The sequence below is a fragment of the Gastrolobium bilobum genome, unplaced genomic scaffold (genome assembly GCF_033153095.1).
Source record: "Gastrolobium bilobum isolate Gb01-03AN ecotype WA unplaced genomic scaffold, APGP_CSIRO_Gbil_v1 utg776, whole genome shotgun sequence".
In the NCBI taxonomy this organism is placed as follows: Eukaryota; Viridiplantae; Streptophyta; class Magnoliopsida; order Fabales; family Fabaceae; genus Gastrolobium; species Gastrolobium bilobum.
Genome location: NW_026899202.1, coordinates 365,628 through 437,716, shown reverse-complemented (window position 1 = coordinate 437,716; position 72,089 = coordinate 365,628). Strand labels below are relative to the sequence as shown.

The window sequence follows — 72,089 nt, the reverse complement described above, 5'->3', positions numbered from 1 at the left end:
CTAAGTACTCTCAAAGTACAAATAACACAAGTTGAAGAACAATGGTATATGACACTCTTCACAAGAATAAAGCTCAAATAGAGTTTATGATCAAGAAGACAAGAATAATGCAAATAGGATGAGAATTAATGAGTAATAATGATCAAGAAGTGTGTGCCATCAATGGGAACAGTAGTCTCTATTTATAGAGGACCCCAATGGCCTTTTTCCTACTCATTTTCGCAAACTAGCCGTTTTATAGCCGTTATTTTTGTCTCTATACAGTAGGTAATCGATTACCATTGAGTGGGTAATCGATTACCATGAAGGGTAATCGATTACCATTGTTTGGTAATCGATTACCAACCTGTTGAAATGTTGGTTTTCGCCCTAAGGTTTTCTCTTGATTCACATCATTTTCAAATATTGTTTAAACATTTTATGAACATTGAAAAGTATGTTTTCATGTTAAGAATGTATTTGAATGTCAAACGATGATTTAATGCATGTATTTGAAAAATACTTTGAGCTTCGTTCTTGTAAGGAATCAATTTACAAATAATCCTAAGTCCTACAATATATTACTCTGAGTTTGGACTTAGAGACTTCTCTTGAAGCTTGAGTCTAGATCTTGTTTAGACTTCTTTTTTATGGTTGCACCTTAAAGCTTTCTTTCCATGCTTGTTATCATCGGAATCGTTGAACCTTTATATTCTTTTCATAGAGTGCATTGGTTCCACAATAAGCCCATATATATATATATAGGTAAATATTTCTGCAGCCACTTTAGATAAGCTTATCTACAGCTACCCTTTATAACTATGTTCTCCAAGGGAGAACATAGTTATAACATTAAAAATTGTTTTTTTTTTCTCTCATCATTTACTTTTCAGAATCTGTCCGCTGACATGAAAAGAGAAAAAAAAAAAAGCAACTTTAATGTTATAACTATGTTCTCCCGGGAGAACATAGTTATAAATGGCTAGCTGTAGATAAGCTTATCTAAAGTGGCTGCAGAAATATTTTTTCCACATACATACATATGGATTACAATTATTTTGTATTAATATAATTTATGCGGGAGTGAATCATATGATGTATTAGTTAATATAATCAGGTTATAATCATAATCATATAATGGTGACAAAAAAAGAAAAAAAATATAAAAATAAAAAGTAGTAACAAAATCATCCATATTGATTTGATTATTGATGGTTCTTATATGATATTATTATATTCATTAATTAACACATCAGATAATCCTTTTTCAATTTATACTTCTAATTTCATTCATAGATCCCACTTATGTGTACGTGTGTGTATTTTGTTGGATGGCATTCCTATATATATCTTCTGTTCGACGGCGTTCCTGGACCGTCCCAGTGGGAGACGAGGTTGGAACTATGAAGTGTGATGGAGAGTGCTTAATTTCAATTTTTTTTTTTTTTTTTATGGTTCTTATTTTTGTGTCCCCCTTTTGGTTTGTCTCCATTAAACTTTAGTGGAATTTAGGGCCCATTTTCCTGTACAATTCATTCTACTCGCATAATAATTCTCACTTATGCTTGGATATCGACGGAGATTTCATCTATTTTTGTTTTTGTGGTTTTCAGGTTTTCTCTAGACCAGCTTTATCTCCTTAGCCAGAGAATATTACAAGTTCCCCAACATCATTATGACAACATCTAATAAGCTTTACTGTGACCTTGACCTTGTAAAAAATTTCCGTGGAGCTTTCAAACGTGCAGAATAATGATGTTGTATCCCATTTTGAGCTCCCTTCAAATCCATTCGATTATCATTATCTGTGAAACCTGTCCCAACTGATATGGAATCCAATGAATCGGTTATAGGACCGATTCGAATGAAGTATTGGATCGGTAATGCATTAAATCTGGTCAAATTTGACCAAACTCGGTCAAAACCAATGACCCAGTCGGGGAATGAATTTTTATAAAAAAAAATTAAAAAATCAAAATTATTTCATCTTATCAGCAAAATATATAGAACTCATTTTAAATTTTTTTTGTAATTTTATTTGTTAGTATATTCTTCTATAATGATATCAAATTTCAGCTTCTAATAATGAAGCAATTTGCGGTACAATAAATTAAGTGAGTGTGATATATGTCATTTTAATATAGATGAATTTGAAAAATATGAGTTCAATGTCATTGAGATGTATGCTTATGGAGATTCTGAGTTACAATTTTTTTTGAGTTGCAATTTAAATTGACATAAAAATAGAGTGTATTTTTATTTATTTGTGTTTAATGAACTTGTAACAGTGTGATTGGATAAATTTTAAGTTAATATAGTGAACCTTGTCTAATTCATTTTAGATATGAAAAATATAATTAAATTCATATGTTCATATATATATATATATATATATATATACACACACACACTGTTTCGACCAATAATCTACCGGTCTGATCAGTGATCTAATGACCTCGATCAGGTCGATGCCCAGATGAAATTTAATAACACGGATCATAATCTTCTTTTGTAGTTCATATCTAATGTTTTCGCAGTTACTGAAAATAAGTTATTTGCATTTACTCCTAAAACGACTTCGTTTTAGTGTTGAGATATTAAAAAATTATATTATAAAGACTATTATAACTCAAATAAATTAAAATTACAAAAATACCTTGATTTCTGCCCCAAAATAATGTCATTTTGATCTCAATGCAGATAACTTGTCTGCATTAACTACAGGAAAAAAAAACCAATACATTATTTTAACAACAGGAGTTGACGAATACCTTGATTTACGTTCAATGTTTTGTTCAAATATTTATTTACGTTGAATAAATTATTAAATATTTACGTTAAAATTATTTACAAAGTAAATATTCAACGTAAATAAATATTCAACCTAACATTGAAAGTAAATAATTTATACAAAGTAAATATTCAACGTAAATAATTTTAACATAAACATTTTATCTATGCGTAATATTATAAAAACATATTTTATGTATGCGTAATAATTTTAACCCTAAATTTTTCAACCTAACATTGTTTTTATCTATGCGTCGCAAAAATTATTCAACGTAAATAATTTTAATATTTTGTAACGATACTCCCTCATTAAGAGGCAAAACGTGTTCATAAAAAAGACATACTCAGTCCCATTTTTATAGTTACATCAAAAAGGCACGGTTGGTGCAGTGCCATTTTTAGGCAGAATAAACATGGTAGGGCACCAGACGTGTTCTTCTCAATAACATGGGTACCGTTTTCGTAAGTCGTGTTTTATCTAACGAGTCCGAAAACCACACCTGACATACCGCGTTGCAATGCGTTAGTTTTGGCAATACTATCCTGATTGTCTTATTCATGGCAAACATTTCAAATTTAGACGTACATAGGTCAAAAAGCCCATGTCAGAAGTAGCACGTGTGTTTATAGAATCGGCTAGTATGAACAATAGCTACTTTAAAAGGGTGTTTGATAAAGAAGAAAAAAAAATTTGTCCAGAAATCCTGATTACTGAAAATATTAACTTTAAGTTTACGTTTGGTTGATAGTTAAATATTACTACGAATGTGAAGTTATTTTACAAAATTACCCTTTATAATTTTCAATGATACATCAAACCCAGAAACACCTCAACTCAGATAGGATCAAATGTGTTTCATAACTTTGACCACAAGGTCCAATGCATCAACGAGAAGCATCAAAATACTAACATCAAGGTTCTTCTGGCAAAGGTGTTGCTGAGCATAGCATAAACACAGTCCTGGAATTGCAGGGGAAGAAAGTACATCACGACGTGGTTTTTAAAATTGATGAGAAAAAAAAGGAGGTTGTGGTTGAAAAAACTAATCAAACAAGTTATATAATTTTTTTTCCAAAAAAAAAACTTTGACCCCAAACCACCCTCCTAAAATCAACGATCTATGCCTCATTAATAACATAGTCCCTCAAGTCAGATCTCATCATTATCATCCAATTCCAAACCCAGATTAGAAGCAACAACAAACAACCCTAACTCTCATTCTCCCACGAAGTTAACATAATTAAAAAAGGATCCTGCATAAGTATGAGATTGGTTATCTTTGAAGCCATGTTTACTCCAAACTCAGCATCTGCCGCAACAAAGAAAACCAAAAACAACAACCCACTTTCAATGGTGACAGAACCCATCAAATGGGTGAGAATGCTGTCGATGCAGCTGAACCTAATTAACCTTCATCCTCAGTGTGTTCTTGGTCTATGGTCTCGGCCAAGGCTTCTCAGGCGGGTTCCTCTGGGTGAGTGAAGACCTGGTTGTGAAGAACAACTCCCGTATGTGTAATTTTGTCCAGCTTAAGGCACGAAAAATGGAAGGACAATTTTGTCCCAAAAATATTGTGTAATTTTCCCACTACATAGGATTCCAAGAATACCATCCCTCTCCTCATATTTTTGAATCGTATTTTGAAACACAATTTATCAGCGTTTTAAAAGTCAGACGGGTCATCAAACCGGTCGAGGTACTAGGTCACTGGTTCAACCAGATTTACTGTTCACATATTAAAAATATAAAAATATTACTTATATTAATAAAAATTCACATAAGAAAACTATCAATGAGCTTCAAAAAATAAATTGATTTTCAGTGATAGCAAATATGATATACTTCTAAGTTTCTAGCTCTAGACCATATCCTAATATTGAATTAAAATTGCAATATAAGTTAAATGCACATTTTGTGCTTGACATGATACGGATAAATTAAATCATGATAACAAAAAGTATGCATGAAATATACACTAAGAAAAAAGTGTCACCGGTATCATTATAACAAATAGTATGCATGAAATATATACTAAAAAAAAGTGTCCACTGTTGAGATGAGATCATGAGACCATCAGTGTTTATCACCACTTAACTTCATGAGATTATTATAAGATGCAACTAAATTACATAAACGAACTGCACTAATCTAAAATACCTTATTATTTTTACCTTACTTTTAATCATATTCATCATAAAATATGAATATGATTTAATTCAAGAGTTCTTATCAACAACAACAAAAATATACCAAAAAAAATGAAGGAATAATCGATCTAACCCGGGTCAACCGGGTCATCGCGTTTCGGCCGGATCAACCGAATCAATACGAATTGACTCCATAAACGATCCAACTACCTGCTCGGATCGGAGAACTCACCGAATCACCGAGTCCCGGGTCGACCCGGCCGATCCCAGCCAAATTTTAAAACACTAAAATTTATACACAAACAAAATTCTTGGGAAAATTGAATTCCTCGAATAAAGTTTACAAACCTTGTACCAAATATGGGCAATTAAGATTCTCAAATTCACTTTCGTAGAAATATAAAAAAAGTCCCTCTACCGAATGCCTCCTAAGTATCAAGAATAGGAAACTCTTCCTCTTCCTATTTTTTAAATAAACAATAGCTACCTAAAAAGTCAAAATGAAGGAGTAGGCAAAGAAAAAAATAAAGTAAAATAAAATAACGAGAGAGAGCGTGGCTATCATTTTTTTTTTTAAAAAAAATATAAAGATTTAATTATGCATTTTATTTCTTTTTTTAGTGAAGACAAAATTTGCTAAGCGCAACTCATTAATGATTCATTTTGATTTTTCTTTTTTACCTTTTTTATAGATATTTTTAATTATTTTTCTATTATTAAGTACCATAGCCTATATCATATCTTCCATCAACAATTTACCTTTTTAAGTTTTTTTTTTTCTTTTAATTATTAGGGAAAAAGACCAAAAGGCTGGCTATTGATATAGCACGGTTTTAATCGTAATCAAGAAAATGCACATAGCATAGCACCACATTCCACAAGTAACTGTAACAGTATTTGGAGCTATGTACTGGACTTTTCTCATCCACTCAAACAATCCTCTCTCTCAGAAAAAAATACGGAATTGTTGAGATATATAGTCTCATATTGATATTGTGTGGGTAATTAATGTGGCTTTTATAAGACCTTGGACACCCTCACTCTTTGAACTAGCTTTTGGGGTAATGTATCCCAAGGTTCTTTACAGGGTATCAGAGCTTGAGTGACCTGACAAAGTCACAAGTTCGATCATCTCCACCCCCACTTTAAAGTGGAATTAAAATAAATAAAAAAAGCGCAAAAAGTAAACCAAAAATTGGGCTTGTGCAATATCCACGCTTCTAGCCCAAATGGCTCTTGCGTGCGGAGGCGTGTTGAGATATATAGTCTCACATTGATTGTGTGGGCAACTAATGTGACATTTATAAGGCCTTGAACATTCTCACCATTTGAGCTAGCTTTTGAAGTGGTATATTCCAAAATTCTTTACAATGATGTATGAAAGCAAAATTGCATTCCTTAGTTCCAACATGTTAACACAGCTGACAGCTCAACTCCTTGCGCGTGCATCTCATCATTTTTTGAGGAAAAAGCATGTGCAATATCACATTAAAAGGAAAGACAACAAACCAGTTATTTTCTCTCAAAATTCCAACATATTCAACTAACTACGAATACCAGCAGTAGGCAACAGTGACTATTTTGTTACGTTTGGACAAAAAAATTATTAGACTGTCACGCCAACAATAAATTTTGTCAAAATACCACGCGACATAATTCGCAATACAGTGTAGCGAATTATGCATGTAAGTAATTCCCTACACAGTGTAGCGAAATATGCCACATCAGAACCAAAAATGCCACATGTCAAAATTTGAGAAATTCGCTACCCTATGTAGCGAATTTCTCAAAATTTGACATGTGGCATTTTTGGTTCTGTGCATCCTGACGTGGCATATTTCGCTACACTGTGTAGCGAATTACTTGCATGCATAATTCGCTACACTGTGTAGCGAATTATGCCGCGTGACATTTTGGCAAAATTTACTGTTAGCGTGGCAGTCTGGTAATTTTTTTGTCCAAGCGTGGCACTTTGGTCACTGTCCCGCAGTAAGCATTCTCCTACTGTTCATGTTATGGATAATATAAGATTCATATATCTGAAGGTCCAATAAAAAGCAATTACATGACAACAATACAATGACACATCAGACCTATAGATCTTAATTTAAAGGTCCAAAATTCTTATACCCAAACTCTATAATCAGGGGACAAAACCTAAAGATATGATATAATCTCTCTTTTACTGTTATGTTGTCATTGTGTACACGCACCATCCCATTAACTAACGCTATTATTAATTGTGCACACTGATATCTGTTATCTCAATTTATCTAATTCATAAATACTTAAAGAGTAAACATCCTTTTTAGTCCCTGACAATATCTACGAAGTCCTTTTCAGTCCCTGGCAATAAAAAAGGACCAAATTGGTCCCTGAAAGTACAAGAAAAGGGCCACTCTACATATTTGGGAGTTGACATAAGGACTAACATGGCCCTTTTTTGTAATTTCAGGGACCAATTTGGTCTTTTTATATTTCCAGGGACTAAAAAGGACTTCGTAGATATTGACAGGGACTAAAAAGGATGTTTACTCATACTTAAAAGATAATATTTTATTCAATATTATCCTACCAGCCCTTGACTAAATACTTTCGTTGCTTAAACACAACACTCGGTATCACCCATAAGCATTACATATGCCACATATACTGAGACAGTGAGAATTAACATCTTGTCTTTTGTATTGCATTTGCATAATATTGCATCATATCACATCAATATATAATTCAACTTATTAAGAGGTGAAAATGATGATGTATTCCTTGAATGGTGAAATAGATTAATATAACAATGACTGAATGAGGCAGTAGTATGAGCTACATCTCTGAGGTGATCATTGTGGAGGTCTCATGCAAGCTGAGAATATGGGTTGGAGGGGGTGGGGGATGAAGAGGGCTCGGTCATGACTAACAAGAAGAGATTTTTGCACAGTTGCAGATTTTAAACATGCCAACAATGATAACGAAGATGATTCGTCAGAGGAGAAATGAGGGTATTTAAAATATGAAGATTCTCAAGCATGTGAAATATGAAGATTCTCAAGCATGTGAAATATGATATCATGATTATTTTTTAACCTTGTGGGACCATTTAAATGTATGGTTGAGTGACATCTCATGTGTAAATGTCAAATAATGTGTGTGTGGGAGTGAAGAAGAATTAGGTATATGTATTAATAAGGGTGCTAACGAGCCGAGCAGAACTTCGGTCTTAAAAAGTTAAGTCAGTATTTAAATATATGATCCAGCCTACCTGTTATGAATATAATTATCGGCCTATGGCCTGACTTATTTATGAAAAATGAAAGCCTGATTTAGTCTGTTTATAAAAAATAAGACAACAAAAATTTACCCAAATAGAATGTACAATCAACAACACTAGTAATTCCATAAATATTCATAAATTCAATGTATATCCAAATAGCATAATATAGAACAAAATCATTCAAAAAGTCTATTTAACCAATAAAATGGGGTGAAATGGATTGATGAGAGAAAGAGAGAGGCTATTATAAGTAGTATAAAAAATATAAAATAAAAATAAAAATTAATATACTAGGCCAGCCTAAGAGGCTCTAAGGCCGAACTTTTGAATTGAAGCCTGAAGTCTTTTTATTAAACGAGCTTTTATACAAATCCAAGTCTGATTACAACAATCAATTTTAGACATGTAAGCTCAGGCCTTCACGAACCGAACCAAAGATCCCTGGTTCGTTTATCACCCCTATGTATTAATACAAAAAAAAAAAAAAAAAAAAAAAAGTCGTGGATGGATGGGATTTTACGTCGAAAGTATTGGTTTATATAAATTAAAAAAAAAAAAACCTAAACGGTTCATTTAGCAATAGATGAAAATGTAATATCTAAGTAGACACATAGTTACATGGTAAAGCCTTTGTTATACTAATTATTTACGACATGGCTATAAAAAATATCTTTGTGAATTCTTTACTCATATATGACCTGCTTTTAACTAGATGGAAGAAGTGGATTAGTTAAGAAGTGCTGAATACCACTCATCATAATAATAAAAAAAATACAAATTCGAGTGTAACCAATTATGTAAAGTAATTTACAGTTACTCATTTATATTGTTTTTTTTAATAAATTATGCAACAAAAGTATCACCATTAGTTAGGCGAAGTAATAAGCCAACAGCATTCTAAGTAAAAGATAAAGTTCGAACTTTACAAAAAGCACTTCTTAAACAGACATGTAATCAGTTGCGGCTGTATTCCCGTGTTTAATCTCACAACAACGAGGGGGGGAAAAATAGTAGAAGTGGATTCAAGGTTAGTTTGATAGTGGAGGGGATGCTTGAAGCATGATTGAGACAGTAGAGGTGGATATCCAATATAATTGTAGCATATTTGGTTTGAACTTTAGTCATGGAATAAATTATTCAATTGCATCGATTTTTAACTTGTAAGCCAGAAGTAAAGTTAATTCACTTTCTTCCACTATAAATACTCTTTGGGGGAATTAGGCATAGTCACATACAACTAATCCTCCTTAAAGTTTTTTTCTTCTTGTCATTTTTTGATCTCCTGTGGCAGATATGGGCTCCTTAAGGCCATGCCTTGTTTTCATTCTTATCTGCATTTTGATAATTAATCAGGCATATTCCAAGAATGATCGGAAGGCAAATATATGCATATACATCTTTATTATTATTTCCTACGTACAATACATATTGTTAATCAAGACGTTCATGGTTCTCAAAATTTCCTCCCTCTAATTTGATCATATCATTTTCTGATTACAGACTTATATTGTCTACATGGGTGATCATCCTAAGGACATGGACTCCACATCCTTACCTTTTCTTCATATGGACATGGCTCAAAAGATCCTTGGCAGGTTGAACATTATGTCTATTGTCTAATCCATTTTTGAAGTTTTAGAAATACTTATGTACTCGTAGTGGTACATAGATGTCTTCCGTAGAGAGTGAAGTATGTTGATATAGAGATGTCCATAGTAGCAATGGTAGAGACCAAGGCACTAGTGGAACTTCCAATGTATGTGATCAAAGGGGGAGTGTGTGTGTATGACAGCACATGAGAGGAGTGAGGAAGAAGAAGATGCCCCCTCTCTCTGTGTGAGAGGGGTATTTAGAGAGGAGAGTCTCTCTTCTGGCGTGAGGGCTTGAGCTGGTCAGCCCATGAGCTGTCTCATCAAGCTGCCCAATGTCAGTGTACAGGGGCAACAATGTAGGATGGAGAATGTCCCAGTGGTAAGTCTCTATGACTTGTCATGGGTGCTCTCTATAAGGTTCTAAATATGAGCTTTAAGCGATTGGGCCCATCTGGTGGGCCTAAGTAAGTAGTATCCAGAACAACTTCAAAAATTATCGTACAATACCACATATGCAATATCTTTTTTACAGTATAGTGTGAAGCCTAACTGCAATAATGAAAATACAGCTATATTTTATTGTTTTGTTTCTTATCCAAGAAGAGTATCATAAAATTGATCATCCAATTTGTGCATTAAACCAGTGATTTTGCACCAGAAGCTATACTTCACAGCTACAAGAGCTTTAATGGGTTCGTCATGAAATTAACAGAAGAGGAGGCGGAAAGAATGGCAGGTACTATAATCTCCTTTTAACCCCACTATTGCTTAAAATATATTCACACACTGTTCTTGGATACTAAAGCACACTTTTAATTACTTTGTGATATTGCAATAGAAATGGACACTGTCGTCTCTGTTTTCCCAAACAAAAAGAACCGTCTTCACACAACAAGATCGTGGGACTTCCTAGGCTTTCCCCAGCAAGTCAAAAGAACAAGTATTGAGAGTGACATAATTGTTGGAGTATTAGACTATGGAATTTGGCCAGAGTCTGAGAGCTTCAGTGACAAAGGATTTGGTCCACCACCAAGCAAATGGAAGGGATCATGCCATAACTTTACCTGCAACAAGTAATAATCTCTTTTGTATATAATACAATTTCAATTTTACCGTGTCCAAAAAAACAGAATCTTTAATAAAGCAAGTCACCCCTTATTATATGCAGCAAAGTGATAGGTGCAAAATTCTTTAATATCGAAAGTTATTATACCAAAGAGGACATAAAATCTCCTAGGGATACAGAAGGGCACGGGTCACACTGTGCATCAACGATTGCTGGAAACTTGGTTAACCATGCAAGTCTACTAGGCTTTGCCAGCGGAACAGCCCGTGGAGGAGTTCCATCAGCACGAATTGCTGTGTACAAAATATGTTGGAAATCTGGTTGTTCAGAAGCTGACACACTTGCAGCATTTGATGAAGCAATTATTGATGGAGTTGACCTGATTTCTACATCAACGGGAGCAGATGTCATAGTATACCCTGAGTATTTTGAAGATGCAATTAATATAGGAAGTTTCCATGCAATGAAAAGAGGCATATTGAGGTCAAATTCTGCTAATAATTTGGGTCCGGAGCTTTACTCTATGACAAATTATCCCCCTTGGTTACTTTCTGTGGCTGCTACCACTATTAACAGAAAGTTCGTTACCAAGCTCCAATTGGGCAATGGCATGGTTTATGAGGTATCATTATTTAAACAACTTACACTAACTCTTATTCTTAATATAAAATTAAAAGAAAAATATTAATTTTTTTGGTTGACTCTGCCATATACACAGGGGGTTTCAATGAACACATTTGATCTCAAAAGCAAAATGTTTCCCCTGATTGTATCATCCGGGTATTGAAATGTGAATTGTTATGCGATTTTTCTTTGTTTATTAATTTTTCTTTGTCACCACTTCATATATATATATATATATATATATATATATATATATATATATATATTATTGATCAGGATTTGCGGCGATAAGACTTTGGATAAACGTTTGGTGAAGGGAAAGATCATTCTATGTTATGGCTTCAACGTTACAGACGTTAGGTTTTTGTCTGGTGCGGTTGGTGTTATTGTTGGAGCCACTGGTCAGAAAGACCGAACAACTGCATTTGCCCTGCCTGCCACTGTTCTCACAACTAACGACTTCAGACTCGTAAATTCTTACATTGATTTAGCGGGGTATAGGTCCCTATGGACTTAATTATAAAGTTTAATGTTCATTCCATGTCATGTAATTATGTATTAGGAAATTATTTAAATAGTTTCAATAACTGATGGAGAAGCCATGTTTTTTTAAGAATATATAACCCATTATTGAATGAAAAAGTGCATTAAATGTTTTTTTTTTTTCCTTGATATCTTTTAAGACATTTATTTAGCAAAATATTTATTTAAATGTTAATTTACTGACTTAAACCTTTCTCGTTTGACATGCTACTAATTAGCAAAAACGCAACAGCCACCATATTCAGGAGTGATGAAGTCAATAATTCGTTAGCACCTTACGTAGCTTCGTTCTCATCAAGAGGTCCAAATCCAATTACTCCAAACATTCTTAAGGTAACTTCAATGATTAGTATAATCCATATCAATTTGTCGTCTTGAAGCTGTCAAAATGCTCATTGCAATTATTTGTTGATATTGTAGCCTGATCTCGCTGCCCCCGGTGTTAATATTATAGCTGCATATTCTCCAATGTCCCCAATTTCACATGTCCAAGGTGACAAAAGACTAGTAAAATATAATGTAATTTCTGGCACTTCAATGGCTTGTCCTCATGCTGCTGGGGCAGCCGTATACGTCAAATCATTTCACCCCAATTGGTCTGCTGCTATGATCAAGTCTGCCTTGATGACCACAGGTAGTGACTCCTCTCCATATATATATATATATATATATATATATATATAAAAGAGCAAATAAACTAAATCAAAGGAAAAAAATTAATTTGATTTTTAAATAAAAAGTATGAATTTATGACTGTTTTCAAAATAATTATATATGTATTGCACAATGTCACGCCCACATTAGGTGTCATCAGTCACGCCTAAGTTAGGCGTCACCCAAGAAGAAGTCATGCCTAGCTTAGGTGTCACTCGTCTGGTATTGACACGTGTCATGAAAAATCAACAATTTAATCGTAAAACTTCTGAAGGGCATAACTTTTGACTCGGATATCTCAATCAGGTAATTTTTTTTTATTTCATATATTTTTCGAGATGTACGTAATGACACCTCATTTGACATATTTTATCTCTCACAAACATAATTTGAATTTGCAACAAAGAGACTTTATCTTATAAGTCGTGGTCTGAAATTAATGATGGTACCAAAGTAGATTAGTCCATTTATAAATAAGAATCCGTAATGTCATAGTAAAATATATATTTTCTGCCAAGTGTTTGAAAAAAAATAGTGTATAATATTGTGAGAAAAGAAAGTGTCACAATATAAAAGGGTGAGAGAGATTGGTAAGAATATAATGTTCTTTAAATTGCATTGAAAAATGCAAAACTTTTGATATATTGCATTAAAAATATGTTCTTATGCTATGGAACATGCTTTGATAAGAGGGTTTGAGGTGAATTATACTATTATAGACGTCGAAGAATGCATTATTACAAACATATATAGCACCTCAAACTTTCTTATCAAAGTATGTTTCAAAGCATAAAGTCCACCAGAAGAATCTATGAGTCCCATGAAAAGCCTCCAATTGGATGCCCCTTTGGCATATTTCATCTTTGTGAATGATGTTATTTAATTTTTTACTTCCTAGCATTAAGAAATTATTCTCCGAAAATTTTTCAGTGCGTAGATATCGAAAAGTTATGTAGGATTAAAAAAATCACTTACTTCGAACCTTCGAGCAAAAAAAATTACATGGGTCTTCTTTGAATTTCTGAGGGACCACAACTTTGGGGCCAAATGAGGTCTCTTTGATATTTCACTTTGGTGCCATCATTAATTTCAGACCACGACTCATAAGATAAAGTCTCATTGTTGCAAATTCAAATTGTGTTTGCGAGAGAAAAAAATATGTCAAATGAGGTGTCATTGCGTAGATCTCAAAAAGTTATGTGGAATAAAAAAATTATCGGATTCAGATACCAGAGTCAAAAGTTACGGCATCAAGAAGTTTTACGATTAAATTGTTAATTTTTTGAGCTACTTGTCAACACCAGATGAGTGATGCCTAAATTAGACGTGACTGCTTTTTGGGTGACGCCTTACTTAGGCGTGACTGGTGGTGCCCAAATTGGGCGTGACATATTGCAATATATGTGTAATTATTTTAAAAACAACCATAAATTCGTAATTTTTTATTTAAAAAATAATAAATTAATTTTTTGACATTGATTTACCTTTGTCTATTGTTTCATATATCTAATAAATTAGTCATATAATATATGGGATAATCTTTTCTCATGTTATATGAGAAAAGATTAATCTCCTACACTCGCAAAATAGAGGAGAGAGAATAGATGAGAGAGAAAAAGTAAAGAGTGGGTTCCACCTTTGAATTGTGTGTAGGAGAAAAATATTTTATCATGTAACATAAGAAAACATTAACTCATAATATATATATATATATATGAAGTAGGATCTTTTGACACCGGTGTCAAATTTGAAGTTTGACACCTAATCTGAGAGTCGTTAGATCGAAAAAGATCAATGGTATCACATGCTTACAAATCAGAGTCGTTGTTCTTTTTCGATCTAACGGCTCTCAGATGAGGTGTCAAACTTCAAATTTGACACCGGTGTCAAAGGATCCTACCACTATATATATATATATATATATATATATATATATATATATATATATATATGGTTTTATTAATCTCATATTAAAAGAGATAAGTTATCTCATGTCATAGAGACAAATTTGTGAGCTCCACCACCTGAAAAATAAAAAGAAAAGAAAAGAAAAAGGTGACACAGTTATCGAAGGGTGTGTAGGAGAGAAACTTATCACATATAACATAAGAGTAATTTTTTCCATATATATATATTACAAAGTAAGAGTTTCTTTGCCATTCTTTCTTGACATGTCATATAATTAGTCAGCAAAGTATGACCGTGTAACAAGTTTATGCTGCATTCCAATTAACAGCTACCCCAATGAGTGTTGCTCTTAATCCTGAAGCTGAATTTGCATATGGGGCGGGGCAAATTAATCCACTTAAGGCAGCAAATCCTGGTTTAGTATATGATATTAGCGAAGCAGATTATGTCAAGTTCTTATGCGGTGAGGGGTATACCAATGAAAAGCTCAGAGTACTCACTCAAGATCATGCTAAGTGCAGCAAAAAACCTAACAAGTTAGTTGTATACAACCTTAATCTCCCATCATTTGCTCTCAAAGTAAACGCCTCTTTCTATCGTGTTTTTCATCGAACAGTTACAAATGTGGGATCAGCAACATCTAGTTATAAAGCCCAATTGATGTTTCCATCATTCTTGGATATTCAAGTGAAACCAGATGTTCTGTCCTTCACATCTATTGGACAGAAAAAGTCATTCTCGGTCATAATTGTTGGGAAGATTAATGTGGAAACAACCTCTGCCTCTTTGGTTTGGGATGATGGGAATTATCAAGTTAGAAGTCCAGTTGTTATATATAGTGATCCTTGATAAATTCTATGAACTTGAGTGTGCGTGACACGAGAAAAAAATAAGAGTTAATTTGGAAAGCCGCATGATGGCACTTTCCAAGTTAGAATGTTGTGTTTGTTGTATCCACTTAATGAAGCTCGTAAGTCTATTAAAAAATATATGCATGTAATGTAAGCTCCCTGCGATGAGCCTTTGTCTGCAATAAAGGGCTCTAGCTATTCATATTTATATAAGAGCTATAAAAAGTGATAAATTATCTTGAACGCGATGTTTAGATAAACATGAAGTAATTTAGGTGCTCCTCACCTACTCCGGGTGTGTTGTTAATTAAAAAATCTATTTGACGAAGGGAAAGAAAAAATTCAAAGATATTTTAGTTACTATCCCTTTCAATTTTTTGGGCAGTATGATATATTGGGATTAAGTTATTGTTATTATTTTTTGGCTGACATTTTACCGGTGAGGAGCGACTAATGGTCTGTAACGGATAACGATCAGTAATGGGCAGTGGCGGTACCGGTCAGTGATGGCCGGCAACAGCGGTACCTTAGTAATATTTATGACGGAGATGCATGATAAATATTTATTTGGATTATCTGATTTAGTTCCATAATATTAACAAGAGCCCTAAACAATTTTTTTGGTATATGTTACTCTGTATACTTTTTTTTATGCCTATCTTATCTACCATTTTATAACACTGTTAGATCAAAATCTTAAGAGGAGAAAAAATGATAAAGGTTTGTTGAGATTATGATATAACTGTATTAGATTTTTTTATTTGTTGTGGACTACAATCAATTGTATTTATTATTTTATTTTTATAAAAATAGGCAAAGTCATGGTGCATATGGGGATGCACTATAAAACCCATTTAATCAAGTGATCTGTTGATTTAGGATTGGATATCTGTAAACTTGTTGGCAAGGAGAGATTTTCTCCTTCATTACCTAAAATAAAAGAGGCAAGATTAGAGTGTTGACAGAGAGAGATTTCCTCCTTGATTACTAATGTGTTGTATATGTTTAATAGTATTTGTAATCAATCTATTTTTTTTTTTGTAGCAATTATAGGAATTGATTGTAAATAAAATTGATTGATAGGAGGTATAAATTTCCTGATTTGTGACTTGCTTGAAGCCCATAATTAGTGCATATAATTTATCTTTATACAAAGGAAGAAATATAAATATTGATTACCAGTTACATGTTCCATTTTTGTACATGGTATCAGAGCTAAAACCTAATGGCCGACCAACCTTCTTCTACGCAGCCATAGAAGGGCACCCCTACAACCATTGAAACATCTTCTTCCACACAACCTTTAATCCTTGCACCCTCTAATTGCATTATCGTAATGCAAGGGCATTTTGCTTTTCACAATGCAAATGTGGCTCACCCAGGTGGATCACATAAAGTTAATGCATTATCTGCCTCTTCTATGAATAATACTTGGATTATTGATATGGCGGCATCTGACCACATGACTAGTGATAAAACAAATTTACAATATGTTCTTCCTTCACCTCAGTCAGTTATCTCGACTACTAATGACAGCTCTTCTCAGATCACGGGTGAAGGACCAGTAGTTTTATCTGACTCCTTAACCCTTGCTATTTTTTAGTTGTCCCTATTTTATCATATAACCCCTTATTTGTTAGTGACTTTTTGGCCTTCCTTTTGTGTGTATCAGGATATTCTGACCCGGAAGATTCTTGGTTATGGTGTTAAACGGGACAATCTTTACTACTTGGACTTGACCACAGATGGTGGCAGACAATTCTCATCTGCACTTCAGACCCATCGAAGCACCAGTCCCCCCTGCAATTTACCACGTCGAGTCTTCAGCCCTCAGATCTTATCCTCGTTTCTTACGGTTTGTGAAACGTGGGTACGTTGTGTCTTCCTCTGGAGTACCTCACACCTGTATGGTCCAGGAAGAACATGTGTTGTGGGATTGAAAGACTCTGGCTCCTCCTCGGATGTAGACCGAGGAGAATTGGATGATGACGAATCAGCCATGATAATATGCTATTAAAAATTACAATTTGATTGTGGTAATTAATTTAATTTGAAATAATTTACAAACCTAGTCCAAGATTTATAAAAAAATTGAATTTTTTTTATCAAAAGTGTATGTGCATATATTATAAGGGATAGGTTATTCTACCTACTCCCTTCTTGCCTACCTTTTGTCTACCCCTTTCATCACCGTTGGATTACAATCTAATCCAACAGTCCATAATTGCGAAATAAAATAATCCTTTTTTTCCTTTCTCTCTCCTCACTTTCTCCCACACCCTTTCTCTCTCCTCCCCTTTCTCTCTTCCTCTACGATCTCGACACATCCTTTTGATCTCTCGATACCTTTTTTTTTTCCTTTATCTCTGATCTCCGCCGAGGTGAACACGCGGAAGCATTATGCAATTCATCGACCACAACATTTGAAATCATCGTTCTTATACGGTTTATTTTTTTTATTTTTTATTTTGACCTTCTTTTTAAAAGGCGATTCTTGATTCGTGAAGAAAAAGAAGAGATTTTTCTAGACTACCAGATTGCAACAGACTGTACAATTGTAGAATTGATAATCTACAATATTTGGGTTCCTTCATTATTCATGTAAGTAGGAAGGTGCAAAATCACTTTTCATTCTTTGCCATCAAAACCTTGAGTTCTATGCACGCGGCCATAGATTCTCGTAAACCAAAATAAGCTATGTGCTTTGTTTGCATCCACAAGTGCAATTCTCAAGTTCATTGTGAAGCTTCTGAAAGAGGGTGAAAATAAACCTGATAAGGACGATGATTTAGGATGTGTCCGGATCGCAGAGGAAGAGAGAAAGGGGAGGAGAGAAAGGGGAGGAGAGAGAAAAGGTGTGGGAGGAAGTAAGAAAAGAGAAAGGGAAAAAAAGAATTATTTTATTTCGCAATTATGGACCGTTAGATTAGATTGTAATCCAACGGTGATGAAATGGGTAGGCAAAAGGTAGAAAAGAAGGGAGTAGGTAGAATAACCTATCCCATATATATATGTGTGTGTGTGTGTGTGAAAAAACACTTCTCATATTGCATGAGAAGTGTTTGCTCTTATTGTGATTATTCAATTTACATGCAAAGCTTTTTTTTTTAATAAGTATGTGGCCCGTCACTAGATAAGTTACAACACGAAAAAATAAATATCATCATGCAACATGAGAAAATCAAAGCTTACACACACACATACACATATATAGATATATATATACATATATTTATATATATATATATATATTCATATATATATATACATATATGTTATGTAGCACCGATACCGACACAGGACACGTGACACGACACGACACAACACTCCGACACGTTAATTCTAAAAAATGTTAGATTTCGACACGTTAGGACACGTTTTGATATTAAATAATAATTTTTAATTTATGTAGTGAATATTATATTTAATATTCAATAATCTAACAAAAAAATGAATCTAATCTTATAATATTCATAAATTTTGCAAAAAAACATAAGATATCCCAAATATTTATATTAAACTCAATAAAATGGTAATTGTAATACAACGAATCTAATAGTTGGAACTAAAATCTCAACACAACGCAACCTTTGAACCTTTTTTTGAATTTCTATAACGCGTGTTGGAGTGTTGGGGAGTGTCGGAAAGTGTCGGACACGACACGTCAGGGTTTTTGAAGTGTCAGTGCTTATATATATTTATATATATATATATATATATATATATATATATATATATATGTATATATACATATATATATATATATGTGTGTGTGTGTGTGTGTTAGGGGGGATACTTATCTTATTCAACATAAGAGAAAAAAATTTCCAACTGAAACAAGAAATATGGGACCCATGGATTTAAAAAAAAAAAAAAAGAGAAAATGGTGGCACATATTTTGATGTCTCCATGACAGGAGATTATTGTCTCCTATAGTATAAGAGAAGTATTTCCATATATATATATGTATATATATATATATATATATATATATATATATATATATATATATATATATATATATATATATATATATATATATATATATATATGGGATAAGATCTTTTGACACTGGTTTTAAACTTTAAAATTTGACACTAAATTCTAATCATTGATTTTCGCCAATCAACGGTTATATTTTATCTGGAATTAATGATTAATTATAAATGTAATTTTCAATAAATGATAACTGTTGAATGACGAAAATCAACGGTTAGAATTTAGTGTAAAATTTTAAAGTTTGACATCGGTGTCAAAGGATCATGCCCCTATATATATAGGGCTTATAGTTTCTCAAGCTGCTTGGGATAATTTTATCTCCGGCTACTAAATTATAAGCGTATAAAGATGGATCAATGGTGATAACGGAAGAGAGAGAAAAATGAAATCATAATCATTCAAAGATGAATAAATTAATATAAGAGAATAAATAAACAAAATGACGTAATTTTTGAATGAACGGAGATAAATCTATCTCAAGCTGCTTGAAAAAATGTTCTCATGTTACACTTACAATTAAAAGGTGGTTCCCATATTAATTTCTTTGGCTTCTCACTTTTTTGTGGACTCCAGTCATATATTTTGTGTGTAACATGATAAAATATTCTCGAGAAATCTGAATGGTCAACTTGAAGTATTATAAGAGAAGAATACAATGCCAAAACTTGTGAATAATCTAACGGCTGAACAAAAAAGATCTCCCCCTTTGAATATCAATGTTCGATATTGTGTGAGCAAGCCTCTGTCCGCCTTTAAATGCTGAATAGGGGCAGTTATTTTAATTTCTTCTAATATGAATTTGGAAGCGGCTAAATGTATATTAGAAGTAGTTAAAATAACCGTCTTCATTGAAAATTTAGAGGCATTTATACTAAAATTGCCTCTATTGCTACATTTAGAGACAATTATAATAAAATTCATGGACAACTTGACACAACACGAACCGACCTTTTGACACGTTTTGTCACCCTAGGATCTAACGAAACGAGGGAGCTCCAACATGCAATTTTAGTTTATTATTATTTTATTTTATTTTTTGGAAACATATTCTAGTTATCTCTTTAAGGCGAGTAGGCTCTCACCGATATTCTCATACGTTTCAACCCTTATTATTATTTGTTTTTTAACAAAGAGTATCCAACGGAAGGAGAGAGTTTCCTTGTTCGTTGGGTTTTGCAGCCTTAATTATTTTTTTAAGAAGTGATAGTATTCTACTTAAATAATTTGTCCAAGATTTTTTTATATTTTTTTCATAGCAGATGTTTAAAACTTGCATAAATTATAATTTTAAGTAATAAAAAATTTGATAAAGGGTCAAGGTCATTTTTCCTTCATTTAAATTGTCAGATATCGTTTCACAAAAAATAAAAAAAATAAACAAATATTGATTGGAGGAGAAAACCATCACAACTCATAAGTTATCGGAGTGTATTTTTAATATTATTGGAATAATTACTTTTTAATAAAAATAGAAAAATAAAAATTAAGTAAAAATAATTATAAAAAGATGAATAGAATAAATAAAGTCAATTATATTATTTTCTAATTTTAATAAAAAAAATATATTGAGGTTTCTGTATTGCAATAAAATATCAGAGATATTTTTCAATTTATCCGCAAGACTTTTGAGTCGAGGCAAAAAGAACAGAAAATATTCACAATAATTGTAATGGAAGTGGAGAGTTACTTTTGTAAAGGAATATGTTAAAAATAAAGGAAAAAGTAATTTTCTGGTCATTGGAGATAAAATTATTATCTCTAATGAATTTAAAATGATATCATTTTCCTGTAATAATTAGAATTATAAAAATACCTTAATTTCCGTTCCAAAATGACGTTGTTTTAAGTTCACCGGAGATAATTTATCTTCATTAATTGAAAAAATCTTTTATCCATACACAAAATAATACTTTAAAATTTCAGCCATTAACTTTCTGGCTTCTTGAACCTCGTTAGGAAGAATTCCTTTCTCTAGGTAGGCTACTATTGGCTTTCTCCAGTCCTCATTCTCAGTTCTGACTATCACGCAAGTCGGCTCTGGGATGCTCTGTTGTATCATCGTTCAATGATTTCTCGATCCCTTCGAGCTGGCGAGCTTTGACAAGATGTCTGCCCTACTATTCTCATTTCGGTGTATATACTGGATTACCGCCTCTTCGAACTCGGCCAATAGTTCCTTAACTTGTTGGAGATATTTCATCATGAGGGGCCCCTTGGCTTGATACTTCCCTTCGACTTACGAGGTTACCAGCTACGAGTCACTGAGAATTTTTATCCTTCTTGCTCCGTTCTCATTTGCCTATACAATTCCCGCGATGAAAGCCTCATATTAGGCCTGATTATTTAAGGTCGGAAACACAAGGTGAAGTGAGTGTTCAATGGACACTCCATCCGGGCTTTCAATTATCACCCCGGCTCCGCTTCCCTTAAAGTTTGAGGATTCGTCGACGTATATTGTCCATAGGTCCTCATTCTCTTTTTCTTTTCCTTTGAAGGAAGTGAGTTCCAACACGAAGTCGGCCAATGCCTGAGACTTGATTGCTTGCTGAGGTTCTTACTATATGTCGAACTCTGAGAGTTCGACGACCCAGTTAATCATCCTTCCAGCTAAATCCGGCTTATGTAGTACTTGTCTGGTGGGCTGGTTGGTTCTTACGACCACTCGATGTCCTTGAAAGTAAGGTCGGAGCCTTCTTGCCGTGGTAAGCAAGGCGAATGCCACCTTTTCCAGTTTTTGATACCGAAGCTCATGTCCTTGCAATGTTCTCCCTATAAAGTATACTGATTGTTGTTCCTTGTTAGTCTCCCTTACGCGGGCGGCACTAATGGCCTCTTCTCCAACAGAAATATATAAGATCAACGTTTCTCTGAGCTCTGGCTTTGACAACACGGGTGGAGTGGCTAGGCACTTCTTTATTTCTTCAAATGCCCTTTTGCAATCTTCCCCCCATCCAAATTCTGCCTCCTTTTTTAGGTATGATAAGTGTCCTTATATTCAAAAAGCCAGATCTCTTTGTCCCAGCCGTTGAATCGCCCTCAAATTTGGTATGATAAGTGTCACTTCAACGCAAAACCTTAAGATTTTGGGTGAGGCTAAATTAATTATTTTATATCTCTCTAACACATCTCTCACGTAATATCCTTTTGGGCTTGAAGCGTGTATATGACACAAGCCCATTATTGATCTGCCTTGTGCTGCACAAGCCCATTTTTTGGTCTGCCTTGTGCTTTTCTTAATTTCACCTAAAAGTGTGGGTAGTGAGGATCGAACTTGTGACCTCATGATCACTGAAGCTCTGATACCATGATAAGCGCCACTTCAACTCATAACCTTTGTGATACTTCAATTTCTCCTTGTCCTTCAATTTCTCCTTGTCCAGCGTTGGATCGTCCTCAAATTTGGTCAGTGTGTTCCTATCTTGTGATACTTCAATTTGACCATTTAGATTTTTGAGTTGAGCCCTCTAGTATTACATATAAATTTCGGAAAACGGGTGTTCCACATTAAAAAACCCAACTAGAAGTCCCACATTTGACAGTCTTCCTTCCTTTGTCTCTCTTCCCCTCTATATAAGGACCCCTTCCTTATACCTACACACACTTGGAGACAACTAAAAATAAAAACACAAAAAAGACACTTGGATTTGGGCTTAAAATTAAGCTAGTGTCATAGTAAAACTTTGTCCCATTTTTCCTAGAAGTCCCACATCGAAGAGTTTTTCTTCCTTTGTCTCCCTTCCCTTTTATATAAGGACTCCCTCCTTACACCAACACGCACACTTGGAGACAACCAAAAAATAAAAACACAAAAAAGACACTTGAGCTTGGGCTTAAAACTAAGTTAGTGTCATAGTAAACACATTGTTAGGAGAAAATTTTTGTGGAGAGCCGCATCAATTCTCTCTATGCCCAAGTGTCTTTTTTGTGTTTTTATTTTTTGGTTGTCTCCAAGTGTGTGTATTGGTGTAAGGAAGGGATTCTTATATAGAGAGGAATAGAGACAAAGGAAGGAAGGCTCTTCAACGTGGGACTTCTAGGAAAAATGGGACAAAATTTTATGATGACACTAGCTTAGTTTTAAACCCAAGTTCAAATGTCTTTTTTGTGTTTTTATTTTTTTGGTTGTCTCCAAGTGTGTGTAGGTATAAGGAAGGGATCCTTCTATAAAGAGGAAGGAATGCTCTCCAATGTGGGACTTCCAGGAAAAATGCGACAAAAGTTGTTTTTTTTTTTAATGTGAAATAGTCATCTTCTAAAATTTATATCTAACACCAGAAGATTCAACTAAAAAATATGAAAGGTCCTCTTTCTGAAATCTATATCTAACACTAGGAGACTTAACTCAAAAATCTGAACGGTCAAATTAAAGTACCATAAGAGAGGATCTCACAAACCAAATTTGAAGACGATCCAACGATTTATTTGAGAGAGATGACTCTCGCAAAATTGTTTCCTGCTACAAAATCCTCTAGGAGATTCAATTCGGGTTTAAAAATTCTGGAAGTGCTACAGACATCCAATCAACAAATGCACCATTAGATGTGAAGAACAATGAATCAAGATCTTGTTAAAAAAAAAAAATTAACTCAATCAAATGAAAGAGATATCGAAGCCTGACATAACTTTCTCTTTCCCTTTCTCCTCTACAATTTTCTCGCTATGTTGGCTGCTTTTTCTTTTTTTTCTTTAAGGACAAAAATAGGTGTTCACAATTTGCTAATTGGATGTGTACCAAAATGACGTGTTAAGTATGTCCGTGTGCAAGAATTTCTTCTATATAAAATTAACATTCACCTTTAACCCTCACCACGAAGTAGTAACAACTATGTTCTACATGGTAAATTAATGACAAGTGACATTAGGTTATGTTTAGACCTCAATTTTATCAATTTCCAAAATCATTTGTTCAAAACATCCATCAAAATCTTATATAAACTGAAGTTTGAAACTCAATCTGGTCTAACTAAGCTTGTATTTATGTCATGAAGAGCAATTGAAGACTTAATCCCATGAACCACCTCTGTAAAATAGTGGGACTTTTAAACAATAGTAAAATAGTAAGATTTTGCGATTTTAGTCATGATTTTGTCAACAATGTTGCTTATTGCTTGAACGGATAATCCTTGTGAAAACTCAAAAGTTCTCAATCTCAGGTCATAATTATTTCATCTATATTAAATTTTATCAAAACTCTCACACAATTATCACTTTTTAATTAAAAAAAAACCATTGAATCCCTTTTTTTTGTCTTTTCGATGTCTACTTTTTGTTACCATTGTAGAAAAAATCGAACCCTTTTAATAAGCCCATTGTTGGCAAGCAAGGACTTTCAAATCAGCAACTAGTTATCATGTGGCGCTTTCTAAGCCAGGTGCAAACTCACGACTACGTTGATTGTACGCAACCTTTTCTACATCATCCTTGTCTACACCAGTTTTTGTAAAGAATTTCTACATATTTGAGATTTCTTTCCTAGTTGTCTAATTACTTTCAGACATCACGCGAGGAGTTACGAAAACAACATCATCATCCACATTCATAATCTTATTGACAGACTCCATAATGACATTTTGTAGTTCGTATACATTAAAACTAACAAAAATACAAAACAAAAACAGAACAAGCAAAATCATGAGTATTTCCCTGAATAGAAACATATTCTGTACAATTCATCTGTTATTTGGTGAATAACAAGCTTTTCTTAATTTTCTTATCATAAAGAAGGGGGGCAAAAAAATTTTAATAATGTTTTTTAATTAAATATTTACGCATTTATTGCAGTTTTGAGAATAATTACACATTTATTGCACAATGTGACGTCTCTTTTGGGTGTCACGTGTGACGCCCCATTGAGGCGTCTCACCCTAAGGGAAGACGCCCCAATGGGGCGTCACATGTGACGCCCAAAAGGGGCGTCTCATGTGTGCCCTATATATACCATTTTTTACCATTTCACTTCTCACAATTTCACCTCTCTCTAACCACGGTTTGTGCGTAGCGAAGCTCTGCCAACTTAGGTAAATTCGTAATACCTGCTATGTATACATTTAAATTACAATGCTACCTTGCGAACATATTAGGATTTATCGTATATTAGAGACTTAGAACATTAGGATAGTCACTTAGAAATTTTGTACCATGCTATGAATGTTGTAATGATATAGTAATTTTTTTGTTACATAGTTATGATTATTAATACATATTTATGATGTTATTTTGTGATAGTGATTTAGAAAATAGTGATTGTGACTTCGTAAATTTTGTATGATGTTATTAATGCGAGAGTGTATTGATAATTTTGTAGTCAGTTAGGTGTGATGATTAGTATATATTTATTAAGTTATTAGTGACCTAGGGTTAAGTATTATGTCAGTATGATTTAATTTGTGTCCAATATTTTATTATAATTTAATTACAAATAAATGATTGTACTACGTATTAATAATATTTCATTAATGTCGATTCTAGTAAAAACGTAGGGTTTATGCTTAATTTTGTTGATAATAAATTAGGGCATTGCTTAATTAATTAGTACATAAAATGTGTTGTTACATGTGATTAATTTCATTGTTGTTTTATATTATGGTGAGTTTAGGGTCATGGTTGATTCATCATCATCTTTGGATTCTGCATCAGATGCAGAGTCTACTGATCCTAGCATGTACATCATACATGGGCCTTACAGATGGGACGTCCTTCGTAAGAGGACGCAACGTGCCCATATTTCACAACGAGTATGGAATACGGAGCATGTGAGGAGACTGAAGACCAGGCGTGGGAAACCATAGGGGGCCACCTACCGGGGCTATTCTAGAGGTGGTCACAGACTACCTCACACAGGCTGGATTTATCCATGTTGCCCGGATGCGACATATCCAGGTATACGATTTACGACGTATTGTATTTATGTAATTATTCAATACCATTCGTTAACACGTGATAAATGTATAACTTATTTCAGATCGATGCCCCATTAATTAGTGCTCTGGTCGAGAGGTGGAGACCAGAGACACATACATTCCACATGATGCAAGGTGAGATGACTATCACCTTACAGGATGTGGCCGGCATATTGGGATTGCCCACTAACGGTATTGTCGTTACCGGATCTACAAATGAGGATTGGCCCGCTGTTTGTGCTGCTGTTTTTGGCGTGGTTCCAGAGGCCAATGAGTTCCATCATTCAGGTGACCTCCGCATCTCATTCATAGATCAGTTATATACCCAGTGGCCACCAACAATTTGCCTTTGCACTTCCCATACAAATGTGTTCCATCAATCTGGATGACTGGTTTGGCAAATTTGAACGCCTCACAACACTGTCTAAACGTCCAAAACATGCGAAGAAACATCTTTTTTCCAGTAACTAACCCATGCTCCGCATAAAAATCATTTGTTTGAATATGATAAAATGAACCTAGAGAAAAGCGAAGCATGTATTCTCACCACCTTGGCAAAAAAGCATATGATTCCTCCCAATCACCGTACATAATTGTCATCGCTTTCTGCTTCGCATACCATGCCTTTCTATAGGAAACTTTAAACACATATTTAGAGGTTATCCTTTCTTGAACCAAAGAAATTGAGACAGATGGTTCTTCCCTTATCATCCCTGCATTGAAAAGGTCACAGACTCGATAACATAGAACGAATTTAATGACACAGCAGTATGTAAACGTTGACATGTCATTGAAAATAAATACGTACCTATAACGAGATCCGCAATAACGTCAGCATTGAGCTGTCTATGTCCCTGGGAAATGTGCTCATTCAAACAATTGTGATCTCCACCCCATTTCGTAATCTTCCAATTTTCACCAAACACTGGTTTGATCGCCCTAACGCGCCACGGGAAACCTTTATCGTACGCACAACATTTCATGGATAACTTTGCAGGTGTGCTCTTAATTACAATTGCTTCTTGATGCTCCCTAATCAGGTTGTGCTTAAGTGCCATTTGGACATCTTTTTTTGTTGCAAATTCTTGGTTCACAAATAACTTGTCACCCAGTTTCCACGGACCTTGTATTGAACCCGATCCTGAATCGTACCATCAGTGCATGATTCTTGTTCACTCCGATAACTCCAATCAATGTACGAATAATGCGAAATTCCTTGCCAAAAAGGAATAACAACTTCGTCACCTGCATCTGATAATTAAAAGTTTTTAATACAAACTTCCTAAATCAGATATTAAATCAGGTATCAACTCAGGTATATACAAATTATATCAATTACCTTGATGATTACATAATGGGGCAGACACAACGTCATGCAATTGCGGCATTTGCGCGACCACTGGTTCATGGTAGACTGGGATTTGAGACGCACCCATCTCACCACCTTCATCACCATCTGAAGCACTAGTATCCTCCGCCAGAAGACGTTCTTCCATTGCGATGTTTTCATCATCATCGTCGTCGTCTTCGTCGTGCATTTTCCAAGTTGGATCATTTTCATCTCCCTCAGAAATGTTACCAACTGGAGACGCATGAGCGGCATACGTTGATGGAAGACGGGGAGAATTTAAATCAACTATCCTCACTGGTAATGGAACATTCTCCGCTGCGGCGCTGTCGACATACAACTCCAGAAAATCTGTCCTTGACTGATTGAAAAATTCTTCCATTGTCATCTCAACATCTTCATCGTCAACCACTTGCAAACTAATGTATTTATCACATTGCCATAACCTTGTCGTGATCTGAATGATACATTGGTTGGCTTGAAGACTTAACTTCTGCCAAATTCTCTGATGCAGTTCGCCAATGGTTGCGTTGTGTTGGATTTAAACATGACACCTCGTCGACCTTCTACCTTCTTTCCATTGTAATATAACACAACACGAACATAATTAGGATTTGAACTCATTCTTAAATAGAGTAAGAAATAAAATTTAAATACTAAATTAAAGGTGAAAGATTATGTATGTATGATGTTAGGAATTTTGGTAAAGAAGAGATATAAGATGAGAGAAGAGGTGTGAAGAGTTTGTAAAAGTGGAAAGGGAATATATAGGGTGCACAATGTGACGCCCCATTGGGGCGTCTCCGCTTAGGGTGAGACGCCCCAATGGGGCATCACATTGTGCAGTAGATCCATAATTATTTTTAAAACTGTAATACATGCGTAATTATTTTATTAAAAAGGATTAAATTAATTTTTTTGCCAACGAAGGGGTTCAATTTTTTTACGCTTTGCAGTAGACTGAATTTATGGCTCGCCTGACAGTAATATACACTTACATAGTTACATCGCATTCATTGCATTTAAGAAACAGATCATGGAAAGAAGAATAGTTCTTTTTGTTGGTCATGATGAATTCAAGAGGGGTTGAATTTAGTTTATGGAAAATTTTGCAATTTAAAAACCCTAAACCCTAAAATAAAGAATAAAGAGAAGAAGTGACACAGGAAAACCTTCAACAAGAGGAAGAAAACCCACGATCCAATTAAAATTGATTACAATAAAGTTGTTCTACAATTTGCAAACTTAATCAACATATGTAATTTGACAACGACACAAAGGACAAGAATAGGATTGATGAGCTATACAATGCTGAAGCCATTCGGTAATACAATCTTCATGAAAAACATGCGAGCATTTGGTGCGGACAAGCTTTGAATTTGATCCATCTCTCAGCTTCTCCAAACAAATAGAACATGTATCATCCAAATTAGAAGAAGCATCTTGATTGAATCTGACTTTTTCCATGGAATTCACGAGGGTTGATATAAACACGCTATGGTGATCAATAGTATGTTCGTAATATTCCTCACTAAGGTCATTGGCAGTGCAAACTATCGCATCCATATGCAATATGTCAAGTCCTTCAATGTTGTCGCTGATCATATCTCTTGCGTGTCGACCTACAACAGTTAGAATTGACTCCAGGGACTCGGAAGATAGAGGAACAGAGGAAAAAACGTCATATAAATACGCCATAGTAGGACTGAGAGGATCCATGATTTCGAATACATCACAATCATATAAGATATCTCATGGAATCAAGTAGGACTCGTGGAATGAGGTTGTGGAGGGTATTTCATGGTTTGATGAGGGATAAACTGTGTTTCCGCATTGAAAATTAATACAGAAGTATTGGCCTGAAGGAAAGTTTTCTGGAATAAATTGTTGAAAGGATTCAACAATATGGAAGTGATTAGAGGACTCCATGAATTGAAGATGTAAAAACTAAGCGCTTTAACAGTACTCACTGTTCTAAACAAGAAATAAATTGTAAACAAGGTTTTGCTTAGTACTGTGCTGTTTTTATAGAGCAAAATCTTCAAAATTCAAGTCGGTTTAGGGAGATTTAAAAATAAGATAATCCTACTCTTAGTGAGATTGATAAATGCAAGAAAGAGCATGTGATTTTAGACATGGAGCTTAATACTGTGCTGTTTTTATATTTGTGAGAAAGATATTCTGTGATTTTAGAAAGAATATCAAGAATATCTTTGTTAGAAAGAATATATATGTTAGAAAGAATATCAAGAATATCCTTCCCCAATAAACATATCTGTTAAAATTTCTCCCAACTCCGTTAGTCGATCACGTGCTTCTCCCCTATTCTCACTTGGTAGCTAACTCGATTCCTTTCCTTTTGCAAAATTTCCTAGCTTTTACAAAGGTTACAGTGTCCTAGCCCTCTAAACCATTCTCACCTCCATCGTTTAGTCAAGAGGGTTGTTTTGCTTGGTTTTGGAATGTTGGAAGTAATCCCCTGTGCATCGAAGAAACCTCCATTTTGTTCCTCACCAGCATCCTCAAATATTTCCCTCTTGAGGTAACTTCCTTAACCTCTCTCATTTCATATTTTTTTCATCTATATATCTGTTATTGGGTTTAAAGATCTGAGATTGGGTTTTTATTTTAATTTTCTAAGCTATCGTGTAATTTGGTAAATTGACAACTTATATGAAGGCCTTTACAATGCCCTATTGCTTCAACAATGTATTGGGTGATTTTGAAGAGATTCATAATACAGTTTGAATAGTGGTTGATGATTTCACCTATAACTGAATTCTGCCAAGATTGTGGTGAATGCCTTTTTCTTTTTAGCCCTGTAGCTTGCTGTTGTATGACTCTATAATATGTGTAAAAGAATGATAACACCATAACAGTCATTCGTTTTAGGCTCAAGCACAAGTTGTAACTCTGCAGAGTTTTTTATGGTATCAATTTTTTTAGCGTATAGGTGTTTTGTTTTGACTGCCTTATCCCTTAAATCATGAATGAAATCTAACACACAACGTACCCATGCATATGTATAAAGTCATTATTTTCTATCCTTCATTTATCTAACACACAATAATCTAGTTATCCTTGCTTTAAGAGTACACTTCTTGGTCTAATGGAATTCAAATTTTCTCAGGTTGAATTACGCTCCTGAAGGAGTGCTTCTTAGAATAAGGGAAGATCGCAGAAACTGCAGTAATTTTACTGTTGTAGTGTCTCCTTAGTTAGTTTTCTGCTTTTTTGGGCTTTAGCCCTCATTTTGTAGTTTGTACCCAAAAAGAGAGAGAGAGTACACTTCCTGTTGATGAAGTTCATGAACCACTGACCTCAATTGTGTAGCCAATATGGATGATAGCAAGATGATAGGATTGAGCAATGTAAAATCACTGCTTCATATTAGTGTCTGCCAAAAATTGATAGTTAACGGAAGAATCGTTGTTTTAGTAACTTGCTCAAATAATTAAATTTATTTGGCAATGTAACCTGTAATGATTTATCATATTCCAATTAGTAATTATTAAATTACCTATCCGGTATAAAGAACTTCCTCTATGATTTTATCGCTATGTTGGCTGCTTTCTCTCTTTTTTCTTTGATGTTTTTTTCTTTTTTAAGGACAAAAATAGGTGTTCACAATTTGCTAATTAGATGTGTACCAAAATGACGTTTTAAGTGTGTCCCTATGTAAGAATTTCTTCTATATAAAATGAAGATTCACCTTTAACCCTCAACACGCAGTAGTAACAACTATGCTCTACATGGTAAGTTAATGACAAGTTGTAACACCCGGCCGCTTCAAGAATCAACGACTATCCCCACATACTAACACGAGACTTTTCAGTGTGCTTTTTCCTCACTCGCACACTTCCTGAGAAAACGTCACCCATTCCAAAATTGCTCCAAGTCAAACACCCTTAACTGTGGAGTTCTTCCGTTCTGGGCTACCGAAAAGCAGATGCATCTTGTTAGTATAGGTAGTACCAATTAATTCTTATAAGTTATTCCAAACTGTGCAGTCTCACACCTGCACAGTCTTTGGAATCTCTCTCTTTCGGGTGTCGATTCGAATTATTCATGCATGTAATCCCACGCTAGAAGCCTGTCAGGAGCCGCTCCTTGTCCATGCCTCTTTGCACCGGCGATCATTCCCCGCCCTCGTCAGCGCTAGGGATGTTACATGCCCACCAGCTTCTGCCTGGTTCGTCCTCGAACCACACCGTACTGGAAGAGAGGCCCTGCTCTAATACCACTTGTAACGCCCGGCCGCTTCAAGAATCAACGATTATCCCCACATACTAACACGAGACTTTTCAGTGTGCTTTCTCCTCACTCGCACACTTCCTGAGAAAACTTCCCAGGAGGTCACCCATCCCAGAATTGCTCCAAGTCAAGCATGCTTAACTGTGGAGTTCTTCCGTTCTGGGCTACCGAAAAGCATATGCATCTTGTTAGTATAGGTAGTACCAATTAATTCTTATAAGTTATTCCAAACTGTGCAGTCTCACACCTGCACAGTCTTTGGAATCCCTCTTTTTCGGGTGTCGATTCGAACCATTCATGCATGTAACCCCACGCTAGAAGCAGCCGCTCCTTGTTCATGCCTCTTTGCATCGCCGATCACTCTCCGCCCTCGTCAGCGCTCGGGATGTTACACAAGTGGCATTAGGTTATGTTTAGACCTCAATTTTATCAATTTCCAAAATTATTTATTCAAAACATCCATCAAAATCTTATATAAACTGAATTATGAAACTCAATCTGGTCTAACTAAGCTTGTATTTATGCTATTATATAAATGAATTTTTTTTATGATTTTTTATTAGGTTGTATTTGTTAAATTGACAGAATTAGTAACAGTTAAATGAAAATTTTATTGTATAATTTGATAATAAATGGTGAAGAAGTATCATAATAATGTGTTCCACTACCTTTCATGTTTATGTGTAATATGTCCATACCAAGTAAAAAACATAGAGTTCACTGAATTTGAGTGTCATGCATGATGGAGCAAATGCCTCCAACTTTCATACTCTTTTCTAGCAACTCACAAAAGTAAAGGTTGCACTTAGAATCAAGTCCAGAGTGGTATTTTAATGATTAGATTGTCCACCAGGACAGGACCATTGAAATGAAACAAAATTAAAAGCTGTGTACCTGCATGCAGATCCAAATACGTGTAACTATTTCCGGAACACATTATGTATAAACTCACACGGATGCAACACTTGTTTGTTATTTACTGCACTTAAATACAAAAGAAGAAACTAGAAAAAGTGATGAATTGGGTAATTAATTGATGGCCTATCGGCTCTGGTAATATTAATCTGATATACCTGTTTCTGAAAATCATGTTAAAAGCGACCTGACAACAAATTTATCACATGACCCTCCTATAATTAAAGTCTAGCAATAAGCACTGTACCTCAAGCTGAAAGAAGGGAAGTAAATAACAAATAATGATAGCTTAGTTAGTGCATGAGAACTAAGCAGATAAAAGTAAAAATATGTGTTCAATCCTTCCAGTATTATTTTTGTGAAGGAGTTTAAAGTCTTAATCCTGAACTCGTCTTGAACAAAATTGTCTCTCAAAAAGGATACCGGTAATTTATTCAAAAAAAAAAAAAAAAGAAGAAGAAGGGAAGTAAACTCAACACTCTCATTTGAATCCATATAGTATAGACTCTGTGAAAGGGTCATGAAAAAGAAAAGAGGGAAAGGGTTGAAATTGAATGGTCGTTTTTGTTGTGAGTGTACACCGAGTAGAGATGGTTGGTCCAGCGAGCTACCCGGGGGCAATTATTTGTAAGTACGGCCCTCTAGCTCTGAATCGTGCTTGATCATAACAGCACCCCAAAACAAAACAAGACCCAATATATGGGGGGTCCCAATTCTGATTTCTGACACCTTCCCCATAATCTTCATACGTAACATTATAATAAATAAAGTACTGTTTTGCTAATATTTTTGTTTTTTATATTAAAATTATTATTATTATTATTATTATAGGCTGTCTAGGCAGGATTCTTTGCTGTTTACCTGACCACTGAAGACAAGTGAATGACAAATAAAGAAACCAAATAGTTTTTTCTTTGTTTTTTTTTGGTAATCTAAGGGGGTTAACAACAACACCCCAAAGAAAATAGTTTTTTCTTTTAATATATAAGATACATTGGTGCAATATTCTAATATATGCTAATTAAATGATATTTATACCCTCCAAATTTTCACACTATCAGCCCCATGGAGAAGGATGATAAAGGCTAGTGATAACATTATCTATATTGGGACTAGGGTCAAGTGTTAATCTAATGATTTCTGAGACACTTTAATGGTATATTAGATGTGGATAGTATATATATATGTTTCTTGTATTTTCTACATGCTAAACTTGCACTGTTTCATTAATGGCCTCATATGCCTGTTAGCTCAGATCTCTAAGCCAATCAATATTTTTTATTTGGAAGGTGAGGATGCAGCTTCCTGCTAAAAAACTGAAATTCATCTTCACACAAAAACCAGAATGATATAGAGTTACTCCCTCCCCCTAGCTCCATTTGTGACACTGCTTTGGTGGAAGTGAGGTGCCTTAATATGAACTTCAGAAAGTAACAATGTAAGTGGGAGCGGTAAAATATTTAATACCATCAATTAATTCTATGCATCAAACTTCATGATATATTGATGTGACAATGCAAAAGGACTATGTATGGAAACATTGTTCTTAGACCCATGTGTTTACCCATGATGGCATGGCTTGCAAAGTTGCAACCATATTCTCTGGGAATCTATCAATATACAGATCTAATGGCACTGAGGGCTGTGGATATGATTTTTTTATAGATGGACCACTTTACATCATGTGCATCATGTGGCATGAGGTAACCCATCATTTACTAATTTGTTTTATCTTAATCATGTGTAACAATACATATGAGTCAGTTTATCATGTCAAAAATGTTAAACTATTGTTACTAATATACAAAAGAATCTGAATCAGATTAGACGAGAAATGACCGTACATTAATCATCATCAAAACAGACTACAACATCATATTTGAGTAAAGCCACAACTAGCCAGGGATTCCCGTGACACTTCAATCTGCACAAAAGTTACCCCCCAAACTTTGCAGTCTGTTTTCCCTCTGCTATAATAACCTGCCCAAAAAAACCTCCACTGCACTCAAGCACTCTTGGCACCCACCCTACCCCTCTCTCTTGTTCTATCTCTTCACTGAGTAATAGTGAACTTCAATTTGGATATATCAGCCATAAGGGGTGTCAAAGAGACAATGCAAAGTTCGGGTTCATTGTTGAGACAGTTAAGTGTGAAGGAGGCTTGGAAATCAACATCAAATAGGTGGAGTAGGAAGGACAAATATAACAGTGGTGGGGGAGTGAACGTTGAAGGGTGTGAGACAAGTCTGAATCAAATGGAAGGTTTTGCAATGTATGGGAAAGAGGATATGGTGAGGAAGAGAGTGATGGTGGTGGTTGATCACACTTCACATTCCAAGCATGCAATGATGTGGACACTCACCCATGTTGCAAATAAGGGTGATTTGCTCACTTTGCTTCATGTTGTACCTCCACATAAGGCTTCTGAATCTTCTTGTTCTACCTATCTTGTCAATTATCTTGGGTCCCTTTGCAAAGATTCCAAGCCAGAGGTAAGTTCGTGAATTGGAGTCAGAGTAATATGTTACTCCTTACTTTCATTTCTTGAGGTCAAGTAGAGAGAACATAGGCTATGTTCTTTCTCCATTTTCCTTTCCTTGCATTCATTGATGTCAGGGATGGCCATTGAGCTTGGTAGATCTTGATTCAAGTTGATATGTGAATCTTCAATGTTGCACAGCAAGAGGGAAGTAGGAAGTTCCTTCCTTTTTCTCTCTCTATTTTTTTTTTTAATATTTCTTTTGCACATTATTTTTTCCAACTTTTTCTCTTCTTTAGAGGGCAAAGGGTCTGAGTTTCCAGCACTATTCCGTTCTATTATTTTCACTTTCTGCAGAGAAATCATGAGAATGCTCAGATGCTTCAGTTTTTCTTTGCGCATTACCCCCTCAGAAAAGTAAAAATAATAATAATGACACTGTCTTGGTCTGACATAGGTGGAAGTGGAAGCACTTGTAATTGAAGGACCAAAACTAGCTACAGTGATGAGCCAAGTGAAAAAACTTGAGGTCTCTGTCTTGGTATTGGGCCAAAAGAAGCCTCTTCCTCTCTTCAGTTGGTGAGATTCTAATCATCCATCAACTAATGCAATTTTCCATCCTTCAATCTCAATCCTCAAACTCTTTGAAAATTTTAATTTTACTACTCAACATTTGCTTTAAAAAGACTTGGTATTGGAAAGTTAATTCGTTAATCTTTGCAGCCTATGTGGAAGCCGCAGTAGGAGCAGCACAGAGGAGTTTGCTGAGAATTGTATCAACAACGCAGAATGCTTGACAATAGCAGTGAGAAAGAGAAGTAAAGGCACCAATGGCTACCTTATCAGCACAAGGTGGCAGAAGAACTTCTGGCTACTGGCTTAGATCTTGTGTTCTTGACTTTAATTGCTGATTAGGATCGTAGAAAAGGGGCAAATTGGAAGATTAACATAGTAATATGTCGGTTCTATTGTACTAATCAAATGAATTGGTGGCATCAATTTAATTCCATATATCTGATTATATGATATAACATGATTGTTGCTGATATTCCCCCCACCCACCCCGGGGAGTGTAGATGGTTCTTCACCGTTACAAATTTAAATGCATGATCCAGAGACTAGTAAAAGAAAACAAAAAAGAATTTCGGTGAAATCATATCTATCACGGACCACCACCTTAAGATGAAGGACCACAAAGCAGGAAGTATAAGAAATCATTTACAATAGCATTAAATTCCAGCACTCTTTTTTCGATAATTGTAATTTGTATCACGAAAATGTACAGAAATAGAAGTAACCTATTACCAAATAAAACACAATTAGTTTCTTTTGTTAGTTAAATGATATTTCATTTTATAATAAGTAGTCTCCGTAACTTTTTAGTATTTTGGTTTATATTTTAACTTACAAGATACTCAAAACAATATTCTTAATGAATGTACCAAAAAACCTCAATGCCAACATTTTCTTTTTGTGAATCACATGCGAAGGAACAGTTCCACACACTATTTTGTGTTCGCCACCAAAAAATAAAAAATAAAAAATAAAAAAGTTAGTCGTGAGTTGTTAAATTTACTGATGTTAGCTTTGTCCATATAATTCAGTTTATTTTTTGGTCAACTTGTATTCAATTCCTTTGCACTTTCAAAATAACTATTAGCTATCATCGCATGTAGGCTGCAAGCAATCCATATCAGGAAACAAAATAGAAAAATGGAGACATAACAACAATACTGAAATCGAACGAGCCACCGGGCAAGAAGCAATAAAGGAAGAAAGATGGAGGACTCCAAAAAAGAACTATGTATTAAAAACTGTGGGCAATCTAAGGGAATATATAATCAAAGTCACTTTTATATATATATATATATATATATATATATATATATATATATATATTCACCTTTAGCTATTAATAAGCCTATAACTGCCCTTCCAAACAGCAGAAACCTCATTCTCAGCTAAAACAATTAGACCTTATCATCCAATTTATCATTTACAAGAGGAAGCAACTCCATCATCCTAGGAGTCCTGGGTGTCCGAGGAGTTCCCGGAACTTGTGGTTGTTGAGAGAGCATGTTTCTGACATAACCATAAAATGTACATCCAACTAGAGTCACGCCACATCCAACAGCATTTAAATATGAAATTGGGTTCCTAAATATCAGCCAAGAAACAAGGACAGCAACTGCAACCTGCACAAAAGGCATGATTATTGTTAATTGGTAACTGCGGAATAACTATGATTCAAGACATCACAATTTGGTTTCACCATTCACACACCCCACCACACTACCCTAGCCTCAATATGCCGGTTCATGCACTTAGTAATTTACTGACAATGTTGAAGTGTAGAGTTCAGTGAAACAATGACTTAATCAGGCAGAAAGAAATAGAAAAACTGCTTGTTAAAAGAATAATGATAATGCGGCTACAGTTTCTCCAGGTAGTTAAATAATAAAATATGAACAGTTTCCTAAATAATATATGCACTGAACCAATTGACAACAAAAAATGATGAATCTGAATGTCAAGACAAAATAATATAGTAGTTTGAAGTATTTGAATCTGCCTGATAGATCTCACCTTAAGGTTTCCAGCAACATTAAATGTTACAGCAGTGGTGGAGTGAATCACATAAAATATGGAGAAGTTAAGGCAGAATGCCAAAACCCCAGAGCTGAAAATAATGATCAGGGCCGACCAAGGATGTGGATGATTACTTAACCACTCAAGTATTCCATTGCCTTCGAGTAACATAGCAGGTATCGCCAAGATCATAGTTGCAAAAGGTGCCATGTAATAAACTGTGTTTATGCTAAAAAAAAGGAAACAAGAACAATTAGCCTATATACAGCAGAAAAATCATCCCAAAGCAGTTTGGAGAAACCTATACGAGCACCTAATAAGTGGGAATGAAGGGAATGATAAAGATCAACACTTACCCAGTGGCAATACTTTTCTTTTTCTTTAAAATTAATACATAAAAGGAGACACAAGAAAAAATGTTGAAAACTCAGCACCTAAGTGGATTTTGTTAAAAGATGCTTATAGATGTTACAACACAGACACCTTAACCAGTAACTACAACAGTGAAGATTTTCATATTCCAGAGTCCTGGTGTTGATTGAAACCTTTGGAAGCTGATTGACACACAAAAGGGGCCAAATCACCACTTCTTGCATCTTATTTTTTCAATCTATGAATTAAGAGAATAGTCCAGATATCAGTCCTTTTAGGATACAGTATTTGGACTTCTAGACAAAAGAAAAGGACAGAAGCATTGTCAAGCTTGTAGCTCAAGTGGCACTGGCCCAAGTCTTTAAGACTTGATTTTAAGATTTTCCTCTCCCCTACCCAATTGCTGGCACCTCCAATGTAATCCAATAAAAATGATAGAAGCATAACATGAACATAAACATATGCAATTTCATCATCACACTGGTTAGTGGTTACATAAATGGTACGATGACATATTTGTTTCAATGCATATATCCAAAATCATGAATATCAAATATTGGTATAAAAATCATAAAAGAAAACATCATTTTGTGGAAGGTTACCTTATCATAAATATAGTTTGGCATGTTGACGAAAAAGAATAAATGAAAAATATAAAGTTGGTCAATTGAAAGGTTAATGAGTTAACATCCAACAGTAATATCAAGATAGACTGGTTTTCCTACAAAAAATATTTGCTCATCTCATAAATGTTTATGACTGCAATTAAGATGCATATGCCAATTGTGTCATATCTAGAGTCTAGACTAAAAAACCAATCCTCTACTTTAATCTTATCATATAACATAAACATTAATCTTTTTGAGAAAAACAAGCACTAGACAAGGTGGTTGTTACTAATAAGTGCAATATTTAAATTCCATATATACACATACGTATAGGCCATGAGTGAGAATGAGGAACTTCTAGTTCTACATTAAAGGTCCATGAAACAAAATCAGCCACACCAATTGGTATATATGCATTAGGTTCCATGTTTGGTGGATGCTAATAGCAGGTGCCACGATCCAATTTAACAGCACCCACAAATTTTCTTAGATCCAATACAAAAAAACTTCCTAGCTCTAGTAAAGTCAATGTAGGGACTAAAAACCCATCGTCCACCAGAAGGAGTAGACATTGCAGACCCATAAGTAAATGGAAAGTCTACACAGGCAAAAATCCAGAAAGAGAATAAAGAGAGAAAGTAAAGAAAGAACAAGAAATCACAAATACAAATAAAAAAAGAAAAGGCAAATAAAATCTGCACCTATCAAATTTGTATCCATGCAACAGAGACTCTGCAAGGATAGTCTTTGTAGATGTAGCCAAACAGCCAAATAAGGCAGCAAAAAATCCGAACATATTAAAACTAAGCTCTGTAACAGAAGTGAGAAGAATCCCTCCAACAATAGGTATAAGAGAAGCCCAAATACGCCATTCAAAATATTTCCTCCACACTAGCCATTGCAAAAGAACTGTGGAAGTTCACCATATTCAGATGAAAATGTCCTTGAAATTAAAACATAAATCAGGTGGCATAAATGTAACCAACTATTGAATTTGAATCTTACCTGTTGTTGCAGGAGTGAATGACTTTATTGTCTGCATAAAAGAAACTGGAATGTATCGTAGGCTCACATTCCCCAGCACTATGTTAATACAGAATACAAATGACATAGGAAAGATTCTTCTCCAGCGATCTCCAGGGTCAACAGATATCAATGGTTTAAGCTTCAGCACATGAATTACCACATATCCTCCGATGGCTGAGCAGATAAAGTGGATACAGGATACTGACAGGGGAAACTTGAAATCCAAATTCTGCAAAAGAAGAAAAAAATTGAATTTAAAGAATTTGTTATAATCCATACAAATTTTTAATGTGATGATTGAGGGAGCAAGGTGAGCAAGAAGGAAACCTAAATACACAGATGTGGAGGAAGTGATTGTCAAGAACCAACTATCCCATAGAGGGGCTCTGATACCATGTTATGGACCAACTCTCCCAAAGCTATTGGGTGAAGGCACATGAATAATTTTATATTATATCTCTAATAGTGATTGAGATTGATAAACTTTTTTCCCTCACAGATAGAACAAGAACATAAAAGACCTAAATACTATGGTGATCAGGATCATTTGAGGTCCTATCAAAAAGCTTTGTTTCACAAGTCAATGTCATAATGAAAAAAATATTCTTAGAATATGGAATATAACATAAGAATATTGGTGGACCTTTCCTGACCACCGACCAGCAAAAAGTGGAATTGAATTTTGTAGAATTATATAACCGGGGAAATCCAAAAATCCATGGGAGAAAAACTACACACTTTTCTAGAAGCTTTAACGCCAGAGTTTAATTTGTCACACATTAATCACACTTACTACCTATGTTGATAATTTTAATTCATCTCAAGGACCCACTAAATATGTCCTCGTATAGGATATCCAAATGATGTGATTTTGAATATTTTGAATAACTGTTTTAATTATGATTACACAAGCCAAGATAAAAAAAAGGATGTTACAATGATCACCAAGAATTGCATGTAGCTCAAATGCAATCATAAAAAAGAACAACAGTGTTTATAAATTAAGACCTCACCTGATGAGCAAATCAAATTCACGAAATCCATACTCTGTTCAACTTCAATATGCAGTGCCCAACTAACTAAAGTAAGAATTTATGGCAAACTAACAATTATGCATATTAATGTACAAGGGTACATAGATCATTAAAGAAAACCATAACATTGTAACAGACCTGGCCCAATGAAAAGACCAGTGATGTTATGAAAAAAAAAATGCAATGAATCACAAGGCAACGTCAAACAATAATGTCTAAAAGCACACACAAATTAATTCTTGCCTTCTTGGCAGTTTCTTAAGTTTCTTGATTCTAGGAGTTTAACATACGAATTCCAAGCTTCAGGCTTCAGCATGCTAAATTGCTAAAGGATAGATCTTATCAAAACTCCATAGATCAGACAAGTATTCCGATATTAACACACAAAACTCCCGAATGACCCCCCAGAAAAAATAATATCATTCCTCATTGTTTTGAAAGCAAATTACATAAAAATGTTTAGATTTACAATTGAATTGGGAAACAAAAAAGAATCTTTAACAGATTTTTGGGACGGAAGGGAAAACAAAAAGCAAATGAAGTGTAAATAACAGAATTGGAGAGATAAATGAAAGGTGGGAGAAAAGAAAAAACAATAAGAGTTAAAGAAGGAGAGGGAAACCTGGAAGATCCACTTGTTCATGATAATGACAGTGACATTGAAAGCCCACCATTGAAGGATTGCCAAAAGAGATCTGAACACGCTCCACTGGCAAACAAGGCCTTCTTCCATCACCTTTCTCCAACAACACGGATCAAAAACCCGACCCAAATAATTTTTCGGAGCTGGGAATTGCAGGAGAGAGAGAGAGAGAGAGAGATAGATAGAGAAAGTATGGAAAAAGAAAGGTCCTAACGTTGTAGATTAAGAAGCAGAAGAAAAAGGTAGCACTTCTTGCACTTTCAATGTGATTCGTGTCACTTAACTCTGTTTGTTATGTTATAATTCTAAACGTTTCGTTCTCTTTGTCTCACTGTTATATGTTTCTTTCTATGTCATGTAACAATGTAATACGCCACGGAAATTATTTGTCATGTTTGGTATTTTTTTGTAGGTAAAGTCCCAATTCTCTCGCTCTTTTCTTTCAATCTTTTTCTCTCCAACACCCTACCTTTTTTTCTTTTTCCTTTTTTCTTTTTTCTTTTTTGGGGTGAATTCTCTCACTACCCTAATTGATTGGGTTATTTTGGCCAACTTATTTAATAAATAAGTTAGCTTTTAAGTCTTTAAAAAATATATATTAAAACTTATAACATTTATTAAAGTTATTTAAGTATATAATTAAGAACTTATAACATTTACATTTATAAGGGAAGGTTAAGATTTAGAGTGGGGCAATGGATGTGCACCGTCGATGAGGTTGATGACGAGGGACTAGGTTCCTTATTATCATAATTAAGGGCAAAGTAATTATTTTTAACACTGAAAGATAAAGAGAGGAATATGAAAAATCAAGCAAAAATATGAAAAGTTGGAGTATTTTACTCTAATATCAAATGATATATTGTTTAATCTGTTTATATACATATAAGTAAAACGTTATGTACTTAATATTTTAATTTGAGTTACTTAAATGATGTTAATAATGTATTATTACCTATAATTAATAATTGTAGATTTCATTATAAAAGTTATAAAGAATTAATGTGAAAAGTTATTATCCAATATGATAGCAGGTGCAAAATCCTAAACCTAAACCCAATATGATATCTATCAACGTCATATTAGAGAGGGACATAAAATCTTAATCATTTATTCATTCTGCCATCGGGATTAATATCATAGTTGGCTCTTCGAGCCAAAGCCCCAAATTTATTTTAGGTGTATAAACTTGTATAAATTAGATTTTTTTTTTTTTAAAAAAAACTTATATAAGTTTAAAATTCTCAGTTATTAGTTTTTGGCACGTCTCAAAGTATACATGCTTGATTCACGTAAATATAACAATCAAGAAGGACGGTTAGGATTCATCATGTCTTCGTGATTATATCGATCTGGTTTTGGTAAATGGTAATAATTCAATCAGCAGCTTTGTTTGCTGCTATAAATATGAAGGATATTATTATCCCGTCTCCTATTTCAGAAAATGAAATACAAGTATCAGATCTTTGCAATCTTCTATGAGTTCTATCTGAGAAAATAGTAAAGACTTTAGAGATTTTTTTTTTATTTGTTTAGCTTGCAGGGAAAATAATATTCTAAACTGGATTTGTTGAGTGAGTGAGTAAGAATGAACTCAGTATTAAATTTCAAAACATTAAATTCATAATGTACTTTAAATTAAAATAATAATAGATACATATTTACTTATTCACTTTCAAAATAATTCTAGATTAGGCTTAACGTGATTTCATGTGATAATAATTCACCAATTTTGAGAATTTTACCGAGTTAATATTATTTGAAGTTATGGTATCAACTTTCAATATACATAAAATCAAATCAAATGACATATAAATGAGTTTGTCTCATGAACAATTAAGGATATATTTTTCCTTTATTTTATTTTAAGTATATTGTGATCTTAATCTCTTAAAATTTTAGGGTGGATACATCGTTACTTATTTTCATTGAAGGGATAATCTCATTTTAGAAAGAAAAAAAATCCTTATCATAATTAAATTAAATATTAGGTAAATTTTAATAAATGCTACTAATTAAATAATTCATTAACTAACATTGTTTTTTGAGAATATTATATAGTGAGTTATAATACTAATCATGAAAATACATAGTTATGGAGGCAACCTATTTTGTTTGTTTCGTAGATCTTGCCTTTGTCAAGATATAGCTTTCTAAATTTGGCGCCTTTACATTGCTGCATGAATTTCAATTTTAAAATTTCAAATGAGCACCTACCTGTCGGACAATTGGAATTTGATAATTGATGACAAGGCATAATGGAGTCTTATCGCATGTGTATATTACAGATTCAAAACCTTATAATTAATTAAGCTTTTGAATTATCTGTGCTCAATTGCATCATATCATCCTCCCAGAATCTTTGCTGAATATTCCTTATGCAATACAACTATGCCTAGTTTTATAGCAACAGTTTTTCAGCCTAAAAGGAACAAATCACAATATTAATTATTCCTTAAAAAAATTCCTTATTATGCGCCGAAACAAATATTTTTTGAGATTCAAAAATATTCAGGAATGGTGCTATACAGTTACAAAAATTTAACAATTCAATGAAAATTTACCAAGATTCAAAAGACGAGTTATTTAATAAATTAATGTGATAAAGACGAGTTATTTAATAAATTAATGTGATAAAGACGAGTTATTTACTAAATAATTAAAATTAATACTAACTCATTTTTTATTTTTTAAAAATTATTATATAATATTTTCCAACACATACATCAAAAACTCTGCTAAATCTATATGAGAGAAGGTGACAATGTATCTGTGTTTTGGGTGCAAGCATTTGCTCAATAAGCATTTCCAAGACAGACTAGCACAGCACAAAATAATATGCCAAAAAAGATGCCCATGCTAGCTTAACTAAAGAGAAAAAAGTGATGGTATAATTTTTTTTTATGTGAAAGCAATATGAGATAATTCTTTCATGTAAAATAAAAGAATGATTTTCCAATTTTTTATCACTATTTTTTTATTGGTGTTTGACTCGGATTTTGAAATGAAATTTGAGTAGGATAATATATTTAATGATTATTAATTTTTATTTAGTACATTCAAATATTTATAATGATTCGATTATATATTTAATTTTTTTAAGAAAAAAATGATTTTTTTGTTTTTAATCAAATTTTGCATATTATTTTTTTGTGAAGGTTATATTTATAAATTTTTTGTTTATAAACTACACTAAGTATGACGGGTCATATTTCAATAAAGAGTGTATGATTGATCATATTTAATGTAATTTGTAAACGAATCATTCTCCTATTTTTTTTTAGATATTTATATTTTTAATTTTAATTTTTAAATTATAACGGCAAAAATAAAGAAGCAGAGATATCATTTTTAAATGAAAAAAATAGGCCAATTTGCTCATGTCAAATCCACATTTTTAGTCGTTGGCATTGACTCTAAAACATCAATTTTTGGACTGTTTGTTTGCGGGTCCCTGTTCATTGACCCCTTACTTGTTTAGTTGATCAAAACTTGCTTTTGTCTCTCTTCACGCTTCACACTTTTCTTGAATTGTTCTTATTGGATTTATGTGTGGTGAGCACACGATACATGGGAATAACTTCTAGCCCTGCTACTACCATTCATTTTATGACAACTATCTTGGTATCTCCTTAATTTTAGTGTCCAACTAAGCCATGTTTTTAAAATGGTTCACATGGAAAGTAATGAATTGCAATAGTACCCACTCTTTCAGTACTTTAGTAGGACTAGAAAACTTTTCATTATGTAACTGCCAATTTTCTAGTGGCTGTAATGGAGCCCTTCTACTGTCAACTGTTGAGAGAGTATTTGCTTGTTTGGATTAGCTTATTTTGGGAAAATAGTTCTTTCTTTGCAGCTTCCTCGAAGATTTTATTTTTGTTGGTAAAGCGATTATTTCCCATAATTAATTAGTTACCAAAAAAATTAGTTACCAAACACGTGCTATGTGTATTTTACACATTGCCTTTGATGAACTGGCTATTCTAGGAAATGGTAATTCATAAAAACAAATATAGGGCACCCTGACTTCCCGTAGGCTGTACCCAAAAAAGATAGTGTTACACCATGTACCAAACCATCTAATTATGCTGAGTCACATATGGTTTTTGTTCTATTTAATAGTCTTGTGCTTTGGTACAAATAAAGTTGATTTGATGTTATTCTGTTGGAGGACCAATTCAGCTGATTATTGTAACCTTTTTAACATGCTTAAGTAGTTTATTGGTTTTGCTAATAAGATTTTTGAAGTCAATAAACAAATGTATGTCATGATGTATCTACTTTACTTTCAAAGTTCTAGCAGTACATAACATTATCATGTTGATTTAAAACTGTGTCTTATTGAAATTTTGACTTTTGGTTCTGATTTATTTCATAATATGTAACTTGATTAGGATGAAGGTTGGACAAAGGACCCTCACATTTTTGGTAAGCTAATCTATCCCCTTTTTTTATTTGAAATTTGAGTGATTGTGAACTTAACCCTTCATGTAGAGTGTTTTGTGTTTATTATAATATTTATTATCTTGAGGTTCTCAATGAGAGGATATTTCTTGCGGGACAAGTTTATGGTTTTGTAACATTTAAATTCTTTTGTTGTACCTTGAGCATGCTCTTGGGTTTGAAGTTCTGTGAACCCCTTTGACAAACTTCATTACAAGTAAAAGTAACTAAATCATTTTGTGTTCTTTTGCATGACAAGTTTAATCAACTTAATCCTTCCTTTTGAAGGTGATATTTGTGGAAGTAAAAATTACAGTTTTATATATTTTGAAAAACAATTTCTTAATGTATTTCACATATTTATGATTTATCTGATTGTTAATTGATGGTACCAGAATGACAATGTCCTTCAAATTACAACTTGCCAACACAATGTTAAACAACACCACCAAATTTGTATTGATATCAACTAAAGCCAGAAATTACAGTGGCGATCACAATTAAACACAAAAGAAGGAAATAACAAGGAAATAGACTACCCATCTTAGGGTCTGTTTGAATATGTTCTGTTATTTTTGTTCTTGAAACTGTTTCATAGAGTAGTTAATGAAATGAGTGTTTTCTGTGTTTTGAAAGTTATAAGTCAAAATACTAAACAGAAACAATTAAAACATGCTCTCTAAATTTGATTCTAAAAGCTAAAAAATAATTATAATTTTTAATACTATTTTTACAAAACAAGCCTTATCAAATAAGTTTTTTTGTTCTGAAAATTAAAAATCTGTCTTTAAGAATTGAATTCAAACAGGCCCTTAATTTCCCTAATACACCCAGCTACAGAAACAACCCTCCTATCCTCAATAGCCTAACCTCCAAGATTCCTCTTACTTTTTTGCGCCCCCCCCCCCCCCCTTCCCAAAACCGTCTCCACTTCCTTTATCACCTCATTCCCACTTCATAGCTTGCCATGTGGCACTCTTTGTAACTAACTCCTTTCCCTTTCCATTCTGTGTTACGCATTGCATATTCCCTTCCTCTTTCTTTTATACACCATATATAAGGTTCCAACTCCTTAGGCCCATCATTAATGGGTAAAAGAGAAGGCATTAAATTTTTTTTTGTCGATTATTATACAAAAAATTTATTATTAACATTGGAGAGTCTGTTTAGGTTGTTTATAGTTTCACTCTACAGAAAATGTCTTCCTCTAACAACAGTAAGGTTGTTCCATATTTTTGTTGTCTTTCAGATTTCATGAAAGTTGGCATAGGTAAACAGAGTGATTTCAACTCTTTTTTTTGGGTTGTGTTAATGTGTACCCTTAAGGCACAGGCTAAGAAATAAAAAATAGGAACTGTTAAATGAAAAGTTCAAGCATTTAATATTTTGAAAATCGAAAAAGCATACAATACTTTCTTCTTTAAGTAATTAAAATTAAAACGAGTAGTGAATTTTATTTTTTATTCCTTAACGTGCTTTAAGGGAACACATTTACATAGCCATTTTTTTTTTAAATAAAAGAAATCCATTAAGACACAGAGAAGATGATTACAAAGTGGTAGAAGGATAAGAGATACTCCTTAAACAAAATAAAAAAAAAAAAGAACAAGAGAGAGTGATTTCAAAATATTACACACAGGATAATTTTTTCCCTTAAATTTTTGGTATAGTAATCAAGGTCCTATTTAGGTCTAGTCCAAATGGAATCTTGGATTTAGGTTTCTGAATATTGAACTTTTTGCTGTATTCTTAAAAGATTTAAGTAAAGTTACATTGATATTTTCCCAACATTTGACAGCAGTATCTAAAGATGAACTCTCTGGACAATTCTTTGCTGCTCTGGAGAAAAATCACTATTTTAGGACCAATGTTGATGGGAGTGATGACCCAGTGCAAATGGAGAAAGCTTCTCATTTATTTGATAATGCTTTTATGGTATGACATACTATATCATGAATAAGCGTATGTTGCATTTCCAGCTGATGTTGAAACTTAAAACATACCTGTTCATTTGCTTTAAATTTAGGGATTAATATTTCTTATACTGTAGGAAATAATTTTATCTGCTATACACACATAAAAGTGTGTGGGGCTCATTTTTTTTTCTCTCTTCTCTTCACATGGTCGACACACACTTTTATGTGTGTGAAGGAGATAAAACTATCTCTTATAACATGAGAAAAGTTAATCCCTAAATTTTAATATATCATTCTTATTTGTACATGGGTGTTTGTATTAATTTCTTTCTTTGGTCAAAATAGTAATTCTATACTCTTATTATCATTTTATTATAGTTATAATTGGTTTACTTCTGTCTGCATATACACCACTGATTTCCACTTAGGAAAAAAAATAGAAAAAATAAATTTATGCCGTTGATTTGAAATGAGGACCCAACATGTGCTTGATTTGTTGTTCTGGTAGAACGTTCTGTATATCAACCTAAGCTTCTATAACCCTTTTTGCTTGATTGATAATTATTCATAAAAATGTTGTAAGTTGGAATTCTTAATTTGTCATGTGCTGCTAACCTAGGCAACTTGAGTGAACTGGTTGTAACTCTAGTAAGTAGGTGTATTGCTGGTGCTGTAGTACTTTCCCTAGTTCAACTTGTGATTCTAATGTGTTGCTGAACAGTTCTACGAAATTTAATGTAGAATGGAAAAATGGTGGGAGAGCTCATTAGAGATGTTAGAATATTAGATATGATATGATTAGATTTGATTAGATATGATTGGATTCTGTCTTATCCGTAAATAGTCTGACTGTATTCTGACTGTATTAGGATTAGGTTTAGATTAGGTTTGGGCCTTACACTTAAGCCCATTAGGGTCTCTATATATTGTAACTCCCTGACACAGATCAATACACAACGTATTCTTTTACATTTAACTTGGTACCAGAGCTATTTCGTTCTGGGAACCCTCGCTTCCGCTTAGAAATCTTGTTCTTCGCTTTAAAACCTAAGCCCACTGCTTAGGAGTCATCTTTTCTTTGCCGTGCGTCCTTCCGGTAAGATATCAAAGGCTGTAAGTCCTCTCCAGGCATCTTCTGCACGTGTCCACAGTCACCGGAGCACCGTCAGCCACCGTCAGCCACTGTTCAGGCTGCCGGAGTACTTTTCCGGTGAGTTTTCAGTCTGGAACGAACGCGAACAGAACCCTCTCCTCCCGGCGACCTGCTCTGTGGAAGTCCGGCCACCATCGGAGTTGTCACGCGCTCTCACGCGCCTCCAGTCTTCTCTGCGCGTGGGCTTCACGCGCCACCTTCTGCCGGCACGTGAGCACTATTCCGGCGGCTTTTTCCGGCCGGTCTTGGACAGAGAAGCTCGTCTTCTCCTCCTCTTTCTGGATCTGTGGTTGGTTCTTTGTGGGTCTGACTTTTTGTGCGCACCTCTTCTTGATTGGTGATCAGGTTCGTTTCTCTTTATTCGGTTTGTATCTTTGTGATTTGATACTATGGCAGCAAACCCTCCAATTCATTCGGAGGTCAAGTCTCCATCTCCTCCTTTGAGCAATTCTCCCAATATCATCTCTACCAATATTGGGTCCATTACCTCTTCAAAATTGAAGGGATCTGTTAATTACAAGAACTGGGCCACCTCTGTTCGAGTTTGGTTCTTTGGACAAGGATATGGGAACCATCTCACAACTAAGTCTACTGATGTCCCTAAGGAGGACAAGTCTGATTGGGAAAAGATTGACAACCAACTTCTGAGTATCCTCTGGCAATCCATTGATCCGATTGTCTTGGATATCTTTTATTCATTTCAAACTTGCACTGAAGTGTGGGAGGAAGCAAAAAACCTCTACACTAATGATGTTCAGCAGCTCTATTTCATCATCTCTCAGTTTATGGAATTGAGCAAATCATCCGACATTCAGATGGAGACATATATTGGCAAGAGTCGCTCTTTGATGCAGGCATATTTGGATATGCTGCCTTACCCTACTGATGCTACTGCATATCGAAAACAGGTGGAACGTCTCTTTATGGTTGCCACACTTTCTGGCCTTCCCGAAGAATATGATAATTATAATAGCCCATATTAATTAATTAGGAAATCAAGTGTAATTAATTAATTAAACATGTTTTACTGGGTGAAATTAAGTATGAGGCTTAATAAAATGAATCTGAGCCACTTTGGAGTTAAAAAGTGTACTCAGTGAAAATTAAGGGGTATAAATGGGTACTGTCAAAAGTACCCAAAATATAAAAATAAAAATAGTAATATTCCTAGAATAATATTCCAGACTTTTGGGTAAAGTTTGGTAATTATTGGAGTTAAATAGATAGACGAACCAATACCCGCTTAGAGCCACTTAACCTATGTTAAGTGACTTAAGTCACCAAATGACCCTCATTTCCCACCCAGCCCGTCGACGCCAGAAATAGAAAAGAAGGAGAAAGAAGAAGAAGGAGAAGGAGGAGAAAGGGAGAGAGAAGAAGAGAGAGAGGAGGGAGCAAATCCCAACCGATTGGAGTGATTCAAAAGCCTAAACCACTCTAAATCTTCCCCTCTTTCATAATCCTAGCTTTGTTTTGAGTGGGGAGCATTGTGGAGAGGGATATTGCCTCTCAAAAATTCGGCCCTTTGGAGAAATTTGGGGTTTTGAGAGTTTCTACCTCCATTGAAGCTTGAGGAGCCATCAATCCTTGGTTGTGTGACCATTGGTGGTAAGATTCTAACCCTTGAACCTCATGATTCCTTGAAATTTGCATGAGTTAGGGTTTGTGAATAGTAAATTGGGATTTTTATGAAATGTAGTTGAATTAGCTATGTTCTAGGAAGAATGGAGCTTAGAGTATGTTATGGAAAATGCTAGGAATGTCATTTAATCGGTGGAAATGAGCCTAGATAGTCATTTGATAATTGTTCATAATATTGGAAAATTCATGCTTGGATTGGGTAGTATTCTAGCATGTTGAACAATTAGTGAGTTGAATGATTGATTGGATCCTTGTGATGTCTAGGATTGAGACATTTGGACCAACCGTGAGTGATCAACCATTGGAGCAAGCTATGGAGCTTGAATAGCTCATTGGAATTGGTAAGCACATACTTGTGTTGTGTTTCGAATGGAGTAATTGATGGTTGATTGTGAAATACTCTTGGATGCAATATGTTAATTGCATTACCCTTGTATAGGTGTATGTTTGTAAAAGTAGATTGTTGAAACTGTTGGTGAAGAACAAAGGTCGACTGAAGCATTGAGGTAAGCCTTCGGACCTTGGGTGTAATTCCCTTGACTGTTCTACCAAGCCCTGAAAGGGTGGAGGTTGTGATTGTGTATATAAATGCAATAAAATAGTGTAATGCTTTGTTATACGTATGTGTATGCATTTGGTGTGGCATAGGATGGTGTTTCCCTATGTGGGTATGTTGCATGACGATGCGTAAATCATACATGGTAGTTAGCTGGCCAGTAGGACTATTTGCATCTGAGTTTCCTTAGGACAGCTTGAGAGCTCGAGGGATTTCTCCTGGAGATGTATTGCACTTTGCATAGATATGTATTTACTGCATTATTATTGTTATTGCTATTACACTGATATGGAACTGTGGGGTGGAGAGATGCTCCAAGGACCCCTGGTTTACTGGATATATTCGTATATCTCACCCCGTGTTGTGGGGACCCCCTTTCAGGTAAGGATGCTGCAGGAGCCTCTGGTGGCAAGTGGCCATACCTGGATTATGCATGAAATGTGGCATTTCTTTTGAGTTTATGCATGCCTTTTGTAGTTGACATGTATAGGATTTTATTTTGAAAGCCCATGGTCATTTGTATATCTTGATTCATTGGATGAACTTAGCCTATGCTCATGCCTTTGGTTGCACCTTTTGTTGATGGGAGCCAAGGGAATGATCATAGTGTTTTGTAAGCTAAGTTCTATGATTTGTAAAGGATATGTAATGTAAATGATGCCTACTTGAAATTCAATATATGCATGCTTGTTATGTATTGAGTTGTTGAATTGGTTGGGCTGAAAATCAATTAGGTACCCCTTTGTTTAAACTGGTAAACGATGAGAAAACAAAGGTCATGCTGCCCAAATTCTAGCTAAATCTCATGAGGAGAGGTTGGATGAGTGCTAGGATTTAGTTTTGGGGCATGGACAATTGGGGTTTGTAATGAGGATGCATTTTCCCCTAGGCTTGGACTTGAGAAATGTGGGAATTGGAATTCCCTGGCAGCGCGCTTAAGCGCCCAGGAGCGCGCCCAAGCGCCCTGCTGCCCCTGCGAGTGCCAATGCATTCTGCCTCCTCGCGCTGGAGCGCCCAGGTGGGGGCTTAAGCGCCCAGGATTGCGCGCTGGAGCGCCCTGGCTGGCGCTTAAGCGCCCTTTTCCTGCAGAAAGTTGGGAGGCTTACTGCCCCCTCGTGTTTTAGCGCCCAGGGTGGGGCTTAAGCGCCCAGGGTTGCGCGCTTGAGCGCCCTGGTCCGCGCTTAAGCGCCCTTAGCCACTGTAGGAGGAGATGCTTCTGTCTCTGCGCGCTAAAACGTCCCAGTGGGAGCTTGAGCGCCCAGGCTAGCGCGCCTGAGCGCCCTGTTGCGCGCTTAAGCGCCCATCCACACTGGAAATGCTGATGCTTACTGCCTCCGTGCGCTTAAGCGCCCAGATGGAGGCTTTAGCGCCCGATAGCGCGCGCTTGAGCGCCCGGTAGCGCGCTGAAGCGCGCTGGGCCTGTGACCAACACTCTCTTGTGTTGCTTCAAATGGTCCTAACTTGGGCTACAGTGCTCCGATTTGAGCACGGTTTGAAGCCACGGGTAGCTAATGAAGAAACCTACAATATAGTAGAAGTATTGAACTAAACAAGAAGTAAATTAATGGTTTAAAAATGGGAAATGAACATGATGTTAAGCTTAATTTATCTGTTTCCGCAAGGTAATATGGTTATGATCACGAAATTGGGTATTATAAGTTCGGTACGTTTTAAAATGAAAAATTTATCCGGATTTTAATTGAACCCATGTGATTGTAACTGCGCTTAATATCATAATGCGATGTTAACAAACCGGTTCTAGAACGGGGTGTTACAATAATGTTCGTGATACTATCTTGACTAGTGGGGAGCCTGATCTATCCATGACGTATCAGCGTCTTCTGAATTTGAATAAGAAATCTGCTCCTGCATCGTCTTCTGCTGTTGATTCTACTGCTCTAGTTTCCCGTACTGATTTTCGCGGGCATATTGGAGGTGGACGTGGGTCTTCTTCAAAAGGGTTATCGCTGTTACTCTCCTGACCTCAAGCGTTACTTAGTTTCCGCGGATGTCACCTTTTTTGATCAACAACCCTTTAATTCTATCCCATCTCCATTGTCACAGGTTGATCATGTTCTTCCTGTTCCTTTTCTTGACTTGTCTTTGCCAGATGCAGGTGCTTCTACTCCAGATAAGCCATCACCTATTGCTCCAGTACCTAAGGACCGTCCACTTCTCACTTATCAGCGTCGTAAGACAGTACCTCCAGTCGACTCGACCCCTGCTGACTCATTACCCTCTGCAGTTGATTCTTCCCCTCCGGATCCTTCACCAGAGGCTCTTCCCATTGCTCAAAGAAAAGGTACACGTACTACTCGTAACCCTTATCCTCTTTATACCTTCTTGAGCTATGATCGCCTTTCTCCTCCTCATTTCACCTTTGTTTCTAGTCTTTCTTTTGTTTCTATTCCTAAGACCACATGTGAAGCACTTTCCCATCCAGGATGGCGCCAAGCGATGCTTGATGAGATGACCGCACTTCATACCAATGGCACTTGGGACCTTGTTTCTGCTCCTCCAGAGAAGTCTATAGTTGGTTGTCGCTGGGTGTTTACTGTGAAAGTTGGACCTGATGGCCATGTTGATCGTCTCAAGGCACGCCTAGTTGCCAAGGGTTTTACTCAAATCTTTGGCCTTGATTATAGCGATACATTCTCTCCAGTCGCTAAGATGGCGTCTGTCCGCCTATTTCTTGCCCTTGCTGCTGTTCGTCACTGGCCACTCCTTCAACTTGACATCAAAAATGCCTTTCTTCATGGTGATTTACAAGAAGAAGTTTACATGGAGCAACCACCTGGTTTTGTTGCTCAGGGGGAGTCTGGGAAGGTATGTCGTCTTCGAAAATCCTTATATGGTCTCAAGCAGTCTCCTCGAGCATGGTTCAGTCGCTTCAGTTCTGCTGTACAGGCGTTTGGCCTAATTCGCAGTAAAGTTGACCATTATGTATTCTATAGGATTACATCTCCTAACAAGTGCATCTATTTGTTAGTCAATGTTGATGACATCATCCTCACCGGAAGTGATCAAGACGGAATCCATCAGTTAAAACAACATTTATTCAGTGCATTTCAAACAAAGGACCTTGGGAAGCTGCGTTACTTCTTGGGAATTGAGGTGGCGCAATCTAGACAGGGCATTTCTATCTGTCAAAGGAAGTATGCCTTGGATATCCTAGAGGAGACTGGTATGTTGGGGTGTAAACCAGTTGATACACCAATGAATCCTAATGTTAAGTTATTGCCCAGACAGGGGGAGCCGTTATCTGATCCTGGACGTTATCGAAGGCTGATTGGGAAGCTCAATTATCTTACTGTGACTAGGCCAGATATTTCTTTCGCTGTCAGTACGGCCAGTCAGTTCCTTGATTCCCCTTGTGATTCACATTGGGATGCTGCTGTGAGGTTCCTCCGATACATCAAAGGAGCACCAGGAAAAGGTTTGTTGTATTCGGATCAGGGAAATACAGAAATTTGTGGTTACTCAGATGCCGATTGGGCAGGATCACCCTCGGACAGACGCTCTACTTCTGGTTATTGTGTCTTCTTCGGAGGAAACCTAATCTCATAGAAAAGCAAGAAACAACCTGTTGTTTCCCGATCTAGTGCAGAAGCTGAGTATCGTGCAATGGCAAATACTACCTGTGAGTTGATCTGGTTAAAGCAGTTGATTCAGGAGCTTCATCTTTGTGAACAGAAACAACCCATGACACTCATCTATGATAATCAAGCTGCGCTACATATATCCTCTAATCCTGTTTTTCATGAGAGGACCAAACATATAGAGATTGATTGTCACTTCATTCGGGAAAAGATTCAGTCAGGAGAAATCAAGACAGCTTTTGTCAACTCATCTAATCAACTAGCAGATGTTTTCACTAAAGCTCTTAGAGGTCCTCGGGTTGAATACATTTGTAACAAGCTTGGTGCTCATAATATATACGCACCAGCTTGAGGGGGAGTGTTAGAATATTAGATATGATATGATTAGATTTGATTAGATATGATTGGATTCTGTCTTATCCGTAAATAGTCTGACTGTATTCTGACTGTATTAGGATTAGGTTTGGGCCTTACAAGCCCATTAGGGTCTCTATATATTGTAACTCCCTGACACAGATCAATACACAACGTATTCTTTTACATTTAACTAGAGAGATGATATAGAGGCGGGAAAGATGGGGACCTATGTAAGAGTGTTTGGACAAAAAGGAAGAATCATAGGGAAAAAAATTCACATAGTGATGCCCAGAGTTAAACTTGCATCTAATGTTATTGGAAGTGACCATGTATGTTTTTAGAGAAGCCCTGGGCAAGATGAGTGTTTTACCAATCGGGTCTGGTCATTATTGAAAAATTGAAAGATGTTTGGAAGAGTTACCCTGTGTGGGCAGGTACAGGTCTCTGTGTTTATATTGATTAAATTGGCTAGCAGTACAATGTAGAACAATATAGTATAAAGGACATAAATACTCTAACATATATTAATCATATTCGTCATATTCTTAAACTTAAAGTTGGATCATAGCTGTTAATTATGCCCAACTTGTTACCAAGGTTGATGGAGGATTTGGCGACCGTTGATTATGTTGGGTAAGATGTTAGAGAATAATATAAAACCATTAAATAGACCCTCACCCAATAGCTTAAGCTTTTGGGTTGAATTGGTTCTTTACATGGTGTTAGAGCCTCGTGTCCTTGGTTCGATCCTCATCGTCCCCCACTTTCTTTCCAGTGAAATTTTTTTCTTAGCACAGGTAGGTGGGCCTGTGCATTGTCCACACTTCAAGCCCAATGGGCTATCTTGTGAAGGAGCGTGTTAGAGAATAATATAAAACCATTAAAAGGGCCCTCACCTAATCGTACTTTTCAAGTTCTTTCTTTTTAAGTTGGTATCAGAGCTCTCAATCTTGAGGGCTCTATTTCCGCAACTGCCGCCTGTAGAGAGGAATCTTATTTGTTAGCCTCTCGCCGCCACTAGCAGCCACCGGAAAATTTTTCCAAGGACCTTTTGGACCAAGAAAACAACTGTTTGACTCCGTTTTTCCATAAAAACATTGGTCAAAACACCATCGAGTGTCCTTTCTTTCTAGTGCTATCAAAAGCATTAAACCTTTTTCTCTGATTCATTCTGATGTTGGGGCCCTTCTAAAGTGCATAGTGTTTCAGGGGGAGAGCAGTTCTTCAGCAGACTCGTCCTTTTCCTTCTTTGAGTCTGGGTCGTCCTTGTCTACTCCTACACCTCTCCCTCCTGTGTCTAGTCTGATGTGTCAGAACCTTCAAGTGCACCTGAGATATGAAAAATTTTGACACCTGAATTGGTATATCGGAGGAGGAAACAACCCATACTGCGTCACCAGCAACCTCAATCGTCTGAATCACTAGTAAGTCCTGAATCTCTTGTTTCTGAACATGATATTATTGTCTCTGATGACTTATCCAGTGTCTCTGATGAGTTACCCATTTCCTTAAGAAAAGGAAAAAGATCTTGCACTCAATACCCTATCTCTCAATTTGTTTCTTTTACTAACCTTTCTATGCTGCACAAAAGTTTTATGTCAGCACTAGATTCCATTTCCATCCCAAATTCAGTGCACGAAGCATTAAAAGATAAGAATTGGGTTCAGGCTATGCAAGAGGAGATGAATGCCTTGGAGAAGAATAAAACATGGGAGGTTGTTGATAAACCCACTGGAAAGAAAGCAGTAGGGTGCAGATGAATTTATGCCTAAAGTACAATTTTGATGGTACTCTTGAGAGATATAAGGCTCGATTAGTCGCCAAAGGTTACACCATGACTTTAAAAAGCTCAACTTTTCCTTTCTCTCTCTCTCTCTCTAACTAACTAACACACACAGACATTGTGGCATACATGATACATAGTACATCCTTGCAGGTGAGAATTGAATTATGTAATGCATTTTTTTATCAACAAAAAATGTAACATTTTTAATGCTGGTATATGAGCCAAAAAATCTCTTCTGCACTGCAGATTGGTGTGATTAATTGATTTAAAATTTGAATCTAAGAAAGTTTTGTTAAAGATCATCTATCCAGTGATAGATATTTGCTAAATGATTTAATTCCCCCAGGTAACAAAGCAGTGCAATCCAAGCAATACCTTGATGCAATTGAGTTGTATAATTGTGCAATTGTTCTCTATGAAAAGAGTGCTGTTTACTACTGCAACAGGTATTCCACTGGTTTATACCGTTTCTCAAATATATTACTATATTATTTTTTAGCATATTACTGAATATGCATTTTTATTCTGGAATGTTACTTATCAGTCTTGTCAAAGAAATGTCTCTGCTTCTTCTGATTTTCATTACATGCAATAACTAATATGCTTTTATGAAGTATTAGTTTAGGGTAGGCTTGATATAGGTTAGAAGGTAATGTTATGATTTTTTTAACCAGAAATTTCCACCTCCATTTTCAAATAATATGATCTTATGCAAGGCATTGTTTAAGTAGTGCTAAGATTTTATGAGATAGCATATTTTATTAAAAAGTGAGCTTGTTAGTACATCCTTGGATAGTTGAGTTCTAAATTTGTATGTTTTTATTATAAAGTGTGAAGAAGAGCAAAGGATATCTGCTTCAATTTATTAGAGAGAAATTATATCAAGTGGTTCATCAAAACTTGTTATAATATCTGAAAAATATCTCCCAATGTCAGTATACTGTTGTTGTAAATAGTGTTGTAGTGGTCCCACATTGTGTACATGTCTTTGTATCTCTCATTTGGATTGATATATAAATGGAACCTCCTTTGTGTAGTAGACACAAGGATTACAATCAATACCTCTTGTGTCTTGATATTTAACATGGTATCCAAAGCCTAACAAAAGGAATCCTAATCCGCGTCTTTCCGGTGGACCACTGTTCGCCGAGTAAAAAAAATTTCGGAAACTGTCATGTACGTCAGTTTCCGGCTTCCATCTATCGTCTAAGGTCCTGTCTGATCACCGTCACTGTCGAGAACTGTTGCTGACCATCGTCTTCGACGAGTTTTCTGGCGAACCACCCACAGTTGTGATCGCCACGATGAGGCGATCCTCTCTGTCTAGGACCCACCTCCGGATTCTCCCTCACGCGCGTGGCACAGTAGCATCCGTCCGTTTTTTGCTGCGGCGCGTGGAGGCGCATGAAACACCGTCTTAATGTCTAACTACCACAGACCATCTCGTCGTCACCTTGTACGCCTGGATCTGTCGTCACTTTGTGGTTTCAACTCTATTATGGCTTCCCACAGTGTTTTTCCCCTTGTTGGTTCCTGTTCACGCCCTTGTCTGTGCTTTTTGTTACTGTTCATCTTTGTTTCAGGTGACCTATGGTTGATTCTTCATTCCGTGATGCATCCACGGATTCTCAAAAGCATAACACGTCTATTTTCACTAATTATGTTAATGTTTCGTTGCACGTGGACAGGTTGGATGGCTCCAATTATGACTCTTGGGCTTCTGATCTCAAACTTTGGCTTAATGGACAGGATTATGCATTTATGCTGACCATTTCATTACTAAGGCTGAGTCTTTCAGTAGATGTACGCCCTCGGTGGAAAAAGGTTGATGCTCAGTTATGTAGCATCATCAAGTCTACCATCCACCCGTCATTAAAGCAGATCTTCCGTGCTCACGTCACTTGTGAGTCTGTTTGGCGTCAGGCCAAGGCACTTTATACCAACGACACTAAGCGACTCTATGATGTGTGTCAGAATTTGATGACTGTTATTGCTGCTCGACACTTTGATGTCTCTATGTCTGTCTATTTGGGAAAAGTTCAGGGTCTCCTTAATGATTTCAATGAACTGTAGCCTCTTGCTGCAGACCATGCTAAGGAATTTGAGCAAAGCAACACATTCTTCATGTTAATGGCTCTTTATGGCTTGCCCCTGGAGTACTCTGTCAACAAGGATCAGATCTTGGGCTCTTCTATTGTTCCATCATTGTACTCTGTTTGGTCTAAATTGCTTCGAATTCCACCTAAGTCTGCTATGGAGCCTGCAGTATCCGTTCCCTCTTCTATTAATCCTTCTGCCATTGTCTCCAACGGTTCTGCACGTGGAAACCCTCTAAGGGTCGCCCTCACTGCAGTCATTGCAACAAGTCGGGCCATACTATTGATCGTTACTGGGATCTTTACGGTCGCCCTCCTTGCTCTGCTAATGTTGCTCCAGTCACCTCTTATGCCTCGGACTCTACTTTGATTGCTTCATCACAACCACCTTCGTCTATTCTCACTGACTTCTTGCAATGGTATGAGGAGAAGCGTGCTCCTAGTACCACTGCCTCTGGTGCACACACGGTAATTCCTTTGTTGGTTTTTCTCACTCTCCCTCTCTTGGTCCGTGGATTCTGGATTCTGGTGCATCAGACCATATTTCTGGTAATAAGTCTTTATTCACCTCTCTTTGTACGTCTGGTCCCCTGCCCAGTATCACTATGGCTAATGGGTCGTTGGTTCAGTCCCGAAGGATTGACACTGTTCTCCTTTTTCCTTCTATTCCCATTGACAATGTGCTTTATGTCTCTAATTCTCCTTTCAACCTCATTTCGATTAGCCGCTTGACTCAATCCTGAGTCTTACCACATGAGAAAAATTTGAAGGCTATAAGGGTGAAAGAAGCCAAGCAACAAAGTGCCAATGCACAAAGATAAAAATGAAAGATGCAAGGTGGACACTCGTTCCTTCAAGTCTTTTACACATGACTGTATTATTTTCTTCACTAAAAAGTCTGTCATTTTGCAGGATTGGAGCTCGGGGAGGACACTTGGCATCTGATCTGAGTCCAATAGCCTTGATCAGCTTTCGACTTCTCTCACGGTGTGCTCTATTGTGGATTCTCCGCTTACTATCCATGCTCAGTTGGGTCATGCGAGTCTTGCTAAACTTCAGAAGATGGTCCCACGTTTCTCTACTTTAACTAGTTTGTCTAGTGAGTCATGTCAGTTAGGGAAGCGCATCGTAGTTCGTTTCCCAATCGTGTCAGTCGTCGGTCTTCGTCTCATTTTGCTTTAATTCATTCAGATGTTTGGGGTGCTAGTCGTACCGTTTCCACTATTGGGGTACAGATATTTTGTAATTTTTATTGATGATTGTTCTCGACGTACTTGGTTACTTTTAATGAAAAATCAGTCTGAATTGTTTTCCATCTTTCACCAGTTCTTTAATGAAATCCTTACTCAATTTGGTGTTTCCATTTGCATTTTTCAAAGTGATAATGCCCTTGAATATTTGTCTCATCATTTCAAACCTCCTTCGCATCTCACGACATCCTTCACCAGACATCATGTTCACACACCCCTCAACCAAATGGGGTTGCTGAATGCAAGAACCGTCACTTCATTGAAACTACTCAGACCCTTTTACTGCATGGCCATGTCCCCTTCCAGTATTGGGGAGATGCAGTCCTCACAGCTTGTTATCTTATTAGTCGCATGCCCTTCTCCGTACTTGATAACCAGGTACCACGTTCTGTGCTATTTCCCCATCAACCGTTGTATCGACTGACTCCTCATGTCTTTGGTTCTACTTGTTTTATCCATATTCTTAGTCCTGGTCTTGACAAGTTATCTGCTAAGTCACATAAATGTATCTTCCTTAGTTACCCTCGGTCAAAAAAGGGTTATCGTTGTTTCTCTCCTAGTCTTCGTCGTTACTTTGTCTCGGCGGATGTTACCTTCTTTGAGTCTATTCCATTCTTTGGCTCCCCCTCCTTCCCCAGTGACTCTGTTGCACTTAGCTACCTTTACCCCCTATTTCAGTTCAATTTATCTTTTCACCACCTCCTCCTTTAGTTACGTCTCTAGATGTCCCCTCCCCCCCCCTCCAGGTTTATCGTCGTCAGTCACGTCCACCCATTCCCCACAACCCTGCCCTTATTGTTACTGAGGCTCCTGTGAACTCACTTCTGTCATCATCTCCTCCGGCAGCTCCGATCTTTTCGTCTGACATTGATCTACCCATTTTTCTTTGAAAAGGTACTCTTGATTCTCATCCCTCGCCCAGGTATTTAATAAATCTAAGTTATCATCGTCTTTCACCATCACATTTTGCTTGCCTCTCTTCGTTTTCTTCTGTATCTGTTCCTAAGACTACAGGTGAGGCGTTATCTCATTCTGGATGGCGACAGGCCATGATTGATGAGATGTGTGCACTTCAGAGCAGTAATACCTGGGATCTGGTTCCTCTTCCCTCTGGGATGTTTGTTGTTGGTTGTCGATGGATATACAGGGTCAGTGTTGGTCCTGATGGTACCGATTGGTGGCTAAAGGTTATACTTAGGTATTTGGCCTCGACTATGGAGACACATTCTCTCCACTGGCGAAAATGATTTCTGTTCGCCTCTTTCTTACTATGGCAGCCATTCATCACTGGTCTATGTATCAGCTGGACATAAAGAATGTTTTCCTCCATGGTGATATGCGGGAAGAGGTTTATATGGAGCAACCTCCTGGATTTGTTGCGCAGGGGGAGTCTAACCTAGTATGTCGTCTTCGCAAATCCCTATATGGTCTCGAGCAGTCTCCTCGGGCCTGGTTTGGAAGATTTAGCATTGTTGTACAACAGCTTGGCATGACTCGGAGTGAGGTTGATCACTCAGTCTTTTATAGACACTCTGATTCAGGTTCTACTTATTGATGATATTGTCATTACAGGTAATGATCATCATGGCATAACTCAGGTAAAACAACATCTCTACAATCATTTTCAGACAAAGGACCTTGGAAGACTTCGATATTTCTTAGGGATAGAAGTGGCTCAATCCAAAGATGGCATTGTACTATCACAGAGAAAATATGCTATGGACATTCTTGAGAAGACAACTCTTTTGAATGCTAAGCTTGTCGATAACCCGTATAGATCCAAATGTCTAGCTTTTGTCAAATCAGGGGGAGCTATTTTTAGATCCAGAAAGGTATAGAAGATTGGTTGGGAAATTGAACTATCTCACAGTTACTCGATAAGACATCTCCTTTGCAATCAATGTAGTAAGTCAGTTCTTGAATTCTCCTTGTGAAGATCACTGGAATGCAGTGATTCGTATCCTCAAGTACATCAAGACTGCTCCAGGTAAAAGTCTCCTCTATGAAAACAAAGGTCATACTAGAGTTGTGGGATACTTAGATGCTGATTGGGCAGGTTCTCTCATTGATAGAAGATCCACCTCTGGGTATTGTGTATTCGTTGAAGATAACTTGGTTTCCTGGAAAAGCAAGAAACAAAGTGTAGTTGTTAGATCAAGTACTGAAGTAAAATATCACTCTATGGCCACAGCCACCTGTGAACTCATCTGGTTAAAACAACTACTGAAGAAACTCAAGTTTGGAGACACTGGCCCAGCATCTCTCATTTGTGATAATCAAACTGCTTTGCATATTGCTTTCAATCCAGTATTTCATGAAAGTACTAAAGCACATTGAGATAGACTGTCATTTCGTTAGAGAAAAAGTTCTCTCGGAAGATATAGTCACTAGTTTTGTCAACTCAAATGATCAATTAGCTGATGTATTCACTAAGTCTTTCAGAGGACTGAGGATAGATCATATATGTAACAAGCTTGGTGCATATGATCTATATGCTCCAACTTGAGGGGGAGTGTTGTTGTAAATAGTGTTGTAGTGGTCCCACATTGTGTACATGTCTTTCTCTCATTTGGTTTGATATATAAATGGAACCTCCTTTGTGTAGTAAACACAAGGATTACAATCAATACCTCTTGTGTCTTGATATTTAACATATACTATCATAAAAAAAATTCGCTATCTTACCCGTGAAGAATGAGGGTAGAGGTAGTGATGGTTGATAACAATACCCCATGTATATATGCATCTCTCTAATTTCGAATGTATTCTTCTTTATCTGGTTTATATTTTAGAATATATTTCATATTTCATGGACAGTTGTCTGGTTCAGAGTATCTTAGGCACCATTATATTTTTCTGATTGAGCTATATTTCGTGCCTTCAATTTTTTACGCATATCAGGGCAGCTGCTTACACTCAGATTAACAAATATGCAGAAGCAATGCAAGATTGTCTTAGATCTATTGAGATTGATCCAAACTACAGCAAGGCATACAGTCGTCTGGGTTTAGCTTATTATGCACAAGGAAACTATGGAGATGCTATTGATAAAGGGTTTAAAAAAGGTTGTTGAAGTATTATATTCACCTACTGTTATATATTCTTATAATCTGTTTTATATATTTACTGGGACTCCTGCAGAGAATGTTGACTTAACGGTTATCTCCAGTTACAAAAATGAAGGTTAAATGGTGGAGATACCTTGTTAATGCAATATTCTTGAAGTTCTTAAATGATTAGCTTGTTTTTGCCATTTCGGTTTCTTACATTTGCAGGATCATGTTACTAACATTATAGTCAAAAGAATTGATTTTACCACAAAATGCATTTTGTATTCGTGCTAATTATAGTTAGAAAATGATTCAGTCTAAATCATTATTGATTTATTCTATCATTGTGAGTATTGGTTCTAAGCTGGTTGGAATTTGGAAATGTTAAGATCTTTTATTATATCATGATGAATATTGTTCCAAGCTTGTTGGAATTCAGAAATGTTAAATTCAGTGAATCTCGAGGAGCTCAAGTTATTTAGCCTGAACATGATGTTCTATCTCTACAGCTTTGCAGTTGGATCCGAACAATGAGTCTGTTAAAGAAAATATACAGGTTTGTTCTGTATTTCCTTTTCCTTCTGCTTCTCTTATTATTTTTCCTCTGTGGTCATAATACTGTTATTAACCACAGGCAGCTCTGCAAAAATTGAGAGAAGGCCAACATCATGCAGATCACAACCAGGTATTATTATTATTTCTTTTTAATAAAGTTAGGCATTATCCATATTTCCATCTTTGGTACTACATGTGATCATAGTTAAAATATAGTTTTAATTTTGTATTATATAAACCAGTCCTAATTAATGGGTATTTTCTTTTTTTCTTCCAAAATAAATTTTTTTAATGAAGAAATTGTTGGAAAGAAATTAAGAATAAACTTTGCCAGATGAAATACATGATCTAGTCGTTATGATTGTCTTCCACAGCTTATCTCTCTTTTGAATCTCCAGTGCCCTAGGAGTCATACTGATGTTATTTTCGTGTGGTTATTCATTTCTTCAAGCATTATTGTCCATTTACCTTTCTGTATTAATTTAAACTATTAATTTACTGTAGTTGTTGGGCCTGTTTGGTGTGATGTATAAGGCTTGATAATATAATCTTATATTATACGTTATGACATTTTTAGTTAGTTTGGTGTGGCCATCGTATAATATAAACTTATACAGTAAAATCCTTTAATACGTTAAAATGATGTATAATTTAATCAGATCTAGGGAATGAAATTGGACCTGATAAGGGGTAAAAGTATTAGGCTAATCCCTTCCCGTCTTTTTCTTCCCCATTGTAATCCTTCTATCCCTTTTTTTCTTCTTTCTCCTTTCTGGAAGAAGGCCAGAGCATTTGGTGCCTTCTCTTCCTTTCAGTTGCAGTGCCTCTGAAAACATTGCCATCAAATTCTCAAACACTCATTTCCATTTCGGTTATTCATTTCACAAGATTCAGCTTCAGGTTCAGCCGTTTAACACCAAAAGAAAAATGTGTGGGATGCCAGTGTGAATTGCTATGGCAAGGGGGTATGTTTTCTTTCTGAGAAACACGGGGAAATTTTGATACCCCATTTTCTCGGCAACCAATCTTATTGTATGTGTATCTCGCTTGAATTTATGGTGTAGACAGTGTAGTGGATCTCTTACTTCCTTCTAAAACTTGTTTTGGTATCTTTCTGTTGCTAAGGATGCAGGAAGTTCTTGGCGCTACTTCGAGTCCACCTACATTATTTGATGGAACTGCAGGTTAGTTGATCTCTTTCTTCTTTTTCAGAAAAAAAAAAAAATGTTTTGAAGGGGTGTTGTTCTGTATTCACTCCATATGTTTGTGTTATTGCTCGTATGAATACAATGTCATAGTCTAATCTGATAATGAAAAATCTTCCTTTTTGTTTTTTATTTTTATTTTATTTGTGGCATGTGGCTGAAGGTTGTATATCTCGTACAAATGCCTGCATGCCCATCATGTATGTAAGGTTGTTTAAGATACCCTATCCTTATCTTAGCTCAAATGGTTCTTGCTTTCTATGTTAGGAGTTAACTGTTTGGCACACTGGGTTAGTGAGTTTAACTTACCCTTTGGATTAGTTTAAGGGTTACCAAACTAGTTATATTGGTGTGTGGTTTTCATAATTTATTCGATAATCACATAATCTCTAACCTTATATTTGTTGGAAGCAGGGATTGCAGGACCGGATACAATTCGCATCCACTATCGTCAGGCATCATGCTCCAAGCGTCCATCATTAGATAGACTGATTATGTCATCTAGCAAATGCCACATAATGAACCAATGATGCGGATAGTTCCTTAGATCCATGTTATATATTGTGTATCGCTTTCTGCACTATATACGGATATCAGAAGGCTTTCAAGTGATCATACAACTATTCCTGTTGTGAATTCTCCTGCCCCCAAACTTTCATTGACTTCAAGTTGTAGTTTAAGTCCTTAAAACTAAATCACTGCTGCAAACCTTTTAACATGGCTAGTGGCCCTTATTTTTTCTTCTTACCGAGGGTGACTGAGGACCAAAAAAGTGTGTAGATAATTGTCAGGAATAGTAGAGATGGCGCTATTTGGAGAATAAAGACTACATTTATATGCCACCAAAAATGCAGCCCCTTTTCGTGACATCAGTAACCAAACTGTTTAAGAAATGTTGGCGAGAATCGAACCCACTGAAGTAGATGTATGTGAAAACATAAAGCACCAAACTTGCTATGTCAACAACACCTTCCATATTTTCCTCATATATACGACCAAACAGCATATGCTGAAGTATAAAGCAAAACAACATCAGAGCCTCCTACAACGGCAGCTCCTCCATTACTGACAAAAAAATGGGAAAAGACCCAATTAGTCAATTACAGAGCTTGAACTAGAATTTTGAGGGGACCAAAGTGAATGTTTAACAAGTAAATTAATTTTTACAATGACATACAACTAAAAAATTTACGCGTAGAGAAACTTTTTTGAAATAAATAAGATTAAGCATTAGCGCCTGTTTGGAGCACCTAATAAAGAATATAGGATATAATAACTTATCATATCTTAGTTTTATCTCTTGTTTGGTGGGTCAATAGGATATGATTAGCTTATCTTATTGTCTCATTTTATCCTAACCAATACATGATTTCTTATCCTATGGGGGGAGCTGGGTTAGGATTCAACAGGATAGGATACCAATATTAGATACCAAATATATCTCCACGCTATCCATCAGGATCTGAATCGTACTTTAGATCGTTTTTCTCTCAAACTGGTTGGGATCGATGTGTGAACGCATAAGATTAGTGGAAACAAACGTTTCCACTATTGAAGCGATTCAGGTGGGGAAAAAACTCAGATTTATAGCAGCTTAGATTTGGGAGAGAAAAACGCAGAAGAGGAAGAGTCTTCAAGCGGTGGTCGGCGGACACTGAATCCTCAACAACCTCTTATGATTAAATTTGGCCAATGGAACTTAAAAAAGAAACAAAAGAAAGAAACTTAATAAAGGAACACAACTCAAGTATGAAGAAAGGGAAATACTCACTTGAAGAGAGAGAAAAAGTCTTAAGGTTGTGTTTGGTTGAGGATATCTCATAAGATAGATGGGTAAAAGCCAATTGGGAATGTAGCTTGACCATGTTTGGTTGTCCCACTTTCTTCATTTGCCTACCTAAACTATTACCCCAGCAAACTGATTTGCATGTCAAACTCTCCAATAATGAAGGCAAGATATTCCCAATTTGTAATCCAAAAAAAAAAAAAAGATATTCCCAATTGTGATGTTGTATTTTGAGTTCCCTAGGTAAATAGCACCAAAAGTAAGAATGGAAATTACGATCATACCAAATTATTTAAAGGTAAAAGGGTATCATATGTGATTCAAAATATTTAAAAATAAGGGGTATTTTGATAATTGCAACTTATTTTTCCATCAATATTTTAACTCAAACCAAACATAGACTTTATAATATTTATCAAATTTTCCCAGTAAATTTTTTTCCAACCAAACAACTTTTTTTACATTTTCTTACCAAACTCATTTTTCAACATTTTTTCTAGTAATTACATTTTCCTAGTATTCAAAAAAATTCTCCTTTACCAAACGCCCCCTAAGAGTGAAAAAGTTAATTAAAAATATTTTGTTTAAAATTATAATTGTTAGAATTATATTGTATAAATAAATTTAAAAAATTTTAAAATTAGTTTTTGATAAATTATATGACATTATGTTAAAAAGGGTATTTTAGTCTATTTGTATCATATCGTGATGATATATGGTTCGCCTCAAACACATAATATAACATAATCTTATCAGATTGCTAATCAGGTGTCCATCAAACACAAGACATGATATCGGCTTATCAGCCCCATATCATATCCTACACTTATCCAACTCTCTTATCCTATCTGTTCTTATCATATCCTCTCCACCAAACGAGCCCAACATATATATCTTAAGTTTAGAGTAAGTCATTAGCAAAAAGTTAACTGAAATATAAGCTCATTTAGGGTGAGTTTTTCACATAATTTTTCTTTTCATAACATAGTAGTCATGAACTTTTTAATTTAATATATATAGTAGTTATGAACTTATTTTAAAAATATTAGAGATTTTTATTGCTACAAAAATCATATTTTTTTGGACATATTGATCGATAGATTTTTATAAAAATTAATATCATATGATATATTTGGAAGAATTATATAAATTCTTTATTAAAGGGTATTTTGGTTAAAAATATTTATTTTTATCTTATTTAGTATTATATAGTGCATCACTAAATACTGGATAATATTGTCTTATAAAATACATTATCTCATATAATATAAGGAAAAAAGGTGTGTCGTTTCACTTTCACAAAAAAAATAAAAATATGGGACTCACCTTTTTGTGAGAGTGAGATAACACTAGATGTGTCATTTAAAATGACACACTTTTTTCCCATAATATAATGCCAAATGTTAAATAATATTATAATTTAATCAGACTTTATATTATCGTGCCTTATCCATACCAAATATGCCCTAAAAACAGGTGTGTAGCGTGTGAATGCAATTCAGCTTGTTAGCTCACTTCAACGTGCTTCTCAGACTTTTCCTTTTTGCTTCAATACATACTCCTGTAATTTATTTCCGGAAAAATGATTGTTATCTCGTTAATTATCTGCATAACTTCTTCACCTTCTATAAATACTCTACCTCTCCTTCATTAAGCAATGACTTCAATGTTGCTTTTTCTACTAAACCTATTTTTTCTTTATTCTTTAAAGAATTTGATCGAAACCGGTTTTACAACTGGGCTGATCATATGATCTTCCTCTACACAAATAGCCTGGATCCGCCTTGGGTCAGAGCATCTTGCAGTTGGAGCAGCTTTAACCCATGGGTCTTCAGTGGAACAAGGTGGGGGATGTACCTGCAAGACACTCTGACGCTCAACTCAGATTTGGTTCAAGCAGGTTTTAATTATGTAGAAGAAGATGTGTACCTTTGTGTTAACATATATGTATTTATAATAGAGAGATGAACAGTGTAACACCTCGTGTATACCCGGTTTGTTATCATATCATCGTAATAAGCTACGCTTAATAAGAATGCAGAATTAACTTTTTCTTTTAAATTATGACGTCATTATCATTATCCAAGTTGATTACTTAATCCTTTTTCAAAACATTGTCTGTATGTAAATTGCAATTAAACATCTAACTGAAATACCTCACTAAATAAATATAAATAATTGTGTCTCTAGTCACGGAACTACAACATGTAGACCGGACAAATCCTAATAGATTATACAACTCAAGCTAAAACATAACTAACAACAATGTGGCATGGACAATCCTCATGCTCACCAAACAAGGCAACAAGCCCAACAAAGTCTCAGCTCAGATAGCAATATAAAGACAATAAGCATAAACAACATCCACACATATCAGCATAAGCAGGCATACAACAGTCAACTAAGCTCCGGCCTCCTGCCGCCCGAGGTATCAACCCCCGAGGTACCTGAACCTGAAAATGTGCCCCAAACGCGGGGTGAGATCTCTAAAAAGAAATCTCAGTAAGACAATGGGTCCTCCAGGACTCTTCCGCCCCAAGCTCACTTACACGTATAATATAAGTACGAAAACAGTATTTACCATGTATGTTCATGTTAAGGCATTTAATCATGACAATATAATCTCTCTCTAGAGCCATACAACTTAATAAATCATGTTATGTATGCAAATGTGGTTCGACTGGCCAGGGAACAGGATAGGGATTATGCACGTCTGCGACCTATCTAAACATAAGAGTCACAGTCTTATGCCTTACACACCAGAGTCGCAGTCTGATTGTATAAGTCCTTGAACACTAGAGTCACAGACTGATTGTGTAAGTAATCAACATCAACAGTTAATTAAACGCATCTCAGGCATATATATCAATGCGCATTTCATCTTTCATAAAAGCATATATGCATATAAATCACACTCCCGTGGAGGTCGGTGGAACAAACAACACTAGCTCAAGATCACCAAACAACACAAACACAGTCTGTTTATACAATAAATAATCATTAATATTCATTGTCCAAGGTTCCATTAAGTGATTAAGGCTTTCCAACTCATATTAAGTGATTTAAAACTAAATCTACAGGAGGTATTCGAATACTCCATGTCTCCAGAAAGTATCTGAATACTTTCACTTAAGTATTCGAATACCACAAGGTATCCGAATACTTTTCTTCCCAAAAAAGTATCCCGATACTCCTTCAACGAGTATTCGACTACCTGTTGATGAGTATTCGAATACTCCACGAAAAGTATTCGAATACTTATCAGACAGAATGCAGAAACTCGAGCTGTTCACTGCATAATCCTATTTTTAAGTGTCCAAATGCGATTGGGAGTCCAATAACTCCACAAACAGCAGTTCATTAACATGTCATGAGCATAGATTATCATCCTTTAACTCAAATGGTTCAAGTTTTCCTTTTTAATATATTAATCAAGCTAAACTCAAGAAAATACAAAGGAGGTGATCATGGTATACCTCAAGCTCCAAAAACTCAGAAAATGGGACACTTTTGGAGCTTCCAACACAGCCCCACAACACTGACTTTGCAAAGATACGAATTCGATCACCAAGCTTGGCCCTTTATGTTAAAAGGTGGCTTCTTGAAGCTCAAAATGCCCTCACAATGGCTCCCATAACTCCCATCAAGAAGTCATCCCCAAGAACCTCACCAAACAGAGATCAAACTCATAAAAGGAAGCACCTTACACTCTCTCAAGTCTAATGCACACTCACACTAGGAGATTTGGTGAAGAAACCAAGAGGAAAGGTGACCTCTTGGCTCTCAAGGTGAAGGAAGAAGGGTGGCGACAAAGGGAGGCACTTAGCTGCTGAACAAGTCACGTAGGAAGCCAATATGGCCCAGGGCTAAGTGCCATTAAGCATTTATAGTCGTTTAAGTTTTAAACACATTGTATTAGCACTAATAGCTACCCTTATCATTTTAATCTCAAACTTGAGATTCTGAACCTAGCCATTTTTCTAGGATTTTATCATATTTTTATTATATTTTTCGCTGCACTTTGCTGGTACGCGCTTTTACGTAGCCAGTATCAGTCCTGACGCTTGTTCTCATTATTTAGGCTCCAAACTTATTATGCAAGTTCTAGATATTATTCTAGTGATATATACATATTTTTCATAATTTTTCGGGATACTTCATCGGTATGCACTTATACCGTGGAGCAGAACTGGTATCCGTACTTTTCGTCAGAAAATCGACTTTCAACATTATTAATCACTTTCAATAATTATTAAAGCCTTTTCATAATTATTGGGGTCAATAATGGAATTGTATCATTTATCTCATAATTAACTAATTAAATTCCTAATTTAACGGAGAAGGTTCTTACAAGCAGCTTGGGAGATGACCAGCTTGCAAGTGGTGAGGCGGCAATTCTTCTAATTGGTTACTATAGGTGGCTGATATAGGCTTTGTTTAGTGATGAAGTTTGCTTGTCTTGATGCCAAAGTAATATGGATGTAACATTTAATGTTTAGGAGCTTGCTGAGATGAGCTTATACTGTAGCAGCCTTTGTTGACTGCAATCTTTACTTTAAGGATGAAGACTTTCAAAGTGGGCCTTGTGTTATTATAATATTATTCCATATCAGAATTAAAGATCATCTCGAGAATCCCAAAACCAATATGCAAGAGGATCAAGAAGCCATGCAATGCCGCCTCCATTTAACTCAATGCCATATAATCCCAATGATATTGCAAGCATGTTTATGAACATGGCCGCAGATGCTACAAATGCACATCAGGGGTCATTCATTTTAGTTTAGTTATTAATAATAATATATAATTATTTGTTGCAAAGATTTGTGACTTTTTTCAACAATCTAAATTATTTATGTTTCTTAAAATTAAGCCCAATAGACATTGATAGCGAATAATTGAAGAATTGATAGGGAATAAAATAACAAAAAAGAAATGTTCTTTTCAACCGAGAAGTCAAATTAATTAAAATAAGATTGTCTCATTCTTAAAAGTGGGGATTATAGTGTGGGATACATAAGAAAATTGAGGAAAAAATCTTAGATAAAAGTAATACTAAACAACAAAATATCAATTTCGATTTTGATCTCGTTTGACACTTTTT

The 72,089-nt window shown here is 35.5% G+C and overlaps 4 protein-coding genes, 1 long non-coding RNA gene and 1 pseudogene across 5 annotated transcripts in view; 4 read left to right on the top strand and 2 right to left on the bottom strand.

Annotated features, from left to right (window-relative positions):
- The window catches only part of LOC133288234 (cucumisin-like), a 23,095-nt gene extending 7,674 nt beyond the window's left edge, over positions 1-15,421 (top strand). The window contains exons 5-13 of the mRNA XM_061485950.1: positions 9,686-9,780; positions 10,422-10,513; positions 10,616-10,850; positions 10,946-11,465; positions 11,562-11,623; positions 11,828-11,962; positions 12,229-12,343; positions 12,431-12,644; positions 14,901-15,421. Coding sequence (XP_061341934.1) covers positions 9,686-9,780; positions 10,422-10,513; positions 10,616-10,850; positions 10,946-11,465; positions 11,562-11,623; positions 11,828-11,962; positions 12,229-12,343; positions 12,431-12,644; positions 14,901-15,421 — 1,989 coding nt within the window. The remainder of the gene's footprint in view (positions 1-9,685; positions 9,781-10,421; positions 10,514-10,615; positions 10,851-10,945; positions 11,466-11,561; positions 11,624-11,827; positions 11,963-12,228; positions 12,344-12,430; positions 12,645-14,900) is intronic.
- Positions 15,422-28,914: 13,493 nt separating this feature from the next.
- On the bottom strand, positions 28,915-29,388 carry LOC133288233 (probable E3 ubiquitin-protein ligase XERICO). The gene has a single exon (XM_061485949.1). The coding sequence runs from the start codon at positions 29,386-29,388 to the stop codon at positions 28,915-28,917; it is 474 nt and encodes a 157-aa protein (XP_061341933.1).
- Positions 29,389-34,881: 5,493 nt separating this feature from the next.
- LOC133288264 (uncharacterized) lies at positions 34,882-36,214 on the top strand. Its single transcript, XM_061485983.1, has 3 exons — positions 34,882-35,330; positions 35,775-35,896; positions 36,041-36,214. Exons 1-3 carry the CDS (start codon positions 34,953-34,955, stop codon positions 36,198-36,200), a joined length of 660 nt encoding a protein of 219 aa, XP_061341967.1. The 5' UTR covers positions 34,882-34,952; the 3' UTR covers positions 36,201-36,214.
- Positions 36,215-37,249: 1,035 nt separating this feature from the next.
- On the bottom strand, positions 37,250-41,744 carry LOC133288250 (UDP-galactose transporter 1-like). The gene is made up of 5 exons (XM_061485967.1): positions 41,569-41,744; positions 39,892-40,141; positions 39,588-39,795; positions 37,904-38,135; positions 37,250-37,512 (listed from the first exon to the last, which is right to left on the bottom strand). The coding sequence occupies exons 1-5, from the start codon at positions 41,677-41,679 to the stop codon at positions 37,288-37,290; spliced, it is 1,026 nt and encodes a 341-aa protein (XP_061341951.1). The 5' UTR covers positions 41,680-41,744; the 3' UTR covers positions 37,250-37,287.
- Positions 41,745-47,232: 5,488 nt separating this feature from the next.
- On the top strand, positions 47,233-71,772 carry LOC133288232 (small glutamine-rich tetratricopeptide repeat-containing protein 2-like; annotated as a pseudogene).
- LOC133288261 (uncharacterized) lies at positions 64,741-66,064 on the top strand. Its single transcript, XR_009748345.1, has 3 exons — positions 64,741-64,959; positions 65,120-65,178; positions 65,614-66,064. It is a non-coding gene; the product is annotated as an uncharacterized LOC133288261 (long non-coding RNA).
- Positions 71,773-72,089: the final 317 nt, after the last annotated feature.

Coding starts and splice junctions, on each gene's coding strand:
- LOC133288233 (XM_061485949.1), bottom strand. CDS start 29,388: ATGGATCCTCTCAGTCCTACTATGGCGTATTTATATGACGTTTTTTCC.
- LOC133288264 (XM_061485983.1), top strand. CDS start 34,953: ATGCAAAGTTCGGGTTCATTGTTGAGACAGTTAAGTGTGAAGGAGGCT. Junction 35,331..35,774: donor GCAAAGATTCCAAGCCAGAG/GTAAGTTCGTGA, acceptor GGTCTGACATAG/GTGGAAGTGGAAGCACTTGT. Junction 35,897..36,040: donor CCTCTTCCTCTCTTCAGTTG/GTGAGATTCTAA, acceptor TAATCTTTGCAG/CCTATGTGGAAGCCGCAGTA.
- LOC133288250 (XM_061485967.1), bottom strand. CDS start 41,679: ATGGAAGAAGGCCTTGTTTGCCAGTGGAGCGTGTTCAGATCTCTTTTG. Junction 40,142..41,568: donor TGAACAAGTGGATCTTCCAG/GTTTCCCTCTCC, acceptor CTTCTTTTGCAG/AATTTGGATTTCAAGTTTCC. Junction 39,796..39,891: donor ATTCACTCCTGCAACAACAG/GTAAGATTCAAA, acceptor GAACTTCCACAG/TTCTTTTGCAATGGCTAGTG.